We start from the raw sequence: 72,089 nt of genomic DNA on the forward strand, positions 1-72,089 counted from the left end.
CTTTCTAGAATGGCCCACCATAATCTACCCTAACAATCGCAGAAACAAAAGCTAGAGATATGAAAGGATCCATCCACATGTGAAATTTTATTTTTTTTCGAAAGATGACAATTTATCAGAGAAGCAATAGACGCGGAAAGAATACAAAGATAAAGAAGAAACAAATGCAAAAAGCACCCCCAACAGCCCACTAGCAGCCATTGGCAACAAAAGAAGGGGGGGGTGTGCTGCTCCTCACTGGGAAACAACGTAAGCTTTAGCTCTCAAGGATTAGCAGTACTATTCCGGTAGCATCTATTGTTTCTTTCCTTCCAAATGACCCACAGCCTTGCAAGAAGAGCCACCTCCACTCCTTCCTACCCAAATGACTATGAACACCACCATACCACTGGTCTTCAATAGAGCAGGGAAGCAACCAAGCAACACCAAACAACTCAAAGAAGACTACCTAGATCTCCCTAGAGAAAGGGCAATGAATGAAAATATGGCTTCCTGATTCCTTGTCTTGCCAGCATAACAGACTTGAGAATTGACTAGCACCATGCCCCTTTGAGCAAATTGTGGATGTCAATACCATATTCCAACTTGCAAGCCAAGCAAAAGCAGTAACCCTGGAAGAAACGCCATAAGACCATAGAAGGATTGCATTTTAACGCCGCCACTGGGCCTACGATCATGAACTGTCCCCAAAACTTCCCAGATTTGTCCACGCCATCACGTCGAGTCTGCCCCTCCGACAAAGAAACCCCTGACAAGATATGCAAAAGGCCCAATAACTCTTCAAGCTTATCTTCAAGGAGAGCCCTCCTTCATAAAGGAGTCCAAACCCCAATCGCCTCATGGCGGGAAAAGCAGTGAGAAACATAAATGTCTAGGTAGAGCAAACCTAGGAAAAAGATCTTGTAAACTCCACCTTCTTATCCACACATCTTTCCAAAATCTCATCCTTGAACCATCGCCCACCCCATAGCTCGCCCTACTTATAACCATGTCTTTAAAGCTTCAAGATATAGCTTTCTAGATCCCCGAGGCTCTCTACGAAGAACAACTACTGTGCCTCCCCCCTCCTATCCACACCGTAATTCCTACGAATGACTTCCTTCCACAAGCCCCCCTCTACCCAAATCTTTAAACCCATTTTCCCCAACAATGCTTCATTCACAGTACCTAGATAGCGGATCCCCACTCCCCATCTTCTTTGGGCCTAAAACATATTGACCCATTTCATGAGATGAAATTTTTTCTTGGCCTGGCAAAAAAAAAAAACTCTCCTAAACTTCTCAAGCATATTGAGCACCTCTTTCGACAACGAAAAAGTGACATGAAATATAATGGGAGATTTGACAAGGCTACTTTGATAAGAACAATTCTATTGGCCAAAGATTTATATATATATATATATATATATATATATAGGGAAAAGGTTCTATGCGGTCGAGCTCATGGGAACTTCCCATGAGGTCGAGTTGTGTGGGCCCCAACATGATGCGTGTCGAACATCTACCCTATCAGTCAGATGCACCATTCCATGGTGGGCCTAGGGCTTAAAAATCAAGTCAATCCGTGACTTGTGTGGGCCACACCACATGCAAAAGTTGAGAGGGGTTACCCTCCATTAAAACATTCATAATCATTTGTTGGGCCCACCGAGATGTGGTTCACAAATCCAGCCCATCCATTATGTGTGTCCCACTTAGATGAGGGGTCAAACCAAGTTTCAGATGCATCCAAATTTCTAGTGGACCCCATCAAGTGCTTTTATATGTTTTAGGTATGTCTTCACATGATTTTAGATGGTATGGCCCACCTGAGTTCCGTATACACGGTGTTGATGTTTGACACACATCACGGTGGGGCCCACACAGCTCGACCTCATGGGAAGTTCCCATGAGCTCGACCGCATAGAACCTTTTCCCATATATATATAGACACACACACACACACACACACACACACACACACACACACACACACAAACTGAAAGCTTCCTTTGGAACCTCCCTATAACCGGCTCACAGGTGCTTCTTCACATTCCGAATGCATAAAGGCAAACCCAAGTAGGTAGACAGAAATGATCCCACCTTTCAACCAAAAAACTAGAGCAAACCATCCAACTCCATAAGGATCCACAACTTAGATTTTTGAAGATTCACCAATAATCCCAACATTTTGAAGAAGAAAATAGCATTCTGAAGGATGTCAACATAAATAAAATCCGGCTCACAAACTAGCAATGTGTCGTTCGAAAACTATAGGTGCTATATTTGGAGCTCCCCCTATTCACCCTGAAGCCATTAAACAAAACTTCTACCACCCCTTTAGATAACAACCTACTTAGAGCTTCTGCCACCACCACGAAGACAAAAGGAGAGAGGGGATCCCCTTATCTAAGGCCCCTTGCCGACTTGAGAAAGCCTTTGGGAGAACCATTCACAGGAACGGAAAACTTAGCCAAGCCCACATATTCTTGAATCCACCTTTTCTATTTAGCCCCAAACCCTAACCAACCAAACATATAATCCAAAAAGGGCAAATTGACATGGGCATAAGCTTTTTCAAGGTCCAACTTGCACACCACTCCCCCAACCCCCTCTCTAAACTATGAGTTGATGATTTCATTAACAATCAGCGACTATCAAGAATTTGCCTACCTACCACGAACGCACCTTGTACATTAGAGACAATGCGATCAAGAACATACCAGAATCTAATGCAAGAACCTTCCTAAGTATCTTGTAAGGAGCGTTGATCGGGCGGGAATCTTTAAGGGATTTGGCTCCAGCCTTTTAGGAATCAAGGCTATAAAGGAAGCGCTTGATTCCAACGCAGGTTTCCCATTATCGGAGAACTCACAAATGAAGGCCGTTGGCTCCTTTAGCATATCTCAAAAAACTTGGAAAGCAGCAATTGGAAATGCATCGGGGCTTGGCATTTTATCCCTACCCAGCTCTTGAGTGGCAGCTTTGACCTCCTCGTCTGATATGGCCCTTTCTAACAAGGGTGCCTCTTCGTCCAAAAGAGCCTCAAAGGCAAAAATATCCAGTTTTGGCCTCACAACTAGGGGGCCTGACGATAAATCCCCTTAAAAGGACAATAGCTTTGCACACCTCCTCTTTCCCTTCTTTTTGAACACCCTCAACCATAATACTATAAATTTATTTGCTCGACCCCTCATGCTAGCAATTCCGTGGAAGAATTTCGTATTCTTATGCCCCTCCTTAAGCCAAGTCACCCTGAAAGGCTGTTTCCACTTGATTTCCTCCTACTTCAAAAAATTGTTATACTGCTTGAGGGAGTCCCTACAAACCCTTCCATCATCAGACAGTTTAGACCCTTCTTGAATATCTAAAGCTTGAATTTCAGCCAGCACACCCTCCAAAGCAGACTATTACAAAAAAATTTCCTCCCACTGAGACATCTTCCCTTTCAAGAGATGAAATTTCTGAAAATGGACATAACCCGGCCGCCCCGAAACATGATAGGAATCCCACCACAGCTTGAATAAATCCCTGAATCCCTCCATCTCGAGCCAAGCTGGCTCAAATCTAAAAATGAAATAGGAAAATGTAGAGATAAAACAATGCAGACCACAACAGGATTAGATGCAACTCCAAACGACTGTTGGACATCACACAACTACAAAGCCCATCTTATCTCAATGTCATACGCCCCATCTGCTGCAGTTTTTTATTTGGGGAATTATCCATATTGGTGTATAACAAACCAGTCCGATATAACAGAGTCTTGCTCAGTTACAAAATACTATCTCAAATGGTAAATATGAAAAAAAGAAAAAAGAAAAAAGAAAAAGAGAGAGAGAGAGAGAGAGAGAGAGAGAGAGAGAGAGAGAGAGAGAGAGTAAAGAAGTGCAAAAAACCTAGAATAGAACCCATGCTGTGAGGATGGATTAACAAATCTACAGATATTCCACAAATAAGGATCAATATATCAATGGATATTCGTATTCCAGAAAAGAGAAGGATATCAATTCCTTCCAAGCCATTTAAATACTATTAGAAACTTCAACACTTCATAACCACCAAAATTACAAATGCACCAACATCAATCAAGCTACACATCTACAGACAACAATAGGGAGAAAAGACCAAATAATCCCGCGAGCAAAGATGCTTAAAGAAATTTGCAATCGAAATCGACTCAGATATCATCACCAAAGAGAAAATACTGCTCCCAAAGTGTCAAGATTTGTTATGCATTTTGTTTTCCACACTCTTTCTTTCATAAATAAATTCAATCACAAAAGAAATAAGGAAACCACGGGCACAGAAATTTCATCCTAGTAGAACAGAACCTGCCATTTGGATATAATAATAATAATAATCTACGATTTCAACCGACAAAAGATAATTAGGGTATTAGATTCCTATTTGAGGTTTGCTAAATCAAAGCATCATTTACATATTTACTCTTCTTGTGGAACCTCAGGCTCTACCAAGCTTATCATGTAACATTAAATTAGTGGATTCAAGATAATCAACAAGTGTTGCGTGACCACAAATCCAAGGAAACGCTGACAAACATGGAAGTGTATTTTCAAAAGGCTGAATAAGCCAGAAACAAAGTAGGAAGAAAGAACAATTCCAAAATGGCCATATCAGCATCAGAAAACAAAAGCAAATTTGCAATAAAATTATGCACGTGCTACTGAAAAGAAAAAAAAAAATAAGAATAAGAAGAAAAGACAAACTGCCACCAGACTAAACCACCTACCCTGAGTTGCAATACAAAGACGAACAAGAGACTGATGAAGAAACATTCTCACAGAATTGTGAATGTTTAATCAGAGATGCATTCCTTGACTTCTTTAGGTTGATTTGGTGTAGAAACGGACGGCAATTGCCAAACCCAAGATCAGTAGGGGAACGAGGAACTGGAGAAGCTTGATGATGAACTCGGAGGTTTTGTCCTGGTTGTAGTGAGGCTGCTTGGGAGGAGTATATTTAGGCTTGTTGGGGATGGTTGATGCATCTATCTCCCCAACGTAGAATTCATCCATCATTGCTCTTGCACTGGTACTGTGCCCGACATCCTCAAAGTCATCGGTTGCATCTTTCCCTGTTGAACCATGAATCATTTGGCCCATAGATAACCTTATTATAAGAAATAAATGGGGCTAAAAGAAGCACACCCTTGGGTTTGCACAAGTAGAGAAGGCATGGAATTCAATGGAGATCCTTACCAGTTGCCGACAACAAAACCTCATCTCCCCCAGGATGGTCCTCCAAGAACTTGGTTACATCATATACCTGTTCCCGACAAAAAAATATGCGAAATTCATGGATACATACGAATCGAAGAAAATATATTGAAATTTCAAACACAACTTCAAATAGGCAGAGCAGCATACATAGATGGCCTCCTCATCCACTATGAACTCAAGGTACATGTTTCAGAGGAAGATCAGCTGCAACTCCCCACCAAGCAGTTCAGATTGAAATTTGTTTCTAAGCTTTTAGTCAGGTCATAAGCAATCTTCAAGTAGATTTATCAAGCCCTTCCTCACGCCGGTCCTATTTGTTCTTACTTGATGTGTTTCTTTTGCCAAGTGCATAGCTTATTACAAATCATATCATGAGACGGTTGTAGGAGTTTCGGACAGGTATTTCTTTTGAGATTTCAACATTCTTACTGTGCACGAAATGTTTATCGCAGCCACATTGGAATTAAATTGCTTCAGCCAGCATATAACACTTCAATTTTAACTTTGATTGTGGTTAGATATGTCATTAAGGCTCCTTTGTTATTGGAGATAACAGTTTCTATTAGATTTCATGTAGTTTGAAATGAAAGCAGGCAACATCTGTATGTTGAAAGCAATTTGTAGTAAGCACAAGAAGCAGCACAATCCAATCAATTATTTTTCCTTACATTATATCGGCTGGTTATATAAAGCAGAACTCCATTTAAAAGCACCACTTCTTTTTTTCTTTATTTACTTTTTCTGAGAAAATGATCAACAAACCAATCACAACAATATATTGTTCTGATCATGGTTTTGAATATCAGTATCAGCGGGCATATCATCCAGTTTAAAAACCAATACAATAGGTGTCGCGTATCGGAATAGGCCCCGTGTCGGACCGTATTAGACAAATTTCTTCTTTTTATTGGCCAAAAAAAAAAAAAATTGTGTGTGGGGGGGGGTGGGGTGAGTGGGTGGGTAATGAGATATCATTTGGTTTTTTTTTTTTTATGAATGTGTATTCTGATTCCTTCGTAATTATACAATCTGTTAGGTTGACCTACTGTAAGTTGTGATGTTGCGTCTTTTGGTTATAAATTGTGGATGTTTCATTTCCACAAACTGATTTTTGAAACAAATAAAAATATTTGAAATTTGTCAAAAAAAGAACTGAAATACATTTATTTATTTTTAACATCAGATAAGATGGTAGATCCATGTTCAAAAAACATAAATATAAGTTCAAACAACATAAATTTATCAAACCAACTCCGATGAGGAGTCATGTGATATGATGCTTGTGTGTCAACGATCCACTCATCTCTAAGATTGTCATACAAGTGTCCGACCATAGACACAGACAGAACATCACCTCCACTTGTTTCTTCATCAGATGTGACAACATTGATCTCCCTGGAAGAAGCCTCCGAGTTTTCTTTCTTTGCTTTAGGATTTGTGCAATCCTTTTTCATGTGTCCATTCATCCCACAGTTCCAGCACTTTAGTTTTCCTTTGCCCTTGCCATTGGATTTGGATCTAGGTCTTGAAGATCTTGTACCTCGCTCAGTATTTCTTCCCCTCGTAAACAGTGCATTGGAAGATGTCCCCATGCCGCCATTTAGCTTGATGTCCCCATGCCGCCATTTAGCTTTCTCATGGCCTTCCCTTGAAGGGCTGAGATAACAATGTTGACACTCGGGGTTTTATTTACAGCGCACATTGTGTCCCTAATTGATTCATACGATGCCGAAAGAGAATTCAACAACATACATGCTTATTCCTCATCTTTGATCACTTCCTCCATATCCAGCAGTTTGCAAACCAATTTATTAAAGTTGCTGATGTGGGCCTCCAGATCTCCACCCTCTGTCATCTTAAAGGTGTACCACTATAGCTTCAAGTGTATGCGATTTTCAGAGGATTTTTTCACATAGATATCCTCTAACTTCGCCCATAAACTAGCCGCAGTTTTCTCCCTCAAAACATTGTAGAGAACCTCATCTATGAGTGGTAAACGGATGGAAGTTAAAGCATTCATATCAAGAATATTCTAGTCTTCACCATTCATAGTCGATTTTCGCTCCTCAAGAGCCCTAACTTTACCTTGCTTGGTTAATAGACTAATCATCTTGATTTTCCATAACTCAAAATTATTTTTGCCCGAGTACTTCTCAATATCAAACTTGGTGTTTCCCATTGATGTTAATCCTACAAATTCAAATCCGTGCCCCAACGATTGCTCTGATACCTCTTGTTGGGTTTTGGACTGCGGAATCACACAAAGATAGATATAAGATAGCAATCCAAGAACACCAAGCAAACACAAGAGAACACAAAGATTTAACGTGGAAAACCCTTTCGAGAAAAAACCACGACACAAAGCGACAAATCTTCACTATGAAAGCAGAAATTACAAAGAAAAAGGACTTACCAGACTTGAGCAATCCTCAAATCTCTCCCTTACTCCACCCTTTTAAAAACCCTAGAACCCTTTTAGAAAGCCTTAGAATCCCTTAGAATACCTCACAATCCCTTTTACACCCATATATATAGTTTTAGAAAGAATCTCAAACAAAATCGAAAAGAATCATAAACGAAATCATAAACAAATCCCACACTTTCGCAGTTGCACGAAAAATCTGCGCAGAATCTGATTAGATTTAAGGCATCAAATACAACAATCTCATCCCTCGCCGGATCCAATCCACTCATGATTTGAATATGGTACCGCAAGATTGTGATGATGGTCTACAACCATTGCATGTTCCCTTTATTATTATCTTCATTATGATGTGGAATGTGAATATTTTAATTGATTTGCTTAGTTTATTTCGTTAGATCATTTTTGTGCTCACACATGCATTCTAGTTAGATCGTCCTGCATCAAATTTGGTATCAAAGCTTTAGGTTTTGCATGGTTTTTGTTAGATCGAGTTATCTGAACTTAGGATCATCTATTTTCTCATCTAGGATTGTCTAGATAATTCCATATCTACATCCCACAGAAATTGCGAACCTGATTTTTCATATTCACAGTCTTGTGAGATATAAATCTGAATTTCCAGATTTGTGTTTTCATTCTAGTTAAATCTGAAAATTTGCAGCATTCATACATCGTATAGAAATAGGAGCATACATCCAAATTGAGGTCTGTCCAAACCTTAGAGTCGAGTTTAGGAATTTTGAGTTAGAGTTTTTGGTGTACACCCACTAGAAGTGGTAAGGGTTTTGGTCAACATCCCATCATGAGTAACGAGCAATTAAGCGACCACCTTGCTCAATTACTTCAAAAGATAACTGTCATAGAGACATCCAACAAAAATATTGAACGAAAACTGACCGCCACTGAGGCTAGACTTGAGCGATTAGAGGCATCCTAAAGGGAGAACCCCACTATTGGGGGAGATGTGTAGTCGCAAGCAGGTGGTGTTGGTGAGGGGCCAGCCCCAAGACAAACCCCCACCAATGGCGGGCATGTGGGTAGAGAACGGGCATATCAGGACCGCTTTGATCCTGACGAGAGGACCACGAAGAATGTGAGAATTGATGCCCCAAGCTTTAATGGTCGCTTTGACCCCAAGGCATTCCTTGATTGGTTAGCTGGCATGGACCACTATTTTGAGTGAGATGAGATGTCAGAGAACCGACAAGTGCGGTTTACCAAACTGAAGCTTGTGGGGCAAGCGAAGATGTATTGGACCAATAATGAGCGTAGGATTGAACGGGTGGGAGGAGCTCCCGTTACCCAATGGAGCGAGATGAAAACTATGCTAAGAGAGAAGTACCTTCCTCTCTCTTATCGCCAGAAGCTCCTGGAACAATGGCAATCTTTATGCCAAGGATCCATGCCTGTCACAGAATACATCACAAAATTTGAAGAATTTATGATGCGGTGTAACATTGAGGAAGACCCTCTAGTAACGCCCACGCGTTTCAAGACGGGCCTTCAATCGGATCTTCAGCATGAGCTTTAGGCTCGTCTCATGACAAATTTGGACGAGATGTACTAAGTGGTGCAGAAATTAGAGCAGTATCTGAAGACTCCTGTCACAACATGGTTTGATTCCCGAGACTGTAACGTTAGGACTGGTTCTCAAGGAACTAGACTAAACATTGGTAATCAACCCAAGGCGCAGGTGAATGTTCCGCCTAGTCCCAGGGATGACAAGAGAAAAGGCGTCCTTGGTGCTGGTCCAAGTGAAGGATAGAATGTGCGATGTTACGAATGTGAAAATATTAGTCATTTTGCAACTCAATGTCCCACTAGAGCAAAGGAAAAGCCTTAGTCATAGGCGATTCCCAAGATAGCGAGTATGATCAGGGCAACTCTGAAGTCGAAGAATATCGGCCCCTAGGATCATTGAGTGATGAGGATGAGGTGGGTGATATGCCACACTAGCAGTTGTCAGGTGTGTGCTAGCTCAGACTAGAAGTAGTGTTGATTGGCGTCACAACACTATCTTCTGCACGATCGCCAAGTGTGGCGAGAAAAATCATAAGGTGATAGTGGATAGTGGGAGTTGCCAGAATGTAGTTTCCACTCGCACCTTAGGTCGTCTAAAGTTAGAGGCCACCCCTCATCTTAACCCGTACAAAGTCTCATGGGTAGACAAGACTTCCCTTCCTATCACCCATCGAGTTCGGGTCTCTTATAAGGAGTCCCTATGGTATGATGTGTTGCCCATGGATGTAGGTCACATCATCCTAGGCAGACCGTGGCTATTCGATAATGACGTCATGATCTACGGTCATTCTAATGCGTGTACCTTCATGCATAATGGCAAGAAGATCAAAATTAATCCTATGCCACCACAAAACACTGCACAGAAAAAAGGTAAGAAGGCTAGTGAGCCTAAAGAAGTGAGGAAATCCACACCCAAGTCTCTCCACATCATCACAGCTAAAGAGTTTGAAAGAAAGACTGAGGAGGATTCTATGGTGTATGCCTTAGTGGCTAGAGAGGCCACACTAGAGGTACTAGTAGGGTTACCCCACGAGGTAGCCCCGATCTTAGAGGAGTATAGAGATGTATTCCCTGAGGATTTGCCGGATGAGTTGCCACCCATGAGGGACATCCAGCATGCCATTGATCTTGTCCCTAGGTCGACTCTACCAAATCTTCCTCACTATATGATGAACCTGCAGAGCATGCAGAGTTGAAGAAGCGAGTAGCTGAGCTCCTGCGAAAGGGTTTCATCTAGGAGAGCATGAGCCTGTGTGTCGTACCCGCTTTACTGACACCTAAGAAAGATGGTACTTGACGCATGTGTGTGGACAGTAGAGCCATCAACAAAATCACAGCAAGTATAGGTTTCTCATACCTAGGCTTGATGACATGTTAGACATGATGGCTAAATTCACCATTTTCTCCAAAATATATCTCAAGAGTGGGTATCACCAAATCTGTATACGCCCCGGTGATGAATGGAAGACAGCGTTCAAGACGAAGGATGGGCTATATGAGTAGTTGGTCATGCCTTTTGGCTTGACTAACGCACCCAGCACTTTCATGCGGGTGATGACCCAGGTCTTGAGACCGTTCATGGAAAAATTCTTAGTGGTATACTTCGACAATACCTTGATCTATAACACCACTAGAGAATCACACCTTGAACATTTGAAGTTGGCCTGTAGCGTCCTTAGGGCGGAAAAATTATACGCTAATCTTAAGAAATGTTCGTTCATGTCCAGTCAGGTTGTGTTCTTAGGGTTTATAGTGTCAGCAGAAGGGATGTGTGCAGACCTAAAGAAAGTTAAGGCCATAGTTGATTGGCCTGAACTAAGGAACATCCATTAAGTGCGAAGCTTCCATAGCTTAACGACATTCTATCGTCGGCTCATCAAGAGTTTTAGCACAATTATGGCTCCCATTACAGAGTGTATAAAGAAGGGAGAATTTGTGTGGTTGAAAACCGCAGTTAAGGCTTTCAAAGAAATTAAGGGCGAGATGGTCGAAGCTCCCATCATGCACTTTCCCGAGTTTTCTAAAGTCTTTGAAGTTGCGTGTGATGCATCTGGTGTTGGTATAGGTGGAGTCCTGAGTCAAGAGAGTCATCATGTTGCCTATTTCAGTGAGAAACTGAATGAAGCAAAACAAAAATACTCTACCTATGATAAGGAATTCTATGCGATAGTGCAGTCTTTGAAACATTGGTGCCACTACCTCATACCTTAGGAATTTGTCTTATTCTCTGATCATGAGGCCTTATGTTATCTTCACTCCCAGAAGAAACTTAACCCAAGCCATTCTAAGTGGGTTGCGTTCCTTCAAGAGTTCATTTGTCTTGAAACACAAGGCCGGAGTATAAAATAAACCAGCCAATGCCCTTAGTCGTAAAGTGGTGTTGCTTAATTCTTTGAGTGTAGGAGTTGTCGGCTTTGAGCAAATGAGAGATGAGTACCCCACATGTCCAGATTTTGGGAGTATGTATACGTCACTCTCGAGTGATCAGCATAGTGCGAGGGATTTCGTTTTGAGAGATGGATTCTTTTTTAAAGGAAATCATTTATGTATTCCACATACGTCCCTCCATGAATTTCTCGTCTGGGAGCTTCATTCGGGAGGGATAGCTGGCCACTTTGGCCGCGATAAGACTATTGCCCTCATAGAGGATTGTTTTTACTGGCGAAATCTCAAGCGAGATGTCGCCAAAATTTTAGGGCAGTGTGGAACGTGTCAAATGGCGAGGCAGCAAAAGAAAAATTCTGGATTATATACGCCATTACCTGTGCCACATGCTTCATAGCAAGACATTAGCATGGATTTCATGCTTGGGCTTCCCAAGACGATTAAAAGCACGATTCCATTTTTGTTATTGTGGACCGCTCGTCTAAGATGGCGCATTTCATCCGATGTTCTAAAACTTCGGATGCATCTAATATTGCTAAGGTCTTTTTCGATGGTGTGGTCCGACTCTATGGTTTACCTAAGACCATAGTGTCTGACCGTGATGTCAGATTCACCAGCTATTTTTGGAAGACACTATGGCACATGATGGGAACACGTTTGCAGTTTTCTACTACATACCACCCCCAAACTGATGGCCAAACTGAGGTGGTTAATCGCAGCCTTGGAAACCTCCTACGATGCTTAGTGGGTGAACTTGTGAAAACTTGGGATTTGATTCTACCTGTAGCCGAGTTCGCCTACAACAGTTTAGTCAATAGATCTACACGATTGAGTCCATTTGAAATTGTTAGTGGGTACAAACCTCGGATGCCCATAGACTTGTTACCCATGTCCGTTACACAAAGATCTTCTAAGTCAGCCGATGTATTTGCACAACACATTCATGATTTGCATACACATGTTAGACAGCGAATAAATGTGAGTAATGATAATTATAAATGTTCAGCTAACCAACATAGTAGGTGGACAGAATTTAGTGAAGGGGATTATGTAATGGTTAGGATTAGACCAGAGCAGTTTCTTTCGGATTCCGCTACGAAATTACAAGCTCGCAGTACTGGACTATTCAAAGTATTGCGTAAAATTGGGTCTAACGCGTACAGGGTAGACCTTCCACCTGAAATGGGAATAAATCCGACGATCAATGTGGAAGATCTAGTCCTCTGTCCTAACCCTTCCATTGTTTCTTCTTCCCACCCTTGGCCACTTTCCGATTTTACTTCTCAACCTACTCCACCCCTTCCACCATCAATTGACCATAAGGAAGAGATTGAAGGGATAGTGGACGAGGAGATTGTTTCCACACGAGATGAGGGCTTCCAAAGGTACCTTGTCAAATGGAAGAACAAGCCACCATTCGATTTCACGTGGCTTACAGAAGTGAAACTGCAGCGGATTGATCAGGACCTTCTCGAGACGCACAAAAGTTTTAACTCGTCGGAGCCGAGTTCTTCTCACCCGAGGGGAGTTGATGTGGACATCAGACCCTTCAAAGTTTACCAAAGACGAAGGCGGCCGATGAATACATCTTTATGGCTCGATGATGGTTACATGCACAACTAAATGATGATTTTGAAGATTTGATTACATTCACAAATAAATGAAGATTTTGAAGATTTGATTACATTTACAACTTAAGGATGATTTTGAAGACCTTACATGTCCTTAGATCAATTGAAGGCCCCACATTAAAAGGACACACTTGTAGGATGAGTTAGAAGACTAATTTGTTATGCATGATTTTTTATTTATTTTTTTTAGAAGGCTTTGTTTTGCACCCTCTTTTTCTTTTTTTCTTTTTTACATTTGTTATAGAGGTATTTTAGTCATTTCCTTTTAAATCCGAATTTTATAAATGGGGTGCTTTCTACCCTAAACCTAATGATATTTCTTTAATGAAAACTTGGTGCCTCCTTCCCCTTTCTCTCTGTGGTGAGTTCTTCTTTTCCCCTAATATCCTCTTCTTCTAACTTCTATTTCTAGCCCTCCAACCTTCTTCTTCTCTTTCCACGCCTAGTCCTTTTTTTTTTCTAGTTGCTATTGACCCTGAAAGTCTGAGAATTGATCCCAACCCTCTCTCAGATTTTCCAGTCGTACTTATTCCAGATATCCTTAGATTTCCTAGACTAGAGAAGCTGCCTTGATTGTTGGATTAAAACCGCGCAAGATTGGGTCCCATCCCTCGCCGGATCCAATCCACGCATGATTTGAATACAGTACCGCAGGATTGTGATGATGGTCTGCAACCATTGCATGTTCCCTTTATTATTATCTCCACTATGATGTGGAATGTGAATATTTTAATTGATTTGCTTAGTCTATTTCGCTGGATCATTTTTTTTGCTCACACATGCATTCTAGTTAGACCGTCCTGCATCACGCACCCAAGAATCTCGGTGGATGGGCCAAGGGCACCTAGAAATCGAGGTCAGGGTGTGACATAACTACTGCAGCAACTCCTGAATTTTTTATGGTTAATTTATTGCTGGAAATTCTCCACAAATGAGTGATAATTAATGCAAAGCCAAAAACTTTGGATCATGGCTATTCCTAGTGATCATTATCATGTAAAGTGATCATGATTGTGTAAAGATATCACATAGAGTCAACTACCCTATGACTATTGTGCATGACAAAGAATGGTGGGAATCAATCCCAATTGATAGGAAGGAGAACATGCATGTGATGTTGTAACTAAGGAGGAAATAACATGTAGACACCCAGTTTGTAATTCATTCTTCAGTTGGTTCTAATTTGGTTTGAGAGGTTCGTTAATTCAGTTTGATCCAAGAAATGGTGACATTACCTTGCCCCATGTATTTGCGGCCAACCCATCTTTTTTTTTTAATATTTTATTTCATAGCATTTCTTTAGATAATTAACTTTTTCTCACATCCCAAAAAAGAGCAATTTAACTCCCTTTTTCACCTACAGATGAGGCCACTTTTGATAATTTTGCCAAAATTAAAATGCATTCATTAACAATGACAAGACTCAGTTAAGTTTGTTATTACCTATGATCTACGTAGATTTTCTATTTCTTTTTAAATTTATAAGGGGAAAAAAAAATGTTTGTATGATACCTTTCGGGCTTTCTCACTGTAAACATGAGGTCCATAATTTGTTAATTTAAACCACCAATATTATTGATAAAAAGTAAGCTATTGTGTTACAGGCCACACTATGGATGATCCATGCACCAAAGGACGTGACTTGCATGTGCCCAATGGTCACAAGAAGTTCCTGTGGTCGGAAGTTATGTGGGACCCACAAAGATGCCCCTGATAAATCCACTTTGTCCATCAATTTCTCATGACCACCATAGGAAGGAGCCCAAAACTCAGCACCACACGAAACAGTGTGGATTGAACATCCACCATTGGAAACTTTGTGAGGGCCACAGAAGCTTTGTATCAGGAAGATAGTTGTGCCTACAGTTTATTTGAGTGGTAGTAACCCTACGAATGGTTTGGATGGCATTCAAACATCATGGTCGGCTCAAAGAAGGTTTCAACGGTAGATGTTTCGTTCTCATTGTTTCATGTGTTGTGGCCCCACTGAGTTTTGGATCTGCCTGATTTTTCGATTCCTATCCTATTGTGGTCTTTCGTAACTGATGGACGGAGTGGATTTGTAATGGGCATCTCTGTGGGCCACACATAGCTTCTGACCACAGTAACTTCTTGTGGCTAGGGGCACAGGCAAGTAGCGTCCCACACCAAAAATTTTCTTTCAAATTGAAAAATCCTGACCCTTCAATAGGTGTCCCAAGAAAAAGATGGTTGAGAAAGAAAATACAGCAATGGCCTACATTTGCCCTTAAAAGGCCGTACAGCCAGGATCTTCCAATGTAAGGAATTTTGCTGCATGGGTCATCCCTTTTAAGGCCATCATAGCAGCCCTTCCAAACCATGGTCCCCACATACACAGGCAGAAAGCCCAACCAGTGTCCACTTCTTCGCCCGACCACCGCATAATCCCTCGCCTCTTTAATAATCTCTTTTTAGTTCCCTCATTTTCATATAAATTGCTCATGTTTCGTTCTCAGTCTAAATAATTCATTAGAAATTGTGAATTAACCCAAAACAAACAGCGAATTGTAAAACACGCCGGTTTGCAATTCGTAATAGGACATTCGCAAATTAGTAAACGAAGGACCTGTCTAAAACGGAAGAGATGTTGACTCTTCTGGATTTTTTTTATTCAAACAGTACTGGAACCAAAGAGAGTAAGATTTTTTGGGAATCCGATGTACAAGCTATCCTACTGAAAATCCTCGGAGAAGTTAGGGAAAGACAATGCAAGGGATGATAATTTCTTCAAAAGATTCCGAACACCAACTGTGACATCAAATGCAAACTGACTAATTCAGCAGCAATACCAACAAATCCATTAGATGGATAAAATTCGTTTTGGATCATATACCGATCTGAGACATTTCAAAACAATGAATTCACGAGAGAGAGAGAGAGAGAGAGAGAGAGAGAGAGTACCTTGCCGCTTATGATGAGCCAGCAATCCTTGTTTGTGTTGTGCTTGGAAACATCTTCCAAGGTGAATACCTTATCGTCTGCACCCATCTCAGAGATAGAGAGAGAGAGTATTGAGGGAGGGAGGGAGAACGGGAGATCAGATCAGGTGAGGCGCCGTTCAAGAAAAGCAGATGAACCGGCGTTATTGCGGAGGTGTTGACTGGAGGAGAGCAGTGTGACAAATACTGCCGATATTTTCAAAATATCGCAATAATTTCGTTTGAGTCGCCGGATTTTCCGAGATATAGAGAGAGCGGAATGCCACCTACGCACCGGTTCGCGAACCTTAGGGTCACCACGATGTTTGTGAGAAATCCATCCCTTCCGTTCTTTTTTCCTCTATTGTACCGCACGAGAGGAAACGATGGAGATTCAGTGATTACCGTTAAAACATTCATTCATGTCACACTAGGAAAGTTTCAATAATAAGAAAGTCTTTCCTAAGTTTTCCATCTGTTATAGCCTACTTGAGTTTTGAATTTGTCTCATTTTTTTGTTCTACTTGCTTAAATTTTCTGGCAAAACAGATGTGCGGAATGGATTTCTTTCAAACATTAAGGTGGGCCCTAGATGTCATCCAGCACATTGAACTTCCTACTACATGCTTTCGTAGGAAACGTACGCGGATTAATATACTGAAACGTTCGTAGCGAAATCGGATTGCGTACTGAGTTACTCATACACTTTTATCGGAAGCAAGTGTACCTCACAAAATAGCCGCGCTGTTGACGTCAACAAGTTCCTTGAGTCAAGGTATGTGTTATATCTAAATTGTCCATCTATTTGAGTAGCTCGTCTTAAGGATTGAGATAAAAAATAAGACAGATCTAACTATCAATTATCTAAACTGTCCCTCTACTTGAGTAGCTCGACTTAAGGATTGAGGCCAAAAATTAGACAGATCTAACTATCAATTGAACCACACTGCAAAAAGCAGTGGGGAATATCTAACTATCAAGTGAACCACACTTCAAAAAGCTGTGGGGAATTGAATGTCTACCATTGAAACCTTTTTAGAGCCACGGAAGTCTTGGATCAATACCTATTGGATAGAAAATAAACGTTATGGTGGGCCGTACAAATTGTTTAACAGTGAAAATCATTATCTCCGCTACTGTTTGTGGTGTGATCCAGATAATTTTTTGATATGATTCATTTTTTGGATAATGCTCTGAAATGATCTCTACAAATAGATGAATGGTTTAGATATAATAAATATATCACTGTGGAGCCATTTAACTTTGATCTCCTTTGAACCGTTTTTACAACTCGGAGCTCGAGGAGCGTTAGTGCTCGTCCTCGCACAACACATACCTACAGCAGCTATATAGCTGCTGTGTGGTACACCAGCCAATCCGCTTGGGCTTTTATCCTACTGAGTAAAATCAGTTGGGCCTACTGTGAATGTGCGTGGGTTATCCACGCTATTCATCCGTTTTTTCAGCTCATTTTAGTGGTTGAGTCGAAAATTGAAGCATTTCCAAAGCTCAAGTTGACCACACCACGTGAAACAGTGGGAATAATAACTTCCACAGTTGAAACATTGATTGGGCCACATCGATGTTTATTTGTCATCCATCTTGTTCATAAGATCACATAGGCATGGATGAAAGGAAACACAAGCAACAAATTGATACAAAACTTCCCTGGCTCCCAGGGAGTAACACGAACTACATATTAATACAAAACTTCAGTGGCTCTCAAGAAATTTTCAACAGTAGAATTTCAATTCACACTGTTTCTGTGGTGAGGTTCACTTGAGATTTGGATATATTTTATTTTTCAGCTAGAGCCCTCAAATTAAACGTTAAAATGTATAAATCATTGCGGACCCACAATGTTTACTGCGCTTCGTAGCGGGACTTGTTATTTTGTATCCACACTGTCCATCCATTTGGAGAGATCGTATTATGGCATGATCTAAAGAATGAGTCAAATCCAAAGCTCAAGTGGACCTCCGCAGGTAACCGTGGAGAGAGTGATGCTTACCATTAAAAACTTACAAGGGTCGCAAAAGTTTTAGATCAAGCTGATATTTTGTGTTTTCCCTCCTTTCATGTTTGCAGTAACACATGAACAGGTTGGATCTCAAATAAGCATCATGGTGGACATTAGGAAGGTTTCGCTTGTGGTCATCACTCTCCCCACTATTTTCCCTACCCCACTATTTTCCATGGTAGAGTACACTCGTGCTTTGTATCTTACTCATTCTTTGGATCATGCCCTAAAATTACCTCTCTAAAATGTATGAAAGGTGTGGATACAACACATATATTTGGTGGGCACACAGAACTTGGTGACGTGACTTCCACATCAAGTCTACTCAACCCATCAGCAGCTAATCCGTGTCAAAAATCCCCTATAACACGCAGTCCACCCCTAGATTCTCGAGACGTAGTCTGCTCTCTGAGTTTTCCTATACCATGAAATCTACCCCATTATCTTAATACCAAAAGTAAGCTTGATACAATATCAAGTGGGCCCCACTAAAGGAAAAGATGGGTAGGGAAATTCCTACCATTTGAGACGGTGGGTTTGACAAAGGCTTTTTAAAAAATAGAGAGAGTTTGATAAAGATAAAGGAAAAAATTAGCACAGTAGACTCTTCTGTATCATGTTTTTTTCTTCTTTTTTTTCGAGGCCCAAAACTGGTGCTGCCAAAGCAGATTTTTAGGGCACAGAAATAACGTTTTGTACAAAAATACCTTTAGTCTTTAGGTAAAGCAACTAAAAAAAGCGTGGGGATTTTCTTCTTTATGGGTTCGTCCATACAAGTAAAGGTCTAGTTTGGTTAGGTAGGTTTTGTTCGTGTCGAGTAAAAAAAGGTAGGTGCTCCATCAGGTCTATATTAAAAACTTACCCATAAAGGGGGCTTTAGTAGGAGAGAATGAGGATGGGATTTCCTGTGAAAGCCTTTCACGGCAAGTTATTGTGCTGGCAACCGTGGTGAGGCTCACCGTAATGTTTGTGAGAAATCCACCCAGTCCATCCATTTGGTGAGCTCATTTTAGTAAAATGGTAAAAAATAAAAATAAAAAATGAGTCGTATCCAATACTCAAGTGGGCCAAAAAAAGTGAGGATTGAACTTTCATGGTTGAAATATTCATGGGGCCACATAATCAGTCTGGTATTTATGTTCTTAGTTCATCCCAGTAAGAATGATGTTATGAACATTATAAACGATATGGATGGCATGTAAAATCACAAAAAACTTAGCCTGATAAGTAACTTTTGTAACCGATGTTTAATAGTAGTCACCGAATCTTCATTATTTCATCTCGTGCAGCACACTAGAGTTTTAGATCCACTTTGGTTTTGATGTAATGTACTAAAATGATCTCCCAAAATTAATGGATAGAGTGGATTTCTCGCAAATATTATGGTGGCCGCACCTAGTATCCCAACACAGTAACTTCCTACAAAAGCTTATCCAGAACCACGATTGACATAAGGTTCACACGTAATGACGTGAGAATCGGTGCACCTCCGCACTAGGTTCTCACCGTGGGTAAAAACTTTTTAAGATCTCACAAGCGCAAAATCTAAACTGTTGATGTCATGCAACACCTAATAAAACCTCAAGCCAAACTCTCACCTTGATCCGAAACTTTAGTGGGCCATGAAAAAAGGAAATAATTTCCTTCAGTGATTTGCCTCTCTCGTTTTTTCATGGCCCACCAAAGTTTTGGATAAGAGTAAAAGTTAGACTGGACGGGTTTCATGAGATGCTGCATCGCATTTAAATTTTGGGTTCACATCACACAGATATCAAGTTAAAAGGTACTCACGAGAAGTCGTAGAGGGCAGGCAAGCATTCCGCGGGGTGTGTGTATGTGTATATATATATAATTGAGAACTCATCATGCGCGATGTGAATCCAAAATCTGAACCGTACACGTGATGGATCACCTCAGGAAAACCTCATGGCCCAAATTTTACTTTGATCCAAAACTTCAGTGGGCCATAGAAAAGGAAAACAGTTTCCTCCCTTGATTTGCATCTCTCTTTTCCATGGCCCACCAGAGTTTTAGATCAGGGTGAAAATTGTTTCCTCGTGGTTTCATGGGATGCTGCATCACATGAACTGTTCCAATTAGACACCCATGACACGTGTGCAAAGGTGCCCACGTGCACAAGTAAGCATCTCTCTCTCTCTATATATATATACATATATAATCGGAATATTAACTTAAAAAATAGCATAAACCTGTTATGATGGGCATTGACTTTATGAACGGCTGGATGACTTTAAAATCACGGTGAACGAGAGTATGCTTTTAGGGCGTGTTTGGCCGGGCGCTGGATGTGAGATTAGGTGGGATTAGGAGGGATGGGATCGGCAATATCCTGGGATCGGCATGACGAGCCAAACAGATCCGGTGAACTTTGTCCCCGGATACAGCAATCCCATGGATCTTAAGACAATCCACTGACATCACCATCATTACCTTAAAATTGATCCTATCCCTTGGTTGGATGGATTGGAATGTAAAATCCCGGGATATGCAGGGCCTGCCAAACAGACCCAGCGAATTTGTCTGGGATATAAGCAATCCCATGGATCTTAAGACAATCCACTGACACCATCATCATTACCTTAAAATTGATCCCATCCCACCAAATCCCATGGGATCGGTCCGGCCAAACACGCCCTTAATGGTGTCCAGCGCAGATTAGGCACTACCCCTGCCTTTTCAGAGCCAAGACAGGCGGAGGCTACAAATACCACTACGACGTATGACTTTTATCCACACCGTTCATCCAATTTTTTTTCATATTACTTTAGAGTAATGGTCCAAAAATAAGGTGGATCCAAGGATCAAGTGGACCACATCACAGGAAGTAGCGGTGCCAAGGGCGCCCACCATTGAAACCTTTTTGGGGTCCACCGTGTCATTTTTTTTTTATATCCAACGTGTTAAAATGGTCATATATACATGTATGAATTGAAAAAACAAATACCATCTTGATCCAAAACTTATATGAACCGTAAGAAATTTTCAACGACAAGAATTTAATCCTCACCATGTGGTCCATTTGAGCCTTGGATCTTCACTATTTTTGAGATAAATTTCTAAAATGATATGGAAAAATGGATGGACGGTGTGGATAAAATTCATACATCACAGTGGCCCCTCAGTGTCCCTAGCCTCCACCTGTCCCCAGCTCCAAACAGGCGGGGTTAGTGTATGTGTGTGTATAAGAAATTGTACTATGACGTCGACCTCATGGGAACTTCCCATGAGGTCCAGCTGTGTGGGCCCACCGTGATGTGTCCAACATCTACCCTATTAGTCAGACCCACCATTCCATGGTGGACCACAGGCTTAAAAATTAAGTCAATCCATGACTTGGGTGGGCCACACCACATACAACAGTTGATACGGGTCACCCTCCCATTAAGACATCACAAAGAATGTTCTTTGTGATTGGGATTAACATTGTCTCTTATGGGTAGAGCCTTCCCACATTAACCAAGAACGAAGACCGACCAATTTATCTGATTTTACCAATTAGTTTGTCATGGGCTTGGCTTAGCTAGCCACATTGGAGGGAAACATTGACATTACTCATATTCCAAGTTTTGAACCTAGTCACACCTAGTATGTGACAAGATTAATTATATTTTTAAATAGGATTGGTAAGCCATCTACACTTAAGGGAGCTTATTTACACACCATGCATGTAGCAAAGAGGTACACATGTTTGTAATCTACCATCTACCGGTTGGTATTGACCATGTAATTGTCTATATTCAACCTTGCATCTGGTAACCATGGTAGGAAGATCAGTGGTTACCATAGTGGGCACCCACATGCAATCGAATCCAGGTCCAAGCCTTAAAGGAATGGAACTTCATAGTAAAAGGGTAGCGGTACTCTACAACCCAACCTAATATGCCCATTCTTAAGAATGGCGCTTTGTTAAAGTAAAACATGAGCCACCGAAATAAGAATTACCAACGATCTTCTAGGACCCGACCTAATATGCCCATTCATGACAATGATGCTTTGTTAAAGTAAAATATGAGCCACTGAAATAAGATTTATCAATAATCTACTCGGCTTGAGAGCATATCATTGTAGCTTCATATGACCTTATCAAACTATTTACGACAATTGAAAATGTAAGACGCATTGCAATTTCATATAAGCAATTTCAATATAAAATTGAAGAGAATTAATATTGAGACCACATTAAATTCAACAATGTTGGTTAATGTCCTACAATGTTGGTTAATACAATATGTTAGTCTACCATAGCTTAAGATTTTGACCAAGCGTAATTTATGCAAGTTTACTATAATCACATTAGCTAACATTTCAAGCTCTTCACTGGAAGGTGTCATAGCCAATCGGAAAATGCAATGAACTCCATGTGCTACATATCATCTTGGTGTGGTACAAAAATGTCATTTCATTTGCAAAACTGGAAATATGATGAACTTGATTAGGTCGAATGAAGTCAAGTTATATAATTAGGAGTGCTACTTCTTTTTAGGGTTGAAGCTGAAAGCCAATCTATGGTTTAAAAATGGCTTTAGGGTTAGTTAATTTAGGAGACCTTAAGGGCTAATTGGTGTTGGAATTTGTGGTTTGTTGGCATTCAAGAGCTTTTTTTCTCGTATATAGTGTGGAATTGAATCGCAAGCTCAGCCAGTTTAAGTCCCAACAGTTAATGGCATAGCTGTTAATGAAGAGGCATACTTCATGCTCCACAACAAATGAGTCAAGTTTAGAAAAAATCCCATATATATAAACAAAAGGCGTCAAACAAACACATCAATAGTGAAATTAATATTTTATATTAGAAAGGAGATCAAGAATAGAAAATTTAAAAATAGGAATTTATGGTAGAAAAAATATAAAACATCACATCAATAGTTGTGTCCATGCGTCTATATACCTCTAATTTGGGAGTAGAGATAGTCTAACACCTTTCACCCCAAAATGCTTGGCCTCTAGCGCCAAGTCGATCTTTTAGGCTTGGCTTTCTCCCGGAAGCGAAGCTTCTATGACAAGTCACTTCTCCACTAAAAAAAAAAGAAGTCACTTCTCCACTCTCTCTGGCGGAGAAAGCTCTTTGAGCTTCAAGGTGAGTTTAGTATCCCTACTTAAGAAACATAGACTGCAAGATCCCATGAAAGTTACACATGTTGGATCATCCGATTTTGGATTTTAGTTAAAACTGTTTCCTAGATTAAGTTGTGGCCATTTGGTTTATATCTAGCCTTTATTAAGGGTTAAGTTATGGAAAAGCCTTAAGACAACATAGATTCCCCATGCTCATGTCTTGAGCATAGATTCCCCATGCTTGTGTCGTGGCATGCTCAACATGGGAAACCCTAGATATTTGAAGGATCTGAATATGAAACATTTAGTTTTGAGTACTGTGCATAGCCATATTAAAAACGAAGGAAGAAAAAGATTTTGAATTAATGAGAAACAACTGCATAAGACGTTGGGCGTGGAGTGGTGTTCGGAACATAGAGTTCAACTTGCATTTTCTCTTAGGATGAAGATTTTTGCTCATCTACACCACAATAGATGTCACTGGAAGTGCTAGATGTAAGAAGATGTTTGCCATTTGGATGAACATACTTTCAAAAATTCTAACGAGACACTAAATCTGGGATTAAAGCTCCTAAGATTAGGGTGGGACAAAATAAAAATAAAATATGAACAAACCCCAACCCACTGCCCCTATGCCCCCCGTCTAGCGTAATCCATTTGGTTAATCAAGCTCTACCTAAGGAATCATCTCTTAAACCAACTATTTTCTAACTAAATCCCAAACTTACAACTGCTTCTCACCTAAAAGCACAAGACTGCTGAATGAATCCACCTTATTGCACCTACCATTTACCTAAAGAATGCAGGCCAAAAATTACTTCTTCAAATGTTGCATAAGGCTTACCTAAAAGCTAAGGAATTTGCTCATAGGACTACAACATAAATCCACCTTATTGCACCTACCATTTATCTAAAGAACGAAAGCCAGATAGACGACCAACATAATCTCCCATGACACTTTTCATCATTATAACTTGGGCCTTCTTGGATTTACAAGTAGTAGGAAATCAATTATGCTGGAGAAGAACCTTCAAACATTTGAACATCTTCTATTAGACAAGTGGAAAAAGGATAGAAGATTATAGATTTAGGGCTAGACTAAGAAACTAAGAATGACTAGAAAAGGAAAAGAGAAAAACCTGAAAGACTGCTTGCCATGTTTAAACCAATTTTGGCTGCCAACCATATGTCCCAATTCATAAGGCTTGCTTTGCTTTTGAGTTCGTATGCTGGCCATAAGAGATTTCTCACAGTTTTCTCCATGGCGTTGATAATTAATGCCGAAATACAGATGACCATGAAATTATAAATGGGAATGCTAGCAAGAACAAGCGTGACAAGAATAAGCCTTTCAGCAAAAGAAGTTTACCTTTCCTTTCAACAATTTTAGCTCTAAACAAATCTAAAAGAGATTAAAAAGAATCTTTTACATGGGGCTCTAAATAAGAGGGGCAAAGGAGAGAATGTGATGTTCTTATTTGAATATGCTAGCTTGTGGGGAGAGTAAATCATTTGCTCATCAATCACTTCGTTATTCTCAATAACCTAGGTCCATATTGCTGATTTTCTTCATCATTCTCAATAACCTAGGCCCATATTACAAAATTTATTTGAATAGTATTCCAATCCCTTTATCATTTTTTTCATCTCTTTTTTTTTTAAAAATTCGCGTTTAAAGTTTGTGTTTCTTCTTCTTCTTCTTCTTTTTAAAAAAATTTTTTTATATAGGAAAATCCAATGAATTCTTTTTGAAATTTGGGCATTTAAAATTTTCTTCTTTGTTTTGGCATTTTACGGTGATTATTGGAGTAAGCAATTTTTAGTGAAGGCAATGATGCTTTAAAACTTAAGAAACTTACATGGTATCATCAAACCTTGCGTAAAATTCTGATGTTAATGCTTACGCTACTAGCAAGGTTTGACTAAACATTTAATCCACGATTGATAGATAGCTTAATCCTCTTAATTACCTACTCAAAGAATTCTAATATTTTATTATTTAATTCCCCTAATCACTTTGAGTATAGAAGTTTAGATCGGAATATAGGATTTGATATATTAATTTTATTGATCGTCTTTTAGTAATCTTTTCTTATCAGTTTATTTCTTAGTTCTTCAAATTTCCCCACTGATTCTAGAGTGGAATCCTTTTGTAGATGATGCACAAATTTTAACTATTTTAAATGGTACCCCAAAATTTTCAATGAGAAAAACTTTTTTTGGAGTAGCTTCCTAATCCACATGGTGCCCTTCTATTCGAGTCTACATCATCTTCAAGTTAGAGCCTTATCATTCTTATTTGTCTTAATCCTAATTAGGGAGCGACAATTATAAACTTCATTCTGCAGCAAAATTACCCTTGTGTAAAGTAGTGTGTGATTTTGCCTATTAGAAATAGTCCAATAGAAAGGAAGTCATGTGCACACTCATGGGACCTTATCACATCCCCTTCGTCGATGAGAGAATGAAATTGAGGTTACGATTTCTGTATTCTCTAAATGTGAAGATTAAAAAATTTTCCTGGAAACACTTAAGGTCTTTTGATACTAGGGCACTTTTATTTTCATTCTTTTCATTTCTTTACTTTTACACCCTTTTTTTAAAAATTCCATCACACTTTGCAATAGAGGAAGATCCCAGAGGCTCACTTCCCACTAAGGCTTAAAACCGCAATGGTAACGACATAAGGAATACCCCTGCCCCAGATTACGGTGAGCATGTTAGACAGGCTCACATACCTTGTATAGCTAGTATACCTTGTATAGTTCATTTCCATATGAAGAAGATTCTGATTTTATTATTTTTCATCTCTGTTCAAAACTGTTGCTATTCCATACTGTTTCTTCTGCTGTACGGTACATCTTACACCTTCTTCTGCTGCAACTCTTTGAGTACTTTAAATTACTTCAGAACAATGGACAAGAACTCATCACGTACAGAGGCCCCACGTTGTAGTTTTGATGGTACCAACTATTCTCTATGGGCCATCCATTTTAAGAACTTCCTTAAGGGTCGTGGTTTGTAGGGACTAATTGATGGATCTGTTACTATCCCCCCTTCCACAGATGCCGACAAATTAGCTGATTGGGAAATGAACAATGGACGGATTATTACTTGGATTCTCGATTCGGTCGATCGGTCCATTACTGTTGGCCTCACACCTCATCACACTGCTAAGGCAATGTGGGAACATCTCCAGATAATTTATCAACAGAGTAATGCGGCCCGGTTATACCGCCTGAAACAGGATCTCGTTAACCTTACTCAGGGTGACGACAGTATTAAATCATTTTACTCCAAAATTGTCGCAATTTGGACAGAGATGGCTATGATGGATCCAACATTTCCTCATGACTTTAAGATATTCCAAACTATGCGTGAGAGTGCGCAAGTTCGACAATTTCTTATGAAGCTACGTCCAGAATTTGAGCATTGTCGGGCTGCTCTCTTGAATCGTATCCCTACTCCTTCATTGAATTCGGTTATTAATGATTTATTGGCTAAGGAATAACGACTGAAAGTTCTCTCTTTTCCTTCCTCAACTCCGGGATCTTCTGATATGATGCTTGCTGTGTCCACCACTACACCAACATGTGGTTCTAGTTCCACTCCTTTAACTTGTCGCGGGTGCAACAAGGTGGGTCATGTTGTCGCTCAATGCAAAGAATGGTGCGCTTATTGTCGACGGACTGGTCATGGTATTCAGGACTGCCGTACACATGCCTATGCATCTTCCTTCGACAGTGGTCGTGGTCGTGGCCGTGGTCATGCTCTTTCTGCTACTGTTGCCACTATTTCTTCCGAGCCGTCTATTAGTGTTTCTGCATCCACTGTTTCTGCTGAAGGTCTTTCATCACCTTTGACTCCTGCAATGCTCCAGCAAATCGTTCAGGCCCTTTCTGCGGTTGGTATGTCAGGTATATCCCCCTTTTCTACATGGTTCTTCGATTCGGGTGCTTCCAATCATATGACTAGTGTTGTATCCCATCTCCGTGGCATTCATCCCTACACCGAAAATCAGGCTATTTCTACTGCGGATGGCACTAGACTACCTATTCAGTCCGTTGGATCATTGACTTTCTCTTCTTCTGCTCATCGCCAGTTCACCCTTCGTGATGTGTTTCATGTCCCTAACCTCTCCTCCAATTTAATTTCAGTTGGTCAACTCACATCCAATAATTGCTTAGTCATGTTTCTTCCCAACTGTTGTTTTGTGCAGGATTTGGCAACGGGAAAGGTACTTGGGATGGGTAGGCGGCATGGTCGTCTGTACGTGCTGGACTTTGATCCATCTGTCACTCCGGCTCGTTGTTTCTTTTCTCCATCTTCATCAGATATTTGTTCGGCAAATAAATTGTGGAAACTGTGGCACTTTCGCCTGGGTCATCCACATTCCGATCGGTTAATTCAGTTATTTTCTTCTGGCATGTTAGGGAACGTTTCTCTTAATAAAAAAGATTTGGATTATTCTTGTTCATCTTGTTGTCTTTCAAAAAGTAAGTGTATTCATTTTCCTCTAAGTATTACAAAATCATCTTCTATGTTTGAACTAGTGCATACAGATGTCTGGGGTCCTTCACCAATTATGTCTCTCTCTGGGTTACGTTACTATGTTATATTCATTGATGATTTCACACGTTACACCTGGATTTACTTTCTGCACTCGAAGTCACAAGTTTTTGAAAAATTCAAGATATTTCACTCTATGGTGGAGACTCAATTTCGGGTTCCAGTTCAAACTCTCCGCTCTGATTCAAGGAGGGAATATCTCTCAACAAATTTTCGTACATTTCTTCAGGGTCATGGGATTATTCATTAGACCACCTATTTTGATACTCCACAACAGAACGGGGTGGCTGAATGAAAAAATCGTCATATTGTTGAAACTGCCAACACCCTGATGATAGCTACGAGTGTTCCTCGTTCTTTCTGGGCAGAAGCAATCTTACATTCAGTTTACTTGATTAACCAGATGCCAACCAACGTTCTGAACAGTAAATCTCCATACTTTGTTCTCAATAGCTTACCTCCTGCATATTCCACATTTCGTGTTTTTGGTTGTGTCTATTATGTTCACCTGGCTTCACATGAGTGTAACAAACTATCTCCCAAATCGATCAAATGTATGTACTTGGGATTTGGAGAAACTCAGAAGGGTTTTCGATATTATGATCCGGTTTCTCGTCGTGTTTGGGTTTCACGACATGTTGTTTTTCTTGAACATATTGCCTTTCATTCATCTCTTCCTCCTCCGTACTCCTTAAAATCTCCTGGTCTAACCACCTTTCCTGATATTCCTTTTGCCTCGAGTACTCTCCCTCGTCTATTACAGGTTTACTCACGTCGATCACGTACAGTTCCACTACCTATTACTCAACCCGAACCTACGTACGTATTGCAGATCCTGAACCTACCTCGATACGTCGTTCCGATCGTGTACATTGAGCGCCCGATCGCTTGATATGCTCTATGTCTACCATGAATGCTACTCTGGATACTGTTTCTATTCCTACTTTATACTCTCAGGCAACCACTCATGATTGTTGGAAGAAGGCTATGACAGAAGAACTTGCGGCATTTGATGATAATCATACGTGGGACATTGTCACTCGACCCGCTGACCAACAGCTAATTGGTAGCAAATGGATTTATTCTGTCAAGCTCTAGTCTGATGGATCATTGGATAGATACAAGGCTCGACTTGTCGCTCAGGGATACAAATAGGAATATGGAATTGATTATGATGAGACATTCGCTCCCGTGGCCAAGATGAAAACTGTTCGTACTCTTCTGACAATATCTTCCGTCGCTCTTGGCCACTTACTCAGATGGATGTGAAAAATACTTTTCTTCATGGAGACCTCCAAGAAACAGTATATTTGAAACCTCCTCCTGGGTCTTTAATCCCTGACAATAAGGTATGTCGCCTAAAGAAAGCCCTGTATGGCCTTAAACAGGCACCTAGGGCATGGTTCCAATGCTTTCATGATGTTGTTACCGGTGCTGGCTTTACTCAAAGTAGTCATGACCCATCCTTATTTTCACGCACCATTGCTCGCGGAATTATCATTGTTCTCGTCTATGTTGATGACCTACTTCTGAATGGTAGCGAAGTTACTGGCAACTCGGCTTTAAAGGAAGTTCTGCAATCCTCCTTTAAGATGAAAGACCTAGGCCATCTCACATACTTTCTTGGGCTTGAAATTTCACGTTCTACACGTAGGATCCTAGTCAGCCAGCGTAAATATACCAAGGATCTTCTTGCTTTGGCATCATTGACGGATCAAAAGATAGTTCAGACTCCCTTAGAACTTAACGTTCACTATGGCCATGACGATGGTGATCTACTTGCACAACCCGACTTATACCGCCGTTTGGTTGGAAGTCTGGTTTACTTAACTATGACTCACCCTGATATTGCCTACGCTGTCCAAGTCGTCAGTCAGTTTGTTTTAGCTCCTCGGACTCTTCATATGACTGCGGTGTTGCGCATCCCACGGTACCTACGTGGAACTCTAGATCGATCACTGTTCTTCTCCTCCATGGCGACTTTGGACCTTTGTGCTTATTCGGATGCTGATTGGGCCGGTTGCGCTCTCACACGAAGATCTACCACTGGCTACTGTGTTTTTCTCGGCACTTCTCTCATCTCTTGGAAGTGTAAGAAGCAGGCCACTGTTTCCAAATCAAGCACAGAAGCCGAGTATCGGGCGATGTCCGCTGCGTGTAGTGAGCTTGTCTGGTTACGTGGACTTCTTTCCGACTTGGGCATTCCTCTGCAGAATCCTACTCCACTCCATGTTGATAATCTAAGTGCCATTCAGATTGCCTCTAACCCGGTTTTTCATGAACGGACGAAGCATATTGAAGTTGACTGTCACTTTATCCGTGAGAAATTTCAGTCTGGGCTCATTTCTCTTCCACATGTTGCATCCCATGATCAGATTGCCGACATTCTCACCAAGTCCCTCACTTCTGCACGTCACTCATTTCTAGTTGGCAAACTATTACTTGTCGATGACCAGCATTAGTTTGAGGGGGAATCTTAGACAGGCTCACATACCTTGTATAGCTAGTATACCTTGTATAGTTCGTTTCTATAGGTAGAAGATTCTGATTTTATTATTTTCCTTGTATAAATGATTGTAATCTCTATATATTCAACCCCTTTGGGTTGTCTCAAATACAAAAAAACTTTCAGCTCCTCTCGGTTTACCGAGCAAGTTCCAACTTTTTCTCCTTTTTTTTTTTTTTCTTAATGTCTTTTTTTTTCCCCTTCTTTCTTATCATCCCAGTCAATAGTTGAAGGTTCCAAAAGGTCCACTTCATACTAAAGACAAAATAGCAATGGTAACGGCATTAGACTATAAGCCTGCCCTAGATTGCTCAATTTTCTTGTTCCTTTGTCAAGTCTTTTCTTCTCTCTTCTATACTCCTTGCTCTTCTAATTTTGCTAAAATATGGCTAATACCTTACTCGTGTTTTTAGGAAGTGAAACCTCACATCTTTCGAATTCTTAGATCTAAGTAAAAGGAGAGGAAAAGACTAGGTAGGCTCATCCTTGCGTATGGATTTGACTCTCCTCTCTATATTGGAGTTGAATGATATTCAACATTTGGTGTAGTTGTGTACTATGTGCTTAGGGTGTAATTACCTACATGTGTAAACTATCAATTCTTACTAAGATCAAGAGTATCATAAAATAGAAAAGACCCTTAACATGAAGATTAGTTTGCCTCAAACACAAGCACCATTCGGATTTTCATTGATTTATAAAAGGTCGTTTTAACAAAACATTTGGGGCATTATTTAGTTTTCACCTGCTTCGGAATTCTTGCTCAAGAACCATCTTTTGTTTACATTCTTCATTTTTATTTTTATTTTATTTTTCTTCTTCTTTTTCATTTTATTTTTATGTTCTTCTTATTTCTTGTTTTCATTTTATATTTTTTGCCTAATTAAAACTTAAAACAAATGAAAGAATTTAGTTATGTCTCATTTCAATTTGCATTCTTTCTTTCTTTCTTTCTTTCTTTTTTTTTTTTTTTTGGACAGAGAGAGAGAGAGAGAGAGAACTGAAATTTTATTAAAAATGCGCAAATCGAGTAATATGAAAGGTTTTGATCATTGAAAACAAGCCAACTGTAAATGACCAATGAACCAAGTATGTAAAAGGTTTTGATCCACTAAAATGGCCCAAGCATGTCAAAGGTTTGCATCACATGAAGCGGGTCGAATCATCTAAACAGTTTGCATCACTGTAAAAAATAATAATAAAAATCATCTCAAAATTTTATATATTTTTTCAAGATGATCTCAGTTGATCATACAAGTTATTAGCTATTAGCTATTACTTGGAACAACTAACAAGAAGATGCAATACTTCTTTTTGTTATTCTTTCTTCCTTTTTTAAATTTAAGTAATGCATTATTAAAAGAACTGCCCGAAGGGATTACAAAGAAGAACCAACCAATAAAACTACATAAGGGGCCAACTCAAGAGCTAACGGAAGAAGAGCAATCCGAAGCCTTATTAAACCTTGATTCTAAGACAAATAAAAATTCACCTTCAACTAAGAACCAGAAGCAAAAGCAGCAAAAAAATAAAAATCCATTAAGAGAGAGGAAGAAGAAGAAGAAGAAAAGGAAAGGAATGCTAACCCAAGTCATGAAGCCTAGCCTATGCTGCATCATCACATTACTTGAGCCAGGGTTCAGCAGCTGCTTTGTAACCCATGATTGTTCAGACTCTAGATGGACATTCCCAATCTGATATAAAGTTAAAAAAAAATTAAAAAAAAATGAATGCTAATTATCACAAATTATTCAGGGTGAAGTTTCATGTATCATAAGTAAAAGAGAAGTTGGGTACCTTTGCATTTTCAACATAGACAACAACCTAATAAAAGGTGTGTTAAGATCTCTTTTCTCTTGGATAAAACTTTTGCAGTGGCAATAATTCATTTGCAACGTGAAATAATTCATTTGCAACCTGAAAATCAATTTCATCATACAATCAATGTAGTCATATGAAAAAGCTATGCCCCGAAACTAAAGAACTAAATTATAGAGAAAGACCACAACAAGATGACAGACAAAAGAAAGACAATACTTGGGAGCAAACACTGATCTTCTCAATTTTGAACAAAGAAAAATCTCTAATACATAATGACGTCACGTTAACAGTAATTAAGTGCAAATGAATTATTGAACAAAAATGGCAGGGTACTGCACCTCTTGGTGATCTTTCCTATGCTTGCCAAGAAAAACATTGATGATTGGGATATTGGAAAAGCTTCCCCTTGAATAATTAAGTGTATATGCTGCAATTCACAGTAACTTGGGCAATTAAAAATAATTACATCCACCAAATTTGATCAAGGTCATCAATTTCCTTTTGAAGCCACTTTTCTCGTGCACCTTTTCTGGAAAACTGAGTCACACACCCTTGTTTTTGGTATAAGATACCAAGCTGCTTTTCACGATCCATTATTCTACATTTCCCTCATAAGAAAATAGATACAGTCAATTCCTAATGAAAACTCACCACTAGTTGTAGCTATAAGGACCCATGGTTATATTTCAGGGATTGCTATCAGAACAAAGATTTCTGCCAGACTTACTCTTTTGTAATTTCCTCAATCACTTGAGCCTCGTGTGCAGGTCTGATTTCATCTGAATTGCTGAATTTCTCTCTTCAGGCTCTCAAGCTGCCTCACAGCCTCCTCCTACAAGTATGACCAATATATTTGGGCATCAACATAGTCAACTGCTGCAATTGCATGAACACATGGATTTTCATTTACTGAGGAGGAGGCAACCCTAGTCATACTCATACCTTTTGCTCGGATATCCCCAGAAATTTTCTCTTCCAAATCTTTGACATCAAGTTCAATTTGTGCATGCATTTTCATCCTTTCAATTTTCCACTTCTCCATTGCCTCTTTCTCTTTGTTCAAACCTTGAATATCTTTGGTCAAAGATTTAAACTCCTCCAATTGCTTAAGCTTGTCATGGGCATCCAGCACACTATCATACATATTCTTTGACTTCTCAAAAACCTTGGTCCAAGCCTCTTCAAACTACAAAAACATGTTACGATTTAAGGTATTGAACTGATTCAGGACAAAAGGTAAAGAGTAAACAATCAAGAAATTAGTAATGATCGATTATTTCTAGGAAATTGGGAATCCCACAAACTAATATGAAAATGTGTGTATCTTTAAAAAAGAAAAAGATTTCCTAAATTTTGGAACCTGTTTCACTCTTGGTTTGATTTATAGTATGGCCTTTCTCTAAGTATAGCTAGAAATCCAATTCCATGCATCCTTGTTTCATGCCACACTCCACACAGCAACAAATAACCCTACATTTCATTCCTCATACTCTCGACTCTTGACAAGCTGCTGCATTTCAACACTATAAAAACACCTTCCACATCATTGATTTCACCTTCTTGTCCATAGCCACGTGTTGAATGGGTCGATATGAAGTTCCCTGCAACAGTTGACATTGTTGAATGCCGACAAGTGGAGATATTACTGTTGGATGCTTGGCTTCTTCTCTAGCAAGGATGCCAAAAAGGCAGAGCATAGTTTGGTTAGGGGTGGAAGAACATGTGATGATCCACTGAAAATAGTCTCCCATGTTTTATCTGATGGCACGAACGATGTGGGTGGTACATGGTCTTTCTTCACCGCAAACTCTGGGAGCTCATCGTAGATTGATGAATAACCAAATTGTCCTGTAATGGGTCCTTGCTCTTGCTCCGGTGGTAGACTCTCAGGAGTTTCAACACCTGATGAAGGGTTCGAGTACCCATAGGGGGTGAAATTCCACTAGCGTGAGTGTATGGGGGTGTGTGTGCGTGTGTAAAAAAAACAAAAAAAAAAAGTCCTGTAATGAAAATAAAAAGAAACAAAAACAAAAAAAAAGGAAAAAGAAAGAAGGAAAAATGGAATAAAACAGTTAATTGTGTTCAATGGAAGTGTGTCTTTTTGTTTCAAGTCTCTTTCCAAAGCCAATACTCTTAAGAGCATGTTTGTATGCTCAGATGGACTGAATTGCAATAATTCAATTAAATATAGAGTACATGATAAAAAGGGAGCGGTAGCATTTTAAAATGAAAGCCCAAATTGCAATTTCCCACATTTCAAGTCCTGAGTCCAACTTGAAATTATTTGAATCACAATTGGGCACCCAATCCCTCATTACTTGAAATTCCATCTCATCTCCCCTTATCTGTACAATGAAACTAATAATCATTAGACATGGCCATTCTTTTGCAAATGAATCACATGTTTCATTTATTCCTTTTGTCAGATATGATTCTAGTTGAATCTTGACTTGTTTTCTGTGGGATGTGTAATACCGAACCCTATGACCAGATCACGATGATATGAAAAAAGGATAATGTCTTTAGTAGGGATAGGATCTTTCTGAGTATTTGAAGAGGTTCACATGCCTTGTCCATTGCCACAGGTTCTGGAAGAAGAGAAAAACCTTGGTCCTCAAGATTGGTTGATTCATGTCTATCACTTCACAAAAGATGCATCTCAAAATCAGATGGTATGGGGCAGACATTTATTATACATGTTTATTATTTTCAGGTGCAGCAGATATTTCTGGACTGGTTAAGGCCATCTTGTTGCCAACTAACCCCACTTCAACTTTTTCAATCTGTTTGGTTTCAACAGCAGGTTCAGAATTTTGGGAACCCTTTTTCTTGATCATCCATGAAGGTGAGACCTTAGCTGAGGTTAAAGTCCGTATCCAGAAGAAGTTGCAGGTTCCAGACGAGGAATTCTCCAAGGTATTTGTTATTCTCAACTTCAGAATGTTTCATGAGCCTGCATGCTTCTGCATAATTTCTATATGACAAGGATCAAAGTGTTGGAGATGTGCTAACATTTACATTTAGAGTAGGAAAATGCTTGCGTACCTTGCTCAGGTACCCACCAGAGTTACTCTCTCAAGTGGGGGAAATGACTTAACGTGCATGAAATTGGAACTCCTTCGTGTAGAACCTTTCTTAATTGGAACTCCTCTCTTTCTTGTTTTTAAAAGCGTGTGAAATCTAGCTTTAGTAAATTTGGGACAAATAACTTCTCATGAGTTGTATGTTGTCTCTAAAAGCTTGTTTGGATTGATGGTGAACTAGATGCATATAAGAAAACGAAGATAAACTTACAACAATGCTAGAGAAAATAAACCCTTAGTATGTATTTGTTTCTTGAGAAAAAGTAATGGAAAATGTTTTTCCTCTGCATTTCAGCCATTTGGATTGTAGTTCTACGAATTAAGGTAAGTAGGTTCTTTTCCTTTTTATGTAACTTTTCAAAAAGAGTAAAAATGTTCTTTTCCCTTTTATGTAACTTTTTAAAAAGAGTAAAAATTGAAAAAAAAAAAAGAAAAGAAAAGAAAAAGAAAAGAAAGAAAGCAAGAAAAGAAAAGAAAATTTCTTTACTCTCTTACTCATGAGGAAAAGAAAATGCAAACGCTTTATTGCAACATCCAATGCTTCCCAAACAGGGCACATGTCTTTTTCATGCAATTTAGTTACATTTTTTAATTTGCATTTTATCTGAAAATGCTGTAGACTTTTTGGTGGGCATATAGGGTCTAATGCAACCTACACACTTCGGTTTTGGTGGTCAACGTATGGTAGGTCAAAACTACTTGGAGTGCGTGCTGCCCATGTGACCAGCTCTAAGGTACAACTTAGCTTACTAATTAATAAATTATGAAGTATAAATTCTGCCACATGTGGAACTCGTTATTAATTTAATCAGGATATTAGCTTCTGCCAGATAATTTCATTTAAATTCTGATGTACTGATTTTGAAGAACATCCAAACAGGCCCTTGTTTGACTACTAACAACACAGTTTGAATAAATCATCAATTATCCCATGGTTGATATGTGTGCCGTCGAAATTGCATGTGCAGAAGGTGTATGTGGAGCTAGCAGATGTATTTCCATACTGGCCTTTTCTTGTTTAACAGCAACATTATATAGTAAGCATATAGACACTGCAAAAACTTTCTTCTTCTTCTTTTTCCTTGTTGGTGCAGGTCAGGTGCATCCTGCAAGATCGAAGGGAGAGGATGTTATTAAAGTACAGGGACCTGGTCTCAAGGATCTTTTTGACAGTGATCTGAAGAATCTTAGGGTTAGTATCTTAATTAGTAATTGGTTTTTATGTAAACCTTCTGCACTGCTTTACTTAATAGTATTATAGCTATAAAAAAATGTATTTGTAGCTATACATCACGGGTAACAGGTTTTATGCTGTAGCTTAAGAAGCTCTTGCCTCTAGTGTTGGTTGTTGTTGGTGGGATATCAATCCTTTGATGCGATTACTTGTTTTATGTTTACTGATTTTATAATGGTTTTTATTTAATTCAGGGAACTCTGAGGAAGGCATAAAAGATATTGGGTACAAACAACAAAGATCTTTACTTGTCATTTCAGCGGTTGCTTAGCTGTAGCATGCCTTACAACAATTCAAAATCAGGTAACAATAGCCTTCTCTTTTCCTGCTTCTTTGTCACTTTAACATCTTTCAGGCTGGTCATCAGGTAGGCCACTCTAGCACAATGAAAAGACCTTGACACATTTTAACCAGCCTAATTTGGATGCAAGGACAAGTACTTAATATACGTTCAGTCCATTGATGAGAAACTATAGCATTGCGTTTCAAGGAAAACAAGGTGGCTTGTCCAACTAGGGTAGCATTAGGCAAGGCCACTACAAGAAATGAGGGAACTACAGACTCTCTCTTTTTTTCATGTTCTTAATGAGCAATTTTGTGGTTTTATGTCAGAAATCTATCTTATTTGGCCATATCATATTTCAACGGGGATTCCCTTCTCATAATGCATTGAATTTGATGGTTTTGTTCAATAATGGGAGGAAACTGTTGGAGTGATAAAGTCCCTTGATATACATTGATACACCACAATTTGACAGCAAAGCGGAAGGTCCTATGTTCGAATCTCGAGAGCAGAAAATATGCCTTCCTAATATATTATTCTTCCACGGGGGGTCAAGAAAATCAGGTCCGGCCCAGGGACTGGGAAATCAAGCCCGGCCTATTTATGGTGTGAGTGTCCCTCCACCCTTGTCGGTATGTTCCCGTGCAGAGTTCCCACCCCGCACGTGCAGGGGGGTGTTGGAGTGATAAAGTCCCTTGAGATACATTAATACACCACACTTTGACAGCTTAAGCTTTTAGAGTAAATGGTTGTTTGACAGAAACGACTTTGTGGGTTCATTCCAAATGCAAAAAAATAAAAAATAAAAAAGCAGATCAGGGAAGATAGATTTATTTTTTCTGACTTTTTTCCTAATAAAAGGTTTCCATTTCTGCTTCTGGATAGGACCTGGGCAGAGATGTTCATATTGCCACATCAGTCACAATGATATGTTCATGCAACTTTGTTGCTTCCACTTCAAGAACTAATTATTTCAATTCACTTCATTAGTACATACTATGGCAGTTCTTAATCTTATAGCCTGCATTGTTGAGATCTTCCGTTAAATGTTAGTAATGGGAGTTCATTTTTTGATGTTCCATGAATATTACAACAAGAACATTATTTAACATCATAATCTATTATTATGCTTGTAATTGTTGCTTCCTCATCATTGCAAGTTCTTTTATACAGAGATTGGACGTCTTCAGAACATTCACAATAGCAAGTTGATTATTCTACAAGCTTATTTTTCCTTTCAGGGGCAAATTTTCCTGGCCAAGGAAAATACAAATGAGACCAAGCTGGAAATTGCATCTATAAATCACATAGATGCCATGTAACTCTTACCATTTTTTAAAATTATTATCTTGGTGGTCCTGTTAAATATTTGAAGTTTTCAATTGTTTTCACCACTCATGTCAGAGATTTTACCACTTGCTTATTTGTTGATACTGTACTTTTTCCTACAATGGGTGGGGTCACATTGACAACTTCATTGTCATCATTGAGGGATGAGCCCCAACCAGAAGGAGATTTGCTGTCTACAATCGAAGCCACAGGTTCCATGGTGAGTGTCCAGAAGCGTCCTTAAATAATGTCGATAGTTGGAGTTAGTTTTTAAATATAGTAGTGAATTTCATTAATTAAAGGAAACTCTCATGCCCAATATTGTCACCAAGATGTCATCTTTTCTTTGATTTTACCTAATCCTTGTTTAATTTATGATCAAAGATATTCTAGATAATGAAATCATCTTTTGTGGTTTATCCAACTTGACTGCGATTGCTTACTGTAAACAAAGATTACAGTATCTGATACCAGAAAAGAGCTGAATGATTTCTGTATTTGAGACAACCCAAGGGGTTGAATATATAGAGATTACAGTCATCTATATAAGGAAAATAATAAAATCAGAATCATCTACCTATGGAAATGAACTATACAAGGTATACTAGCTATACAAGGTATACAAGGTATACAAGGCATGTGAGCCTGTCTAACATCCCCCCTTAAACTAATGCTGGTCATCGACAAGTAATAGTTTGCCAACTAGAAATGAGTGACGTGCAGAAGTGAGGGACTTGGTGAGAATGTCGACAATCTGATCATGGGATGCAACATGTGGAAGAGAAATGAGCCCAGACTGAAATTTCTCGCGGATAAAGTGACAGTCAACGTTAATATACTTTGTTTGTTCATGAAAAACCAGGTTAGAGGTATTCTGAATAGCACTTAGATTATCGACATGGAGTGGAGTAGGATTCTGCAGAGGAATGCCCAAGTTGGAAAGAAGTCCACGTAACCAGACAAGCTCACTACACGCAGCGGACATCGCCCGATACTCGGCTTCTGTGCTCGATTTGGAAACAGTGGCCGGCTTCTTACACTTCCAAGAGATAAGAGAAGTGCCAAGAAAAACACAGTAGCTAGTGGTAGATCTTCGTGTGAGAACGCAACCGGCCCAATCAGCATCCGAATAAGCACGAAGGTCCAGAGATGCCGTGGAGGAGAAGAACAGTGATTGATCTAGAGTTCCACGTAGGGACCATAGGATGTGCAACACCACAGTCATATGAAGAGTCCGAGGAGTAGAATAAACTGACTGATAACTTGGACAACGTAGGTAATATCAGGGTGAGTCATAGTTAAGTAAACCAGACTCCCAACCAAATGGTGGTATAAGTCGGGCTACGCAAGTAGATCACTATTGTCATGGCCATATTGAACGTTTAGTTCTAAGGGAGTCTAAACTGTCTTTTGATCCGTCAATGATGCTAAGGCGAGAAGATCCTTGGTATATTTACGCTGGCTAACCAGGATCCCACATTTAGAACGTGAAATTTTAAGCCCAAGAAAGTATGTGAGATGGCCGAGGTCTTTCATCTTGAAGGATGAATGCAGAACATCCTTTAAAGCCGAGATGCCAGTAGCATCGCTACCAGTCAAAAGGAGGTCATCAACATAGATGAGAACAATGACAATTTGAGTAAAGCCAGCACCTGTAACAATATCGTGAAAGCGTTGGAACCATGCCTGAGGTGCCTCTTTGAGGCCATACAAGGTTTTCTTTAGGCGACATACCTTATTGTCAGGGATTAAAGAGCCAGGAGGAGGTTTCAAATATACGGTTTCTTGGAGGTCTCCATGAAGAAAAGCATTTTTCACATCCATCTGAGCAAGTGACCAAGAGCGAAAGGAAGATATTGCCAGCAGAGTACGGAAGGTTTTCATCTTGGCCATAGGAGCGAATGTCTCATCATAATCAATTCCGTATTCCTGTTTGTATCCCTGAGTGACAAGTCGAGCCTTGTATCGATCCAATGATCCATCAGACTTGAGCTTGACAGAATAAATCCATTTGCTACTAATTAGTTGTTGGTCAGCGGGTCGAGTGATAATGTCCCATGTATGATTTTCATCCAATGCTGCAAGTTCTTCTGCCATAGCCTTCTTCCAACAATCATGAGTGGCTGCTTGAGAGTATGGAGTAGGAATAGAAACAGTATCCAGAGTAGCATTCATGGCAGACATAGAGCATATCAAGCGATCAGGCACTCGATGTATGTATCGAGGTAGGTTCAGGATCTGCAACAGGTACAGTAGGTTCGGGATGAATAATAGATGGTAGATCTGTATGCGGTCGACGCGAGTAAACCTGTAACAGACGAGGGAGAGTACGCGAGGCAAGAGGAATATCAGGAATGGTGGTTAGACCAGGAGAGTTTGGAGTGTGCGGAGGAGGAAGAGATGAATGAAAGGCAATATGTTCAAGAAAAACAACATGTCTTGAAACCCGAACACGATGAGAAACTGATCATAACATCTAAAACCCTTCTGAGTTTCTCCAAATCCCAAGAACATACATTTGATCGATTTTGGAGAAAGTTTGTTATGCTCACGTGAAGCCAGGTGAACATAACAGACACAACCAAAAACACGAAATGTGGAATATGTAGGAGGTAAGCCAGTGAGAACAAAGTATGGAGATTTACTGTTAAGAACGTTGGTTGGCATCCGGTTGATCAAGTAGACTGAATGTAACATTGCTTCTGCCCAGAAAGAACGGGGAACACTCATAGCTGTCATTAGGGTGTTGGCAGTTTCAACAGTATGATGATTTTTTCGTTCAGCCACCCCGTTCTGTTGTGGAGTATCAGAACATGTGGTCTAATGAATAATCCCATGACCCTGAAGAAATGTACAAAAATCTATTGAGAGATATTCCCCCCCGAGTCAGAGCGGAGAGTTTGAACTGGAACCCGAAATTGAGTCTCCACCATAGAGTGAAATATCCTGAATTTTTCAAAAACTTATGACTTCGAGTGCAGAAAGTAAATCCAGGTGTAACGTGTGAAATCATCAATGAATATAACATAGTATCGTAACCCAAAGAGAGACATAATTGGTGAAGGACCCCAGACATCTGTATGCACTAGTTCAAACATTGAAGAGGATTTTATAGTACTTTGAGGAAAAGGAATACACTTACTTTTTGAAAGACAACAAGATGTACAAGAATAATCTAAATCTTTTTTTATTAAGAGAAATGTTCCCTAACATGCCAGAAGAAAATAACTAAATTAACCTATCAGAATGTGGATGACCCAGGCGAAAGTGCCACAGTTTCCACAATTTATTTGCTGAACAAATATCTGATGAAGATGGAGATCATGTAGATTTCTGGTGTAGGGACGAATGTCACGAAGATGGGATATAGCACTAGTCATATGATTGGAAGCATTCGAATCGAGGAACCATGTAAAAGATGGGGATATACTTGACATTCCGGCCGCAAAAAGGGCCTGCACAATCTGTTGGATCATCATAGGAGTCAAAGATGAGGAAGGTCCTTCAACAGAAATGGTGGATGCAGTATCAGTAACAGACGGCTCGGAAGAAATAGTGGCAACAGTAGCAAAAAGAGGACGGCCACGGCCATAACCACGACCACCACGTCCACAACCGAAAGAAGATGCATAGGCACGTGTACGGCAGTCCTGAATACCATGATTAGTCCATCGACAATAAGCGCACCATTCTTTGAATTGAGCGACGACATGACCCACCTTGTTGCAGCCGCGACAAGTCAAAGGAGTGGAACCACGGGTTGGTGTAGTGGTGGACACAGCAAGCACCATATCAGATGATCTCAGAGTTGACTCTTTCAGTCATTTTTTCCAGCCAATAAATCATTAATAACCGAATTCAATGAAGGAGTAGGGCTACGGTTCAAGAGAGCAGCCCGACAATGCTTAAATTCTGGACACAGCTTCATAAGAAACTGTCGAACTTGCGCACTCTCGCACATAGTTTGGAATATCTTAAAGCCATGAGGAAATGTTGGATCCATCATAGCCATCTCAGTCCAAATTGTGACAATTTTGGTGTAAAATGATTGAATATTTTCATCACCCTGAGTAAGATTAACGAGATCCTATTCCAAGCGGTATAACCGGGCCGCATTACTCTGTTAATAAATTGTCTGGAGATGCTCCCACATTGCTTTAGCAGTGTGATGAGGTGTGAGGCCAACAGCAATGGACCGATCGACCGAATCGAGAATTCAGGCAATAATTCGTCCATTGGTCATTTCCCAGTCAACCAATTTGTCGGCATCTGTGGAAGTGGGGTAATAGATCCATCAATTAGTCCCCACAAACCACGACCCTTGAGGAAGTTCTGAAAATGGATGGCTCATAGAGAATAGTTGGTACCATCAAAACTACAACGTGGGGCCTCTGTACGCAATGAGTCCTTGTCCATTGATCTGAAGTAATAGCAAAGAGTCGCAGTAGAAGAAGGTTTTACATGTACCTTGCAGCAGGAGGTACCCAAGGTATTGTAGGTGCTGGATCTGGCATAATAGCAACAGGGGTTGCTGGAAAATCGAGCAGCAGTTGCAGCAGCAGGAATCGTTGGATCTGAAAAATCATGTAGTAGGGTGTGCAGTAATCACTGGATCTGGAAAATTGTGCAGTAGGGCGTGCAGCAGCAGAGGGTTGGATGGTGGCCGGATGAGCAGGGACGAGCAAGGATGGTCGGATGGTGGCCGGACGCAGTAGGGACAAGCAGGTATGGCCGGATGGTGGCCGGACGCAGCAGGGATGGAGGCCGGATGCAGCAGAGATGGTGGCTGGACGCACGGAAGGTCGGATCTGACAGGTGATGCCGGTTTTGGATCAGTGAAGCTTTGATACCATGTAAACAAAGATTACAGTATCTGATACCAGAAAGGAGCTGAATGATTTCTGTATTTAAGACAACCCAAGGGGTTGAATATATAGAGATTAAAGTCATCTATACAAGGAAAATAATAAAATCAGAATCCTCTACCTATGGAAATGAACTATACAATGTATACTAGCTATACAAGGTATACAAGGTATACAAGGCATGTGGGCCTGTCTAACACTTACATGTGCATATCTTTCTTAGACATTTCAAGCGTCCATATTCATGGAGCCCTTCTAGATTTTGTCACCGCTACCTACTCATCTTGGGCATCTTTATTTTCATTATGTTCCTATTTTCTCCATTGGCATAGTTCTTCTCTCCTTGTTAGTTCCCCTTGGACAGGCCTAGCCATGCAAATCCAAGCCATCTACAATCACAAGCCACTTGATGTAGCATTGATGAGGACATCGTGTACACGCACGCTCGCACACCACCACCCCTACGCACGTACGTACGCAGAAGGAGGACCCTACCATCAATCTGGCTCGATGACGACGTCCAGGGAGGGCCTCCTATCTAGAAGACAAGTTTTGGTTCAAAAAAGTGGCCCGATAGTCAAAAAAACCCCACCATGGGATCTCATGATCATGGCCCACTCGTCGAATTGGTTTTATATTTTAGGTTTTGCTTATTGTTATTATTTAGAACATCGTGAACACTTTAGATTTTCTTGTTTGGTTTTTATTCTAGTTTACTTCATCGCCAAGTAATAGGTGTCGCACATGGTGCGAGTTTTTGGGTATAGAGTTCTCCCTATAAATAGGCACCCTTTGTAGTTCTTTTCATTCATTGAAGTTAATAAAAAAAATTCCTGCTTTATTTTTTTGCTCTCTTCGTGAGTTGTGGAAGAATTCAAAAGTGGGTGCGAAGCCCTCCCTTTTCGAAGGGCTAACTACCGTGGTGCAAAGCCACATCGATCCCAATTCACCCCCATGTTCCATCATCTCTTTTTTTTCCATCTTCCCTCACCATCCGTACTTCGAATTTGTCCTTTTGTTGCATCAGATTTCTTCATTAAAGCAGGTTTCTAGATTTCGGCCCGCATGTGAGCTGAAACTTCGGCGGAGCATCATGCACAAACCGTATCTCGGATCGAGCTGAGATTTGGGAGTTTTGGAGTCCATCCCTGGCTGACCAGGGCTAAGGTGGCCTTTTTCTGAATAGTGGGCCCTACACACGTGCGGTCAGGATCACATGCACGTCCGTCTGGGCCATTGTTGCTATCCACATGCGGGATCATCTTTTGGTTCAGGTTTTTATCCTCTTTTATCCTCTCATAGCCATTTTTTTATGAATCCTAACCCTATATTACATGGTCCCTAATTGATTTGCCCCTTTTTATCACCTTAGGGTTCCTTGAATTGAAATTAAGGAATCCCTTGGATTAGGGACTGATTTTTATGCATGAGTAGTTGATTTTATTTCCCTTTAACATCGTTTGGCTTATAATTTTATTAGTCCAGTCCTAGCTTGTGTCGGCTTGGACCCGCATAGATTCCCCTTTAATTGAATGTTTGGATTTTCATGTGGGATGTGGAATTTATGTGATTGTTTCTGAATTGGTGTGATCTAAGCCTGCAATCTTGCATATCATATTTAAATTCACGTCCTGCATCAAATTTGGTATCAAACCCTAGGGTTCTTATAGGAGAATTCACCACATATTTAGGGTTTAGTTTGTTTGAGTCTTTCATGCATTCAGTCCATCATACATAGTTGAATTTTAGTAATAGTGTGTAGTCTTCTTCATATAGATTCTCGTAGGGTCATTTAGTTTTTAGACGCATATATTTGTCATAGTAGGTCCTTAGGTTTTTTAGATTGGTTGGCGGATATGGACCACTATTTTGAGTGGTATGATATGTCGGATGCTCGACGAGTCCGATTCGCCAAGATGAAGCTTGTGGGTCAAGCAAAGAGGTTTTGGGCGACGGTTGAGCGAAAAAAAAGAGAGCGAGGGAATTTCCAATAGTCTATTGGGGAGAAATGAAATAAACATTGAAAGAGAAGTACCTCCTTTTCTCTTATCGCATGCGGTTGATTGAGGAGTGGCAGTCTCTTCGACAGGGTTCCATGAGTGTTGCTGACTATATTGAGAAATTCGAAGAGTACTCGACCCGCTGTGAGGTTGATGAGGACCCCGTACTCACCCTTGCTCGTTTTAAAATGGGCCTCCGTCCTGACATTAGGAGAGAATTGCTCGCCAAAGACATAAACACTATCGAACAGTTGTACCAAGTAGTGTTAGATGTCGAGCAATACCTTAAAGCATCTGTGGGAAGGCGGTTTGACTTTCGCGAATCCGGTACTAAGGCCAACCCCTCTGGGGCTAGACCTAACACGGGATTCCAAAACAAACCTTCCCCTAATGTTCAGCCCAGACCTAAGGATGATAAGGGTAAAGAGATTGTCGGGTCTAGTTCACGTGGAAGTGGGGCCACTAGGTGTTTTAGGTGTCAGGGGTTTGGTCACTTTGCTCACCAGTGCGGCACGAGAGAGGGCACCAAAGTACTCCTTATTGATGGGCAAGTAGAAGTAGTGCCCCCAGAGAGTGATAGTGAGGAGGAATATGGGCTAGTCGAAACCCCTAGTGATGAGGAAGAGGGAGCACAAGAGTCTTTGACCCTCGCAATTGTGCGTTGCGCCCTGGCTCAAGCCAAGAACACTGATGACTGGCGCCGCAACACGATCTTCTACACTTATGCAAAATGTGGGGAAAAGAGCTGTAAGATGATCGTGGATAGTGGTAGTTGTGCCAACGTGGCATCGACTAGCATTGTGAGTCGTTTGGGCTTGAAGCTGGAAGCCCATCCTCAGCCCTATAGAGTCTCCTGAGTTGATAAAACATCCATTCCAGTCTCACACCGCTGTCTTATCCCTATTCAGTTCGGATCTTATAAAGACACAATTTGGTGTGATGTTGTTCCTATGGATGTGGGCCATGTCATTCTGGGTAGGCCGTGGCTCTATGACAGGGATGTTACCATATTTGGTCGTTCAAATGTGTGTACATTCTGGTTTGAGGGCAAGAAGGTCAAGCTAAATCCTCTACCACCCAAGAATACAACTGGAAAAGAGTTCACCACATAGAGTGGTGTGAGTGGCCCAAAAGAAGTGAAGAAGTCCAAGTCCAAGTCCAAACCGCTCCATAATTTGAATGCCAAAGAATTTGAGCAAGAGACGGAGGTGGACTCGATGATATACGCCCTTGTGGCTAGGGAGAGTGTACCAGATACTAGCGTAAAGTTACCCACTGAGGCCATTCAGGTAGTACATGAGTTTCGTGATATTTTTCCTGATGATTTACCGAATGAGCTTCCCCCTATGAGGGATATACAGCATGCCATTGATTTAATCCCTGGGGCAACTCTACCAAACCTCCCACATTACAGAATGAACCCAAAGGAGCACGCTGAGTTGAAGAGGCAGATTGATGAACTCCTAGAGAAGGGTTTCATTCGAGAGAGCATGAGTCCGTGTGCCGTGCCTGCCCTTCTTACACCTAAGAAGGATGACACATGGAGGATGTGTGTTGATAGTAGGGCCATCAACAAAATCACAATCAAGTATCGATTTTCCATACCGCGTCTTGATGACATGTTAGATATGATGGCTAATGCTACTATCTTCTCAAAAATTGACCTCAAAAGTGGGTATCACCAAATCTGTATACGCCCTGATGATGAGTGGAAGACGGCCTTCAAGACGAAGGATGGGCTATATGAGTGGCTAGTTATGCCTTTTGGATTGACCCAAGTGTTGAGACCCTTCATGGGGAAGTTCCTGGTCGTATACTTTGATGATATCTTGATTTATAGCATGACTAAGGAGCAACACCTCAACCATTTGAGGCAGGTATGTGGGATCCTTAGGGCCGAGAAGTTGTACGCCAACCTAAAGAAGTGCGCGTTCTTGTCTAGTAGTGTGATCTTCGTAGGTTTTATTGTGTCAGCTGAGGGCGTATTGGCGGATCCCGAGAAGGTCAAGGCCATCGTTAATTGGCCCGAACCCCGCAATATTCATGAGGTGCGCAGCTTTCATGGCTTAGCCACTTTTTATAGGCGGTTCATTCGAGGTTTCAGTTCCATTGTGGCTCCCATCACAGACTACATAAAAAAGGGAGAGTTTCAATGGACAAAGGCCACCTTGAAGGCCTTCAAGGAGATAAAGGTCAAGATGACCGAAGCTCCAGTCACGCAACTTCCAGATTTTTCAAAAGCTTTTGAAGTCACATGTGACGCGTCAGGAGTCGGCATAGGAGGAGTACTTAGCCAGGAAGGGCACCCTGTCGCCTTTTTAAGTGAGAAACTGAATGAGGCGAAGCAAAGATATTTCACCTATGACAAGGAATTCTACGCGGTAGTGCAATCACTACACCATTGGCGACATTACCTGTTACCGCAAGAATTCGTCTTGTTCTCAAATCACGAGGCCTTAAGATACTTGAACTCTCAAAAGAAATTAAGCCCCAGATGATAAGTGGGTTCAATTCCTTCAAGAGTACACTTTTGTGCTTAAGCACAAGGCCGGTGTAGAGAATAAGCCTGCCGATGCGTTGAGTCGTCGAGTCACATTACTCAACTCCATGAACGTTGAAGTTACGAGCCTTGAGCGCATCAAAGAAGAGTATTTTGAGTGTCCAGATTTTGGGGTTATGTGTGACTTTATTAGAGAGTCCGTCAGGAGCTAACAGTGAGTATTTGATTTTGAATGGATTTTTGTTTAGGAGTGATCGCTTGTGCATACCATGCACCTCCCTTTGCGATTTTCTTGTCTGAGAGTTACATTCAGGGGGGGTTGCAGGTTATTTCGGTCGTGACAAGACCATTGCCCTAGTAGAGGATAGATTTCATTAGCTAAGCCTCAGGCGGGACATGGCCAAAATTATAGGGCAATGCCGTACTTGTCAACTGGCAAAGCAGAGGAAACAGAATACAAGATTATATACACCTTTGCCAGTCTCATTCATCCCTTGGCAGGACATCAGTATGGACTTCATGCTTGGACTTCCCAAGACTATTCGAAAGCATGACTCCATATTTGTTGTCGTGGACCGTTTCTCTAAAATGGCCCACTTCATTCCTTGTTCTAAGACCTCCGACACCTCTCATGTTGCCAAGCTGTTCTTTAGTGAGGTCATCAAACTGCATGGGTTACCAAAAACCATAGTGTCTGACCGTGACGTGAGATTCATGAGTTACTTTTAGAAGACACTATGGCACATGATGAATACTATGCTCCAATTTTCTTCTGCCTACCACCCTCAGACCGATGGCTAGACTGAGGTAGTTAATAGGAGCCTAGGGAGTTTACTTTGATGTTTAGTGGGGGAGCATACCAGGACATGGGACGCCGTACTACCCATAGCCAAGTTTGCATACAATAGTTCTGTCAATAGGTCCACAGGTATAAGTCCTTTTGAAGTCGTTATTGGTTATAAGCCTAGGAAGCCTATTGATCTTATCCCCATGTCATTGTCCCATAGGCCTCAGAGTTTGCAGAGTCTTTTGCGCATCACATGCATTCATTGCATCAAGAAATCAGGCGAAAGATCACTACTAGTAATAAACATTACAAATTTTCTACAGACCAACATAGACGTTTCAAAGAGTTTAATATTAGAGACTTTGTGATGGTCCGCATCAGGCTCGAGCGATACCCTCCAGGGGTCGTTCGTAAGTTACACGCGCGTAGCGCTGAACCCTTCAAAATTATAAAGCGAAACGATCTCAATGCGTATGAGGTAGATCTTCCACCTTCCATGAGAATTAGTTCCACATTCAATGTGGATGATCTAGTTGCTTTTCAGGGACCCACTGATACTTTGTCCGGCCCTTCGCCCACCCATCCTGATGCCCCGGCCTTACCCTTTGATCCATGGCCTCTTCCTGACCTTTCATCCCAGCCTCTGCCTCCCATACCTAGCCTTCACACACCCAGAGAGGAAATAGAGGATATCCTGGACCATGAGATAATTTTCACGTCGGATGGCGGGTTTCAGAAATACCTAGTTAAATGGAAGTCACGCCCAGCTTCAGACAGCGCGTGGCTCACTGAGGAGGAGCTTCAGAGACTTGATCCCGACATCCTAGAGCGGTTCAGGAGTTTTATTTCACCAGTGGCGAAATCTTCACAGCCAGGGAGAGTTGATGAGGACATCATCCACACGCACTCCTGCACACTACCACCCCTACGCACATACGTATGCAGAAGGAGGACCCCACCATCGATCTGGCTCGATGACGACGTTCAGGGAGGGCCTCCTAGCTAGAAGACAAGTTTTGGTTCAGAAAAGTGGCCCGATAGTCAAGAAAAGCCCACCATGGGATCTCATGATCGTGGCCTACTCGTCGGATTAGTTTTATATTTTAAGTTTTGCTTATTGTTATTATTTAGAACATCGTGAACGCTTTAGATTTCCTTGTTTGGTTTTTACTCTAGTTTACTTCATCGCCAAGTAATAAGTGTCGCACATGGTGCGAGTTTTTGGGTATAAGGTTCTCCCTATAAATAGGCACCCTTTGTAGTTCTTTTCATTCATTGAAGTTAATAAAAAAATTTCTGCTTTATTTTTCTGCTCTCTTCGTGAGTTGTGGAAGAATTCAAAAGTGGGTGCGAAGCCCTCCCTTTTCGAAGGGCTAACTACCGTGGTGCGAAGCCATATCGATCCCAAATCACCCCCATCTTCCATCATCTCTTTTTTTCCATCTTCCCCCACCATCCGTACTTCGAATTTGTCCTTTTGTTGCATCAGATTTCTTCATTGAAGCAGGTTTCCAGATTTCGGCCCGCATGCGAGCTAAAACTTCGGCGGAGCACCATGCACAAACCGTACATCAGATCGAGCTGAGATTTAGGGGTTTTGGAGTCCATCCCTAGCTGACCAGGGCTAAGGTGGCCTTTTTCTGAATAGTGGGCCCCACACACGTGCGGCCGGGATCACACGCACGTCCGTCTGGGCCATTGTTGCTGTCCACACGCGGGATCATCTTTTGGCTCAGGTTTTTATCCTCTTTTATCCTCTCATAGCCATTTTTTTATGAATCCTAACCCTATATTACATGATCCCTAATTGATTTGCCCCTTTTTATCACCTTAGGGTTCCTTGAATTGAAATTAAGGAATCCCTTGGATTAGGGACTGATTTTTATGCATGAGTAGTTGATTTTATTTCCCTTTGACATCGTTTGGCTTATAATTTTATTGGTCCAGTCCTAGCCTGTGTCAGCTTGGACCCGCATAGATTCCCCTTTAATTGAATGTTTGGATTTTCATGTGGGATGTGGAATTTGTGTGATTGTTTCTGAATTGGTGTGATCTAAGCCTGCAATCTTGCATATCATATTTAAATTCACGTCCTGCGTCAAGCATGGCTTGAAATTGATCTTAAAATCTAATTTATGGCCACCAATTTAGGCCATTTTTAGCAACTTAAAGATAAGTTGATCTTATTTTAGTTATGGGTTATCAAAGATTTTAATCATTTCAATCTCTAATACATGATTACTGTTAAAAAAATGACATGAGCTCATTTTGAGTGGCAACCAAATAGGGCCAAAGGATTTTGTATTCAAAGTTGTGTTTGCATCGGATTGGCGACCTTCCCCTAATAGCGCATTAGTCATGGATTGCCAACTTGTCAAAGTCGGATGCGACCCATCCGAGCTTACTCGTACTCAGTCAAGAAGCCATGTTATTTGTTCAACAAAACTCTTTTGATCTCTAGTTTCTATTATGAATGTCTCAAGTAATGCGCCAACTCTAGTTTTTTCTGTTTTTTTCTTCTACTCTTAGTGCCTGTTTGAATTGTAAGTTGCTTAAGATAAGCTACTTATTCGACAAGTAGCTTATATTAGTTTCTACTTATTAAGAAGATAAGCATGTTTGGCAAACAATATATTTAGCAGCTTCTCCTCTCTTTCGTCTCTCCTAATGTCTCTCTTCAGCAACTTATGAAAAGTAGAAAAGCTAAAAAAATATAACTGAAGTGATCAAGTACTTTTAAGTAAAAAAGTTATTTATATAACTAATCATAAACCAAACTTATTTATCTGAAATAAGTCACTTATCTACTGTTGTAAGCAGAAAAAGTAACTTATTTGGTGGTATCCAAATGGATTAATTGTAAATACTCAGTTCCGTCGTGGAGTGGGTGAACCTCCTTCTTGTGTATTGCCATTGCAATGTATGTTTAACTGCTGATTTATATTTGTTATGGATTTCATTACAATACTCCTGCTAGGCTGTTGTTGGGATTTCATTGCAGTACTCTTGCTGGTGTGATCAGTAAGAGCAGTGGGGATGAGGATAAATGCCTTGAAGATCAACTACATGATGCCAAGGCTGCTGCTGGGAAAGTTGAGACAATTGAAACAAGTGGAAAAAGAAGAAGAAGATAAGTCATTTAGTTTTGTCTTGTGTATAGATATTCTCTTTGTATATAGACAATTGATGTTTCTTTTGCCCCTCTCTCTCTGTCTTTTTTTTTTTTTTTTTTAATGCAGGAGACTTCTAGATGATATGAACCCAAGGGTAGCGTATTACTCTTCATCGTTCCTCTTGAAGGCAGGCCATTTATCCTTTTGACATTAGAGGCAATAGAATGCTTCAACATTGAGATCATTGGATCTTAGTGCCCATGTGGAAGGTGTGTGTGTGAGTTTGTGGTTTGGGAGGAAATGAAAAAAAAAAAGAAGAAGATACAGCAGGACTTAGCATTTGAATATGAGCATCTAGGATTCAAACCAAAGATCTCAAATGGATTATTCCAACCCTTTGATAATTGACAATTACCAGAACTTTTCTATAATCAAAGGGTTAGATATTTAATCTGAGAGTTTTACAAGAACGGACCATCCAAGGAGAGTCTTATCACATAAACAGTTTGGGTCATTGAAAAAAAAAAACCTCATTTCAATTTGTTGTGTCATCACGAATTTATTAGCAACATGCATGTAATATTAGAGAGAGAGTGTGTGCACGTTTATGATGATGATGATGATGATGATTTTTCAGTAGTTCTAGAGTATTTTAGTGAACTATAATATAATCTGTGGAAGCTGGATCCACCATGAAGCTTTGAAGGGTAAGCCTATCCGACAAAACTTCAAAACCAATGTAATAGTTTAATGCATGATCAAGGTTCATGAGTTTTTTGGGTGAAGAAACCTGCCAAAATTCTGTTGTTCTTTGATTAAACTTCATGCATAATATTTTATTGCTTGCAAATGCATATTTATTACCCTCTTGCATCTTGACAATTGCACACTATTATTGTTGAGACATGGATGCTAAGAAAATGACTAAACTGCCCTGAGTACCAATGTATAGCTTACTGCATATCAAAGTAGTTAACAGATATTTCAAACAGTTGGTGTATGTTTCTTCTTAACCGTTGGATTCATGTCTACCTAATATAAATTCAATGACTTTTTAAGTTCACGTTGCAGTTGAAAATGAGCAATTCGTTTGGCTTTTAGGGTTTTCTAAACCTTGTTGGGTTATCTTGAAATTGGCCAAATCAACTAATCAAGTTGGCCAGATCTCGAGCCATTTGTTGCAGTTATTGCTACCATGAATTGCTAGATGTTTATTTGGTCTTTGGATGATGCAGATTTTGGGGAGTGGTCTATCTACACCAAATTTGTGTTACTGAGCCATGGATCCCACTCGTAAGAATTGAAAACCTCGGAATTTGTGTTACTGAGTTGTAATGTTAGTAACATTAGGAAATAAGGGGTGGCTAGTTAGTACACAGAGCTAAAGAGAATCTCTGTTTTACACTTCATAGCTTTTTCTTGTGTGATGCTCTTCTACATGTCCAAGATCTAGAATTGGACTTGAAAAGACCCGAACCCAGTTAGGCTGGATATGGGTACTATAGGACCTGACCCCAACCCATTGATAGCGCCCTGGACTACAGTTTCAGGTAGTTCCACATCTTGCAATTTTTATTTTTTTTAATTTTTTTTTTGAAGTTCAAAAAAGCTTTGAAGGTGGTTTTTCATTCTATAATTTCAGTAGCAGGAAAAATCAACAATTGATTATTTTTATTTTATTTTATTTATAAAGGGCATTGCTCTTGTTAGAAATGCTATTATGGATCCTCATTCAGAATTTCTGTTGGTTTGCTTCTCTACACAGATGGGCCTGATATTGGAGAAGTGGACTCATTGCAATTTGATTTGGGTACAATCAGAGCTGCCACTAATAACTTCTCAGATGCAAATAAGTTTGGACAAGGTGGATTTGGTGCCGTTTACAAGATAATGCTAATATGTAATTAGATAATGTTTGGCTACACATATCATCTACCATGTACAGGCCATCAAAACCTTCACCAGACACATGATCCAGATCAGTCAGCACAAAGGTCTAAATGGCCCTTCACCTATCATGATACATGCATCCGATCATCAATGTGCATGGTGTATGCTGAGAGTTTGGTGCACACAAATCTCACACAGTTCAGAGATGGTGGGAATCCAGAAAGCATTTCAAAATGCCAATTTTCAAAACTCCAATTTGAATAGCCCATTACGACTCCCTCCCACCATTGTTGAACAGCAGGAGATGTGCACGTAGAATGAACATCCAAAATTAAGAGGCTGAGATTTTCAGTCATTTTAGACAAGATTAAAGGTCCCATAATCTCTTCTTTAAATTTCAGGGTTGGTTGGAGGACCAAGATATAGCAGTGAAAACGCTGTTTAGGAGTACTAAAAAAGGATTAGAAGAGTTGAAGAATGAAGTAGTATTAGTAGCTAAGCTTCAACACAGGAATCTTGTTAGGCTCTTGGGCTGTTGCTTGGATGGAGATGAACAGATTCTCATTTTCGAATACGTGCCCAACAAAACCCTCAATAAGTTTCTGTATGGTAAGTTCTATTGTGTTTTTATTGATTTCATCTATAATTCTATATCTATAGTGCTTGGTGGAACTTTTATTTGGCCCAACAAATTGTACATGTGGGGCCCACCTTCCCGGTTTCCCGGATTGTTTGTAAGGTGGGTTTCATGGTAGGATGTGAGATAACAATCCAGATTGCTTCCTCAGATGATAAGGATTGTCTGGTAGTTGTAGTTTGTCCATTTTCATTGGATGGCTTCTTAGAGGGGAGATTTTTCTCTAAGGGTGCGTTTGGATTCCACAAATTACTCAATCCAGAATTGGAAAAATCAATGCATTTCAAACTATTTTTTTGCGCCAATCCAGTTTCAAATGCACCATTGCTTGACCAATACAAGGAGCCAAACAGAAGCTAAGTGTCGTTAGGATTTTTGTGTTGTCCAATTATAGAATAGCTTATCCAGGCATTTGCTTTGAGTTCATTGTTTGGGGCATTCATGAACTAGAATTGATGAGTCCACCTACTACACTCCAATATCTGAAATAGGAATTAACATAGCTCCCTTAATAAAAGATGTCATTGTACAATTTAGGATTAGTTTGGTGAACTGCTTCATAAACCCATTTTCATACTAATTTTATCTTTCGTAATTGGGCTGTCTCATAGATCCAACTAAGCATGCATGTTTGGATTGGGAAGGGTGCTACAAAATCATAGGAGGGATTGCATGTGGGTTGCTTTATCTTCACGAAGATTCTTGGCTTAAGATTATTCATCGAGATCTCAAGGCAAGTAATATCTTGCTAGATGGGGAGATGAATGCAAAAATTTGGTGTTGTTTATGCCACCGTCTATTGGAACTATAATAACCAATCTTTGACCCTTTTTCAGTTGAATGTGGATCATTGCTGCATTTCTCTTATCAGCCGTTTATTTCCAAGCAACAGCTTGAAAACAAAGGATTTTTCTGTGTCGGTCATATTCAGGGAGTGGTCCATCCATGGCGGCATGCAAGGACCAATGGCCTGGACTGCTGAACCATGGTGCCACTAGTCCAAATTGAAAACCTGCGTATGATGTGCATATCCTAACCTTGAGTAGCTAAATATGCTGGCACTGCTGTATGTCATGTCTAATCCGCCTCAAGTCATATTCCAATTGTGAAAAAACAAGTCAACTTGGTTTATGGTTGATGGCACATATAATTTCTTATACAAATGAGTGCATTCTATAAGTGAAAATCATCCTTCCATGGGTTTGTGGTTTTATATACCATGGAGGGTTTGATCATCAGTCCAAATAAAATAAGTTAGTGAAATTAGAGACATTTCCCTTTGTTTCAGTGGCTTTTTCTTTTTTCCTTCACATACAACTGCTGCCTCTTTTGGATTATACCTTTGCTAACTCATATTCTCTTTCTTGGAGAAGTTATACTTTGTTCAGGTGGAATGTATGATGTTTTGTCCTGACCAGAACTGTAAGATCCATATACACCATGTCTATCAAACATGCAAAACCAAACGGGTATGTGATCGTTGTCTTGACCTCTTAAATTCATTTTTGCTAAATCAGTTACAGTAGATACGGCAAAATGTCATAAACATGGAAAATCAGTGTTGGTCATGTGATCAAGAGTTGTCTTGTAAGATCTGTCAAGGGAAGGAAATGCTGAACTGGATATGGAAATGAGATGTTGAGCTGTGAGCAAATGGGTTCATGGAAGGATGATCAGGACCATCCAGATAGTGGGACCTGCAATAGATGGGCAGTGGTACAAAATATCACATTGGTTGGAACTATTCGATTGGTTGGCCTCCAAATATAAGGTTAAAAATGGAAATGGTGGATGGTCATATGTTTAATAGGGAAATCCGGTGTTTAGGATAGTCAACATTGCGCATCTGCAGTAGCAGGATCCACTATGTGGGCCATGCAGGCATGTGGTCCCATCATGGTTGAGCCAAGGGTGATGGGTCCTAAACTCAACGAAGGCAAGACCTCTCTCATCTATGAGTAGACATGGGTAGTTTTCCTCTACTTCTTCCAAGGCAGCATGTCTTCATCATCTTCATTTCTTTTACTTAGAGGGCATTATCTTGTTCACCCATTTTGTCTCTCCCACTGCCTCACACATGGTATTGTTTCAACCTTGCAATTAATGACTTATTTTTTAATTCATTTATTCGATCTTCGTGTAATGCTACTTTTTGAGCTTCTCTCCTTATGTGTGCAGGATTTCATCAATTGCGCCTAAATTTAAGCCTACAAGCATAGAAGTCTTTTGACATCAGCTAGGAGTGGACCACATGGAGGATTTTTTTAAATGTATTTCAGACCATTTTCACTGATTCTTGTGTGTGTGTGTGTGTATTTAATTGTGAAGTAATATATTTTTTGTTCAATATTCAGTTTTAATTTTATTGCAACATTGTTTAGGTTTCAAATATTAAAAAAAAAATACAGGTTTCAATTGAAAAAATAAAATAAAATTACTGGCCTACATTGTAGATTGCACGGCTTTGAACCTGTGCTTGTCAAATCTTTGTAGCCCCTCCGAAGACTTTTTCCAATGCTTGCATAGATTTTAATTGGTGTTTTTCCGCGATTAAATGTCACTAAAAACCATGTTTTCAAATACTTTTACCGGCGCTTGGACAAACTTTGGTGCACTTTTGCAGTTATTACCGGCGGCCAGAAGAATACGCCGCTAAAAAGCAAGATTTGCGCCGGGAAAAATCTATTGAATTATGGCGACGAAAAGCGAAGGAAAGGGTGATTAGTGCCGGTAAAGCGTTTACCACGCGGCCCTTTGTCGGCGCTTTCTGAGTGCCGGCAAAGGTATTATGGCCACGTTTTTGGTTTTTGCCGGCGCTTTTGATGCCGGCATATGCCTTTTTTGTTGTAGCGTCTTCACCGCCTACTCTTTTGTGTAAGCACAGGTATGATAATATTGAGCATCTTGGTGGACTTGTTTCTTACAAATGATATACTTGGTGGTTCTGTAAGGGGTCCACCTGCACAGGAATAAAAGGAGAAAAAAAGTATATTGGAATCAAGGATGGAAGAGTATAGTGACCCAAAGCTTCCAAAAGAGATTCAAATCCAAGAGTGCACTCATTCAAGCAATAATCAAATTGGGGCATCTAAAATATCCTAGATAAGGTCCTAACGTATTCTCTGTTGAATGTTAATAATTGCTTAACTTTCTCCATAATAATCTGCCAATAGACAATTGATTGAAGGGTTAGATTTTCAAATCTTGAAAATTTGAGATGCTTAATCCAAAGTATGGTCCATTGAATCAAAGATTTGTTTCACCGAACCATGGTCCCAAATGTATAGAATTATGCATGTCAACAAGCCATGTGTTTCCTAATGAGGACCTTATTAATCCTCTTGGATGGTAGATATGGTGATGAGGACCTTAGTAGTGGTTGCATATCTCTGTTTGAAAACTGACGGGGAAAAAAAAAAACTCAACTTGGAAAAAACTCAAATTGGTCAAAAGAAGGAAAAAAAAAAAAACTCGACTTGGAAAAAACTCGAATTGGTCGAGCCTTAGTTGACTAAACAAAACTCAGAAAAAAGAAAGAAAGAAAAGAACTCGCAAAAACTGGACAAAACTCAGAAAAAAATTAAGAGGTAAGGTTGCCAAAACTCAATTTGACTGTCCAAAATATACACTACTTGATTTTTAAATATTAAATATTACTGAGAGTAATAGAATGCAAAACACAAAAAACCTTAAGTTACTCCACTCAACAAACTTTCTTGTAAGGTCAAGTTTTCAAGTTTAAAGACTATGTACACATTGCTAGGTGCAAATTAATGGGCTTTTTATTTAGGCCAGTGTTACAAACAGGCGAGCCCCACCTTTCAGATCCAGACCATTTATGTCATGAGCCCTATTCATCTCATAATCCGTACTTTGGATGGAGATGGGAGTGAAACTCACCTGCAGACCATAACCGGTACAGGTAGCCCTGACTCATCCATTTCAATCCTGCATGGTCAATTTCAATCTTGTACTAGTTAGGTGACTTATTTCATTGTAGGCCAAAATAAATACAACTTGGACAATATTGAGTTTTATCAAACAATAATTAAAACCATGCTGAGATCCCCTCTAAAAATCCAGCCATCCAATCACTGATGGACCTTTGGCTACACATTACCTTCAAGCATTAAGCATCGATTTATAGAAGAGCAATCTGGCGGCTAGGATCATCCGACAGGTGATTTGTGTAGCATCGTCCATCCAAGGCAAAGAACACACTCATGACAAATTCCTTTCAGCATACAAAAAGTACAAACTACCATGGGTCCAAAGCTTCAGGGCATATGGTATCTGTCATTTAACAAACTCATGAGGAGCACCTTTCCTCAAGAGAAGAAATCCCAATTAGACCAAAACTCCAACCTGTTATGGAATCTAAACGTCCTTATCAGCTTGAAATTTGAGAGACTAAAGCGCGTAGCCCATCATTTTTCTGACGATTATGCTTCCCATCTTTATAATCATAGGGCAAAATGCCATTCGACAAAATAAAGCATAAAAATCTTTACATTTAATTCAGTTTCAATCATTAAAGAGAGTCAAAACTTTGGTCAAAGAAATGGAAGTACCAAAAAATAGGAGAAAAAAGTTCAGGTTTAATATGGTTTCCACTAAAATACTAAAGAAAAGTTAAAGATGCACATAATGTGTGAAGATATTATATTTAAATAAGATTGAAATACAAAACTACAGATAAAATGGCGAGATTCCTATCTTCATGATTCACAATGTAGATAGGAAGGAAAACACTGTATTAATATCATTCTTTGACATGTGTGCAAAGGTGCGCACATGCGTAGGTGAGCATGTCTCTCTCTCTCTCTATACACACACGCGCGCGCGCGCGCACACACACACATATATGAACCATCTAATGGACTATTACTTCCTGCACATGCCACAACACACACATGAAGGGGTCCACCTAATGATAGCCTGGATCTCACACATCGCCAAGTGAGGCGTGAGTGGCACTCTAAACCTCCCACATATTCCATCTTGAAAAAATACATTGCAATTGAATTTAGTGCCGATCATACCTTTTTAGTTTGAGTTCATCAACTTGCTGCCTAAATGCAACTAACTCCTCTGTCACCCTCACTTCATGGATCTATCATCAAATAGAACACCGACATCAGATCACACAAAACCACAACATCTAAATTATAGAAAAGAAAAGAAATATGTAAAGAAAATTACCATGAGCATCTCCCATTCATGTTTGCAGTACTTTCTCTTCTGCGAGCCTCCTCGACTTATCCTCTGCCTCAAGAGCACGAACTCTGGCGTACTTTGGTCGTTCATCCGCATCATTCCCAAAATCCATCAATGCCTCCATATCTTGGTCACAGAGCGAGCAGTCCTCCCACCTCGTGCATTGCCTCGCTAGCATAATCATCCATTCATACCGCCTGTTTGATGGCCCATCCCTTTTGATGGTCCATACCCCACCAACTATACTATTTAGATGACACTATAAATCTCATCAACAACAATCCTTCTACAGACATAGATCAAGATCTGTGATTGGCACAGATCATAAAATCCCGACAAAACAAAAAAGATGAAATTTCTGAAAAGAGGAGCTTGAGAAAAAATGAAAATAGAGGGAAATGTGAATATTCAAATGAAGAAATAAGGATACAAGCAATTAGGGTTTTTTTTTTAATATTACCGACAATTTCCAAGGGCGAATTAGGAAAAAGAAAAGGAAAATTGGAAGAAGAAAGAGAAGTGATTTTGTGCACCGGAAACGGAATGATGGCTTTGGTGGGCAGGGGCGTGGATTTTCTCTAGCTAGGTCCTTGAAAATGAGGAAAATGGCACAAATCGAAAGAGAGTATCAAAAGCTCTGCCTCTTCCTCAACTTTTCACAAGAGGGTTTTAACCTGCCTACACAACAGCACCTCACTCGATCACGGTGTTCGTTTGGCTAGACCGTTGTTCTTGGCCATAAGAAAGAGAGAGGAGGGGATAGAGAAAGGGAGGTGTGAGAGAGATCGAGAAGAGGAAGATGCTTCGAGTTTGGTAGAGGTTGGGTTGGAAGAGTCCCCTTCTCCCTAACATCTAGTTGTGACTCTAATATTTTAATGGACGATGTAAACATTTCTAAGGATGTTTTAATATCTTAGAATACTTGCATAACATTCTGATTGAATTGCTCTTGATCGTTCCACCTTCGGTCTGGATCGTCTTAGGTCCATTTCCGAGTTAATAACGGAATAAGAATTGAAGGAAGAGACTCTTGAGGATTTTTATTAGTATTAGCCGTTTGACCATTTCTCCAACCGAGATTGGAGTGGTTTTGCCAACCGGAATTATACGTGTTTGAAATTAGAGCACTGAAAGGCCTTTGATAATTGTTTATTGCATTGGATTGCTCATGTAACAACTCTTGGAATGCAAGAATTGTAAGACACTCTTGCGTCAAGTATATGTTACTTGCGCAAATACCTCAAATATTGCAAACAATTTCAAGGGTCTCCTCAAGTTTGACCGTTTCCACCTTCTTCAATTCCATGTCCTTAACTTTTCTTGCGATGCTAGCTACCTTGGCATTGACACCATCTTTTTCCCTTAAGACAAATTTTCCCCTTTTCTTAGGACTGAGTCGACTTGGCTGAAGTATCCTAGGATTGTGCATTTTTAACTAACATGTTAAAGTAGTCGCACGCGTCATCGGGATCCTTGTTCATGAGTTCTCCATTGCACATCATCTCTACAAATTGACGCATGGGTGTCATCCGACACATTGTTAAAGTGTAAGGTGTCTACAATCTCATCAAACTCCTTGAGATGTGGATATGGATTATCAAAATCTAGTCCATGGAATTTTGAAAGTAGTTGGATCACTCCCGGTTTAAAAGTTCATGTTTCTTGTATTATTTGAAAAAATCATGCAGGAAGGGGTGCTCATCCTAACTACTTGTAGATAATAATGTAGGGTTCTAACTAGAGGGCCATTATGCACATCATTCTCATCTTGTTATTCTTCAACATGCCGATGGGGTTGATTCTCAGTCATACTCTCTGCCAATTTAGAGGATCTTAGGTATTATCTAACACGACGATGGATAAACAATCTTTCAACTAGTCCTCTCTGACTTGAGAGACGAAGAGTGTGGTCACGAACCCACTTGTGCATGAACAACTCAAAACATAAACCTACTTATAAATAAAAGACTTCTGCAATGAAATAATAAATCTAGAATAAACTAAAGCAAGAGGGTTGAAAGGATATTAACCGATTGACGATTCTAGGTTAGATTCTGCAAAACAAATAGACAATGTTAGTATATGAAATTCAAAGAAAACCCTAATATATAAATGCGAGGAAAACTAATCCAAATCTTATACAAATTCTAACCCTGAGGTATTTCAAAAAAATGCAACCAAAGTCCCCATTAACAACATCAAAAACTTGATCGATCTAAAAGGACGACAACCACAAGTATAGGGCTACGATGTAGTTTTAACTCGGTGAGATCGAGATCGAATCCACAAGGACTTATATTTGAGCATTCTCTAAAATACTTTAAAACTAGAAATAGAACTAGACTAACTATGGAATTTGTAACATCTCGGAAAAATCTATACAAAGACCCAAGTACCACCTCAGGCAGAAATCGCTAAGGACCGAATCCTTTAGAAATTAGACGAAAATTAATTAAGTACTAAACTAAATTAATTTGTAGATTAGCTTGAACTACTTTCTATACGATCTGTAAGACCTAAAACTAGTAGAATCGCTAACTCTACATTACCTAAAAACCTAGGATCAATCTCAAAACCTAGTTGCTCTTGGGAGCATCATGAAACTCCATATCGGACCTGGACCATGCGTCGAAAATTCGATTACCGCGAAACTATACGGTTATGACTACCTTACTTGGCTCGACAACAATCTTGGAAATCAAATCCAAATAGTGTCCAGAAACGCACAACTTGAGCCCGGAACGAAGTGTGTGAGAAACGCGAATAACTTTAAAAAATGAACTCAAACTTAAGTGAATTGGGTCGTTCTCTTGCAGGCCATATTTAAGGTTTCAAACCGTCAGATTCTGACCCAACTACACCCTTGGATCAGGGAAATTTCCCTACACATGTCAATGTACTTGTGGCCCTGATCGAGTGACGATAGCCGTTGAACTGAAACTGGTCCTCCGCGGTTGATCCGTAAATCCGATCGGACCGAAAACTTAACCTGACAGATTCATTGTCAGGAAACTTTCTCTGGACCGTATGCAGAAAATGAGCCTCCAGATGAGCTCTGTTGGCCCGAAACAGCCACTCTTTGGCTATAACCTAAGTATACCATGGCCCTGGGGCCATTGGCATCAGTTTTGGGCCCATATAAGACCCTTAACCCATCCCTCTCTCATTCCATACGAAATTCCTAAACCCTAGGAGAGAGAAGAGAGAAAAGAGAAGGAGAAAGTGAGGAGAAGAGAGAGAGAGAGAGAGATAGTTGCTAGGATTCGTTCCTGCCACGCCGCAACTGGGCAAAGCGTGATTCCTCATGTCGCGCTTCATCGCGATTTCTTATGCCTTAGTGGGTAGTGAGCTCGATCTTCCTATATTGCAAAGTGTGATGGAATAAAAAAGGTGTAAAAATAAAGTAATAAAGAATGAAAATAAAAGTGCACTAGTATTAGAAGATCTTGCTTCCGAGAAAGTTTTTAATCCTCACATCTAGATAATACAAAATCAGAATCCCCAATTTCATTCCCTATCACTTAAGGGGATGGGGGCAGGCCCCATGGTGGCGTGGGTTTTCGATTCCGATTATGAAGTGAGTGCTGATGCCGAGTGCGAGCGTGGTGATGGAGATCATCCTTAGCTCGATACCAATGAAGTTTGGGAGGCATTAGATGCCTGGGTTGGCAAATTTTGACCCTAAAGCAGGAGGATTTTTCAACCAGATGGGTAATCTCTTAATCCTTGTCTGTCTTGTAATTGTTGTTGTGCGTAAGAATCCTTTCATGACAGCCCTTTTCATTGAGTTTGGGATTAGTACCATTTTGGGATCATCCATCACTGCAGTAGAAAATGTTTCGGGCATTTTTCTTTATAGTCCATCCATTACAAGAGAGACTTAGATGGTTCTTGTGTTACAGGAAGATACCATATGGCCATATGTTCCTACAAATGTTTGTGTTTTACTCTTTGTTTTGTGGTTCTTTTGCTTTTGATTGGTTTGCATTCAAGGTTTATTTGTGTAGTGCTGTCCTTTTTTTCAATGACCTCCTATCACAAGCAATGACAATTGCTGTTGCTAATTGGAAACCTCTTAATGGAAACTAATTGTAGAGAACCAAAAACTACAAATATAACTACACATCTTCTTTGCATAAACCACCTTCACAATTATGCAGCTACATAGTTAATTATGGAATCTGCCAGCTGTAAGAAATTCCAGAAATAGAAATATTAGATTACACCAAAGCCTATCTGACTATATAAAATGACAAACAAACTGGCACAGATGTACAAGGGTCTATTGACTGCAGATTCGTTTCCAATAGGCAATAGCCAACTGTAATCTCTCCGCAAATACCAATCTTTGTGAAAAATTCCAAAGAATATCCTAAATAGCTGTTGCAGCTTTTAAAAATAATATCTGGACAGACCATCCTGTTGCAAATAGGCTGTGCTTATTATTGATGACTATTCCGATATGCATAAATAGGAAGTTACCTTGCTGAAAGCTTCAACAAAGGTGCAAGAAAAAAAATATGGCTAGATCTGTAGCTCTCATGGATCAATTAAAGTATCGGACATGCGATTTGATTGGACCTCTAAGTCCCTTAGACCACTAATTTTTTCCAGGTTTGTCTTTAGATCGTGGATCTGATCCATATTTTCAATCCCACAAATATGGATCCTTGATGTGCTCCTGATATCCAATCTGGATGGTCGGATGATCTTGATCTAATGTATGGACTATGGAACCCGCTGGGCTTGATTTTAGTCAGATATTCAATCTGAGGATATCTGATCCTCAATTAGTCAGCTTGTAGAGCCCATCTAGGACCCATCTAATGGCTGTGTGGCCTATATGCATCTTGATAGGAGGAATCCCTGATTAGAAAGATGGATTGTATTTATGTTTATAGGACTCCCCTTGGTAAGGACCGAAGCATCCTTGGTTTTAACCATCCGTTAACTTACCCCATTTCTTCTTCTTATATAACCATGTGTCTTCCCTAATGCCTCTAGTGTCTTGTCAGTGGAAGGTTATGTTTTGCACTAGCATAGAAGTATTGATGTCTTCTTGCTTATTGAAAATAGAAAGAAAGGCTCTATAAAGGATTATAGGTTTTGCATGGCTTGTGGGATGGGATCATATCTGGATGATTAACTGCCTTTGTCGTAGAAATATGTTGATCGTTGGTGGTTGCTACTTATGCTTCGTGATGCTGAATGTGTTAGGCATCTCCTCATCAATTGCTCCTATGTTTTCGGTCGTATGAGGATGGTATTCCGGTTAGTTTAATGTGGCTTGGTTATGCTGATATTCAACAACTTTTTGAGGCGTGGAGACTGAGAGCCCATTTGGTTGAAAAGGAAAAGTTTTATGGAACCTTTGCTTTGTTGCGATCCTTTGGGCTATTTGGAAGGAAAGAAACAAACACACTTTCAACAATATTATTGAATTGTCTTCCTCTGTCATTTTTAGAGTTGAAAGTCTTGTTAGCTCTTCGTTAGCTCTTGAGTTGGTACCTTATGTAGTTTTATTAGTTGGTTCTTCTTTCTAATCCCTTCGGGCAGTTCTTTTAATAATGCATTACTTAAATTTAAAAAAGGAAGAAAGAAAAACAAAAAGAAGTATTGCGTCTTCTTGTTAGTTGTTCCAAGTAATCACTAATAGCTAATAACTTGTATGATCATCTGAGATCATCTTGAAAAAATAATATATAAAATTTTGAGACGATTATTATTATTATTATTTGCTGTGATGCAAACTATTGAGATGATTCGACCCGTTTCATGTGATCCAAACCTTTGACATGGTTAGGCCATTTAAGTGGATGAAAACCTTTTACATACTTGGTTCATTGGTCCACACACCATCGACCTAGCTGGTGTGTTGACGTCACCAATTTCAATGGGCCCCATCATGAGGTATGTGTTATATCCAAACCATCCGTCCACTTGGCGAGCTCGTCGCAATGCTTGAAACAAAAAATAAGACAAGATAAAAAATCAAGTAGACCACACTAAAAAGTAGTGGGGATCAAACATCTACCATTGAAACCCTTTTGGGGTCACAGAAATTTTGGATCAATATGATATTTGTTTTTCCTCTTCATCCAGATTTGTGTGACCTTATGAACATATTAGATGTAAAATAAATGTTATGGTGACTCTTATGAATGTTTTGACAATGAGAATCATTGTCCCCACTTCTATTTGCGGTGTGGTCCAATTGAGCTTTGGATATGACTCATTTTTGGGATCAAGATCTAAAATGATCTCACTAAATGGATGAACAGTGTGGATTCGATAAATACATCATTGTGGGGCCCATGTAACTTTGATCTCCTTTGAACCATTCGTACAACTTAGAGCTCGAGGAGCATCAGCGCTCGTCTTCGCACGACACGTACCCACACTAGCTAGGTTGGTGGTGTGTGGTACACTAGCCAATCCGCTTCCCCGATAAGAATGTTTGGGTAAATATGTAACCTCAAACATCTTCTTGTGATATAATGTATTAGGGAAATTATCGAATAAAAATCCCATAAAAACACACTTCTAGCGATTCATTTTTTAATTTCCTTTTCGTCAAAATCCTACAAAACCTCTCCCTCTCCGTTTCCTCTCCCCCTCTCTTATGATTACAAATCACGGCACCTCCTCCGTCTCGGACGTGGATTTCCTGCAAAAGCCTTTTCCAGGAAGTTCCAGCGCTGGGATACCAGGTGGGGCCCACAGTGATGTTTGTTAGAAATCCACCCCATCCATCTGATTTGAGAGGCAATTTTAGGCTATACGACCAACAGTAAGGTGGATCCAAAACTCAAGTGGGCCATACGACAGTGAAAACTGGGGAAAGAGTTTTTCTACCGTTGAAACCTTCCTGGGCACCACCTTGATGTTTATATGCCATCCAAACCATTTATGAGGTCATTCCCACTGGGATGAAGTGAAAACACGAAAAATTTATCCTGATATGTAACTTTTGTGGCCATAAAAAAAATTTGAGCAGTGGTCACTGAATCCCCACCGTTTCCTCTCGTACAGCCTGCTTGAGTTTTGGATCCACCTTAGTTTTGATCGCATGTTCTAAAATGATCTTTCAAAAAGGATGGACTGAGTGGATTTCTCACAAACATCTTGGTGCCCCCACCTAACATCCTTGTGCAGGAACTTCCTACAAAAGGCTTTCGAAGGAAATCCGCGTCCCTCTGTCTCTCCTCTCATTTCTTCTCGCTTCTTCTCCTCTTCTTCCTCTCCTCTCCCATCGAGAACGTTTCTGGGGTTTTTCTCTCCTCTTATCTCCATGCGAAGGGGAAGATGTCGTCCTCCTCCTCTTCCTCCAAGATGCTTCAATCCCTACTACAAAGAGGTGAAATCAAAACCTTCTACAAAGGGATGGTGTCTCTATGCCGGAAATTTCGCTGAGCTCTGTGATCAATGTGTGTAGTAACCTCTCTCTATCTTTCGTGATTCTTTGTTTTTCTTTTGGAAGGGCATTTTATTACTTCTTAGAAGGAAATCGAAGAGAGAGAGAGATCCGAAAAGAGGGTTTTCCGTCCGGTCTTAATCACGATGAAGATTTCGGCCCTGATTGAGATAATGGAGGTGTCGAGGGTTTCAGCTCCCGATTCGATTGCGAGAGTGGATGGAGATTATGGTCCTGATTGAGATGATGAGCGGCGACAAGGTTTTTGGCTCGCGAGAGTGGATGGAGATTACGACCCTGATTGAGATGATGAGAGGCGTCGAGGGTTTCAGCTCCCAATTCGATCGCAAGAGTGGATGGAGATTACGGCCCTGATTGAGAAGATGAGAGGCGCTGAGGGTTTCAGTTCTCGATTTGATCGCGTGAGTGGATGAAGATTACAACCCTTATTCGATTGTGAGGGTTATGCTCCTTTGATTTGGGCGTGATTTGTGCATGGGTTATGACCCTGATCTGAGAGGTGGCTACGGCAGCAGAACCCATCGTCAGATTCGATCGCAATGGGTGGGTAGACGATGAAGGGTTTTGGTTCTTTGATGGCGACAACACCCGGGGTTGGCGTGGGTTTTCGAGATCGGAGTCCGTTAGACAATTGTTTGGCGAAGAATGGCAGGAGGATTTTTCATTCAGATGGGTTATCTCTTAATCCCTTTCTCTCTCGTATTTTTGTTGTGCGTAAGGATCCTTTCATGGCAGCCCTTTTCATTGAGTTTGGGATTATTACCATTTTAGGATCATCCATCACTGCAGGAGAAAATGTTTCGGACGTTTTTCTTTATAGTCCATCCATTATAAGAGATACTCAGATGGTTAATGCGTTATAGGAAGATACCATATGGCCATATGTTCCAACAGATGTTTGTGCTTTACTCTTTGTTTTGTGGTTCTTTTGCTTTTGATTGGTTTGCATTTAAGGTTTATTTGTGTAGTGCTGTCCTTTTTTTCGATGACCTCCTATCATAAGCAATGACAATTGTTGCTGCTAATTGGAAACGTCTCAATGGAAACTAATTGTAGAGAACCAAAAACTACAAATATAACTGCACATCTTCTTTGCATAAACCACCTTCACAACTATGTAGCCACATAGTTAATTATGGAATCTGCCAGCTGCAGGAAATTCCAGAAATAGAAATATTAGATTGCACAAAAGCCTAGCTAATTGTATAAAATGACAAAATGCCGCAAAAGTATAGGGGTCTATTGACTGCAGATTCTTTTCCAATAGGCAATAGCCAACTGTAATCTCTCCGCAAATACCAATTGACTGATGTTGGGGGATGTGTCGCTGTGAAAAACTCCCCAAAATATCCTAAATAGCTGTTGTTGCTTCTAAAAATAATATCTGGACAGACCATCCCGTTGCAAATAGGCTGTGGTTATTATTGATGACTATTCCGATATGCATAAATAGGAAGTTACCTTGCTGAAAGCTTCAACAAAGGTGCAAGAAAAAAATAATACGGCTAGATCTGTAGCTCTCATTGATCAATTAAACTGTTGGACATGCGATCTGATTGGATCTCTGAGTCCCTCAGACCACTAATTTTTTCCAGGCCCATCTTTAGACCATGTATCTGATCTAGATTCTACCCATCTAGATCCCTGATGTGCTCCTGATATCCAATCTGGATGGTTTGATGATCTTGATCTGATGTATGGACTATGGACCCGGCTTGGCTTGATTTGAGTCAGATATTCAATCTGAGGATATCTTATCCTCAATTAGTCAGCTTGTGGAGACCCATCTGATGGCTATGTGGCCTATATGCATCTTGATATGAGGAATCCCTTATTAGAAAGCTGGATTGTATGTATGTTTATAGGACTCCCCTTGGCAAGGACCGAAGCATCCTTGGTTTCAATCCTCCGTCAGCTTACCCCATTTCTTCTTCTTATATAGCCATGTGTCTTCCCTAATGCCTCTAGTGTCTTGTCAGTGGAAGGTTATGTTTTGCACCAGCATAGAAGTATTGATGTCTACTTGCTTATTGAAAAAAGAAAGAAAGGCTCTTAAAGGATTATAGGCTTTGCATGGCTTGTGATCATATCTGGATGATTAACTGCCTTTGTCGTAGAAATATACTGATTGTTGGTGGTTGTTGCTTATGCTTTGTGATGCTGAATGTGTTAGGCATCTCCTCATCAATTGCTCCTATGTTTTTGGTCGTATGAGGATGGTATTTAGGTTAGTTTAATTTGGCTTGGTTGATGCTGATATTCAGCAACTTTTTGAGGCCAGGAGATTGAGAGCCCATTTGGTTGAAAATGAAATGTTTTATGGAACCTTTGCTTTGTTGCAATCATTTGGGCTATTTGGAAGGAAAGAAACAAACACACTTTCAACAATATTAGTGAATTGTCTTCCACCGTCATTTTTAGAGTTGAAAGTCTTGTTAGCTCTTCGTTAGCTCTTGAGTTGGTCCCTTATGTAGTTTTATTGGTTGGTTCTTCTTTCTAATCCCTTTGGGCAGTTCTTTTAATAATGCATTACTTAAATTTTAAAAAAAAAGGAAGAAAGAAAAACAAAAAGAAGTATTGCGTCTTCTTGTTAGCTGTTCCAAGTAATAGCTAATTGCTAATAACTTGTATGATCATCTGAGATCATCTTGAAAAAATAATATATAAAATTTTGAGATGATTATTATTATTATTTTTTACAGTGATGCAAACTATTGAGATGATTCGACCCGTTTCATGTGATCCAAACCTTTGACATGCTTGGGCCATTTAAGTGGATCAAATCCTTTTACATACTTGGTTCATTGGTCATCTACAGTTGGCTTGTTTTCAATGATCAAAACCTTTCATATTACTCAATTTACACACTTTTAATAAAATTTCAGTTCTCTCTCTCTCTCTCTCTCTCTCTCTCTCTCTCTCTCTCAAAAAAAGAAGAAGAAGAAGAAGAAGAAGAAGAAAGAATGCAAATTGAAATGAGCCACAACCAAATTCTTTCGTTTGTTTTAAGTTTTAATTAGGCAAAAAATACAAAATGAAAACAAGAAATAAGAACATAAAAATAAAATGAAAAAGAAGAAGAAGAAAAGTAAAATAAAAATAAAAATGAAGAATGCAAACAAAAGATGCTTCTTGAGCAAGAATTCCAAAGCAGGTGACTAAATAAATAATGCCCCAAATGTTTTGTTAGAATGACCTTTTATAAATCAATGAAACTCCCAATGGTGCTTGTGTTCGAGGCAAACTAATCTTCAAGCTAAGGGTCTTTTCTGTTTTATGATACTTTTGATCTTAGCAAGGTTTGACAGTTTACACATGTAGCTAATTACACCCTAAGCACACAGTACACAACTACACGAAATGCTTAATATCATTCACCTCCGATATAGAGAGGATAGTCAAATCCATACGCAAGGATGAACCTACCTATTCTTTTCTTCTCATTTTGCTCAGATATAAGGATTTGAAAGATGTGAGGTTTCACTTCCCAAAAACATGAGTAAGGTATTAGCCATGTTGTAGAAAATTTAGAAGGGCAAGGAGTATAGAAGAGAGAAAAAAAAGGACTTGAAAAAGGAACAAGAAGATTGAGCAATCTGGGGCAGGCTTATAGTCCAATGCCGTTACCATTGCTATTTTGTCTTTAGTATGAAGTGAGCCTTTTGGAACCTTCGACTTTTGACCAGGGTGATAAGAAGGAAGAAAAAAAAAAGGAGATAAAATAGAACTTGAGAAAAATAAAAAGTTGGAGTTTGCTCGCCGTAATCTGGGGCAGGGGTATTCCCTATGTCGTTACCATTGCGGTTTTATTCCTTTAGTGGGAAGTGAGCCTTTTGGATCTTCCTCTATTGCAAAGTGTGATGGGGGTGTAAAAATAAAGAAATAAAAAGAATGAAAATAAAAGTGCACTAGTATTAAAAGACCTTAAGTGTTTCCGGGAAGTTTTTTAATCCTCACATCTAGAGAATACAGAAATCGTAACTTCAATTTCATTCTCATTGACGAAGGGGATGAGGTTAAGGTCCCATGAGTGTGCACACGACTTCCTTTCTATTGGACTATTTCTAATAGGCAAAATTACACACTACTTTACACAAGGGTAATTTAGCCGCAGAATCAAAGTTATAACTGTCTCTCCCTAATTAGGATTAAGAGAAATAAGAATGGTAAGGCTCTAACTTGAAAATGAAGCTAGACTCGAATAGAAGGACACCACGCGGATTACGAAGTTACTAAAAAAAAAGTTTTTCTCTTTGAAAAATTTGGGGCATCAATTAAAATAGTCAAATTTTACGCATCATCTACGAAAGGATTCCGCACTAGAATCATTGGGAATTATGAAGAATTAAGAAATAAATTGATAAGAAAATATTAGTAAAAGATGATTAACAAAATCAATATATCAAAGCCTGTGATCCTTATATTCCAATCTAAACTTCTATAATCAATATAACCTTATAAGTTTCTTAAGTTTTAAGGCATCATTGCCTTTTATAAAAAATTTCTTACTCCAATAATCATCGTAGAATGTCAAAACAAAGAAGAAAATGCTGAATGCCCAAATTTCAAAAAGAATTCATTGGATTTTCCTATATAAAAAAAGAAGAAGAAAAAAACACAAACTTTAAACGTGAAAAGAATTTAAAAAGAGATGAAAAAAATGATAAAGGAATTGGTATTCAAAGAAAATTTATAATATGGGCCTAAGTTATTGAGGATGACGAAGAAAATCAGTAATATGGGCCTAAGTTATTGAGAATAACGAAGTGATTGATGAGCAAATGATTTACTCTCCCCACAAGCTAGCATATTCAAATAAGAGCATCACATGTAAGCCCAGAAAAAAATAATACCAGTTTGACATGCGATTCAGGTAGGCCACCGAAAAGAAAATTGTTGGGAGAGACATTCACCCTTGATTTTTAGATGATGCACTGTGATGACTATATGATGTCCACTCCAATCATTAGACTCCACCAAAATTTAGGCCTAGGGCCCAAAAGTCAAATCTACATATGATTCAAATGGGCCGCACCAATGGAAACGATTTGGAGGGTGGGCATTGTTCTTGACATTTTTTCCAATCATGTAGTGCACTTAAATCATAGATGGGGCTGATTTTTGGGCCTTGGCTGTGGGGTTAGGCACTTAGTGGTGGTTGGGATGGATTTCACATAAACATCACAGTGGGCCCAGCCTAACCTCATGTGATAATTACTTAAATTAATTAATGGGCAGCTTATTAAAGCCTTTTTAAAAAAGTACCTGTTAATGAATTATTTTGTAAAATTCTCTTTCCTTTTCTAATTGAAGTTTGTTCGGAATATAACGGCGGGGACACAGCTCGACCTCATGGGATTCGTTCCCATGAGGTCGACCTCATAGTACCATTTCCCAAGTCTAGCTAGAGGCAAGCTAGGCCCAGAAGCCCAGCAGGCGAGCCCATCTGAGTTTTGGATGTGGCTGAAGGTCTGACCCCTAATCCAAGTGGGACACACATAATGGATGGGCTGGATTTGTGAACCACATCTTGGTGAGCCCAACAAATGATTATGAATGTTTTAATGGGAGTGTAACCCTCTCAACTTTTGTATGTGGTGTG

General features: G+C 39.9%; 1 protein-coding gene and 3 long non-coding RNA genes across 5 annotated transcripts; 2 read left to right on the forward strand and 2 right to left on the reverse strand.

Annotated features, from left to right (window-relative positions):
• Positions 1 to 4,429: 4,429 nt before the first annotated feature.
• On the reverse strand, positions 4,430 to 16,393 carry LOC131239781 (cytochrome b5-like). 2 transcript variants are annotated; one of them, XM_058237654.1, is made up of 3 exons: positions 16,106 to 16,393; positions 5,201 to 5,267; positions 4,430 to 5,076 (listed from the first exon to the last, which is right to left on the reverse strand). In XM_058237654.1, exons 1-3 carry the CDS (start codon positions 16,190 to 16,192, stop codon positions 4,826 to 4,828), a joined length of 405 nt encoding a protein of 134 aa, XP_058093637.1. In that variant the 5' UTR covers positions 16,193 to 16,393; the 3' UTR covers positions 4,430 to 4,825. The 2 variants fall into 2 exon arrangements, with proteins under 2 accessions (XP_058093637.1, XP_058093638.1); XM_058237655.1 differs by lacking the exon at positions 16,106 to 16,393 and adding an exon at positions 5,369 to 5,876.
• A 37,227-nt stretch (positions 16,394 to 53,620) lies between these two features.
• Positions 53,621 to 54,670, forward strand: LOC131239785 (uncharacterized). The gene is made up of 2 exons (XR_009168380.1): positions 53,621 to 53,807; positions 54,447 to 54,670. It is a non-coding gene; the product is annotated as an uncharacterized LOC131239785 (long non-coding RNA).
• Positions 54,671 to 58,685: 4,015 nt separating this feature from the next.
• On the reverse strand, positions 58,686 to 59,939 carry LOC131239782 (uncharacterized). The gene is made up of 3 exons (XR_009168377.1): positions 59,586 to 59,939; positions 59,038 to 59,267; positions 58,686 to 58,948 (listed from the first exon to the last, which is right to left on the reverse strand). It is a non-coding gene; the product is annotated as an uncharacterized LOC131239782 (long non-coding RNA).
• A 3,898-nt stretch (positions 59,940 to 63,837) lies between these two features.
• LOC131239786 (uncharacterized) lies at positions 63,838 to 69,392 on the forward strand. The gene is made up of 2 exons (XR_009168381.1): positions 63,838 to 64,568; positions 68,946 to 69,392. It is a non-coding gene; the product is annotated as an uncharacterized LOC131239786 (long non-coding RNA).
• Positions 69,393 to 72,089: the final 2,697 nt, after the last annotated feature.

The sequence above is a fragment of the Magnolia sinica genome, chromosome 3 (genome assembly GCF_029962835.1).
Source record: "Magnolia sinica isolate HGM2019 chromosome 3, MsV1, whole genome shotgun sequence".
NCBI lineage: Eukaryota > Viridiplantae > Streptophyta > Magnoliopsida > Magnoliales > Magnoliaceae > Magnolia > Magnolia sinica.

Coding starts and splice junctions, on each gene's coding strand:
- LOC131239781 (XM_058237654.1), bottom strand. CDS start 16,192: ATGGGTGCAGACGATAAGGTATTCACCTTGGAAGATGTTTCCAAGCAC. Junction 5,268..16,105: donor GGCTCATCATAAGCGGCAAG/GTACTCTCTCTC, acceptor TGTCGGGAACAG/GTATATGATGTAACCAAGTT. Junction 5,077..5,200: donor GGTTTTGTTGTCGGCAACTG/GTAAGGATCTCC, acceptor ATGGTTCAACAG/GGAAAGATGCAACCGATGAC.